This window comes from Marmota monax, unplaced genomic scaffold, assembly GCF_021218885.2.
Source record: "Marmota monax isolate L192 unplaced genomic scaffold, Marmota_monax_Labrador192_F-V1.1 WCK01_AAM20220418_F8-fsc00125, whole genome shotgun sequence".
Taxonomy (NCBI): domain Eukaryota; kingdom Metazoa; phylum Chordata; class Mammalia; order Rodentia; family Sciuridae; genus Marmota; species Marmota monax.
Window position 1 is genome coordinate 10564569 of NW_026695235.1, and position 70946 is coordinate 10635514.

The following is a 70946-nucleotide window of genomic DNA, read 5'->3' on the forward strand; positions in this document are numbered from 1 at the left end:
ACCATCAGCCTAGGAACACTGTCCCTAAGGAGTGTGTTCTCTAAGGGCGTGGCTCCCTACCCTGGTGGTGGCCTGCCCAGAGCCACGCTCTCCCAACTCCCACGCCTCACCTGCTGTGGTTTTCCTGTTCATCTGGACGCAAAACTCCTTCATGCCAGCATCATAGACACCCCTAGTCCCCTCTCCGTCTACCACTAGCTTTTTTTTTTTTTGAAGTCTGGCTAACTTTTATGCAGATAGAGGGGAATCTAATCTACAGTAAGTGAATTCCTACTGTGTGCACTCTGTGCTACTCTCACCCAGCCCGGCAGCACTGTCGTGCAGACAGACCAGGTAAGGCCACTGACTTTGCTCTCGCCTTGAGCTGGTGCGGGCAGAGTTGGGTGGTGGAGGCTGTGGGCCTGGCTTCTTCCACCAGACAGCCTCGGCACTAACTGAGGCTGCCACCTTTCAACTCCGTGAGCAAGTGACTTACACTGTGCCTCAGCTTCCTGGTCTGTAAGGCCAAGGTAGAACAAGATGCACAGAGTAATTTGAAAGAGTCTGTAAGTTACCACATATAAAGCACTCTAAAAAAATTCTTGGCATATAGTAAGGTGTTCAATTAGTATTAGCTACTCTTGTGGCCTTGAATCTTTCTTTTACTTTTCTTTAGTAGCTGTGCTCACTACCCAGCTAGGACATAACCCCCTGTATCCTGTGGGCTTATCACAGTGCCATGCTGAAGCAGTGAGGAGTACCAGCTGGTCACCCTGTATGCCTACACATCCAACTTTGAATTGGCATATTGATGACATCAGTGTAGATACATGGGCATAGAGCCACTAGATCTGAATACCTGTCACATGCAGGTGTGAACTGGCATTTCCACTGTGAAAATGGTGGCTGGGTGTGGGGTGGGCTGTGGTCACAGTGACAGCAGATGCTTCTGGGTTGCCCCTGGGAGGGAGGGTCTGGCCTTGGTACTCTCCATTCAGGGAAGTCACTGTGCTGTGCCATCCATCTTGTGTTTTATTATCAAGTACTCACTGACAGGTGCATGGCACCCCATGGCCTGCGGTACCTGAGGTCAAAGCAACATGTTGTCAAGGTCTCCTCTGGCATCCAGCTCCACCTGGGACACTGGGTGCTGGTGAGCAGGGAAGGATGGGGGGATGCCAAGCTTCTGAGTCTGGGAGCTCAGTGGACATCCGTCTCCACAAGGGGGCACTGGCTATGCTAAGCCCAGGGGACACAGGAACTGCCATTCTTACTAGTGAGCAAATGGAAAAGATGAGCTGGCATGGCACGAAGCCCATGCCAGCTCATCTGGGGACTGAGCACAGCAGGCCAGTGCCCTGGGGCATCCTTGGTGGCTGACACACTTCATGAGAAGGCAGAGCTTGATCCTGGTCAGACTAGAACAGTGACGGGTGACTGCTGGGGACACAGGCCTGTATTCTGGAATGCCCCAGGGTGGTTGCGATGGATTACTCTGGGCAGTGTAGATGGACTGGCAGAAGGCGTGTACCTGGCAGTGACCAGCAGGTGAGGTTGGAAAGCAGACATATTAGGACATCTGGCTTCTAGCAGCTCAGTGCAGCCTCCTGGACAGTGGGCACAAAGCTGACCCACGGGGTAGACAACGCTCAGACCCCTGGAACTCTCCAAGTTCCAACCCAGGCACTGAGGGCGCCAGCTGTCATGAGCAGTAAGCTGCAGTCTGGAGGCAGCTGGGCGCTCAGGATCCTCTGAGGCCCAGGCCTTCTTCCCCTGGGAATGAGTTTTCCAACGGGAAGCCGAGCCTCAGTCTTTGATCCTGAGTGACCAATTGGCACCTGAAGGGCAAGTGACCGCAGCCAACCACACATGCCTAGCAGACAAGCAGGCGGGAAGGGACAGCTGAGAGGAAGGGCGGTGGGCGCCAGGGCCTCAATCACTCCCCCAAGGGGTTCCCATACTTCCCCGAGGGGACTCTGCGCTCTCCTCAGGGCACCTGCTCTGCAAATGCTGGGGTGTTTAGGCCTACAGAGGGGAGAGACTCGGGGAGATGGTAGAATGATGGCTGTAGAGGGCTGGGGGCCTGCGGGGTGGCACAGGACATGTCTCCGACCATGCCAGGCCCCATTGCCCCACCACAGAATCGTCACCAGCCCCACGCAAGCAGACACCCTGGCACCCGTGGCTGAGAAGGCACCTGCCCCCTGCACCTACCTATTGCAAGCAGGAGTCCAAGGACAGACGGACATGTCCTGCCTTCAGCTCCAGGTGGCAGTGCGCCTTGGATTTTTCCAGGTCAACATAGGGCCTGTGGCGGCCACCACAGGTGACAACAGCCTGAGGCATGCCCTCGAGATGCCTTAATCCTCCTGCTTTGCTCCCGAAGCTGTACCCGAGCCCAGGGCTTCCCTGCCCCGACGTGCCAGGGCCCCTGGCCTGCAGAGCCCACGGTGTACCATGGCCCAAAAGGGCACTGGAAATGCTTTCTGTGGTAAGTTATTTTAGCCCAAAGCCTAGACTAATGCTCAGTGGCTTCAAAATCTTATCAGAAAGAGAAAGTCTTTTGCCAAGAACTAAGGATGAAGAAGACATGGGGCAGTGGCTGCCTCCTCTTGGGTCAGCTGTCCTGGTGGTTAGTCACACGCAGGAACTGAGAAAGGCTGCAATTCAGAGACCCTTGGAGGTGGTCATGGGACTCTTGAGATAGCACAGGACTCCACAAAACACAGCTGAGCGTATGGTGTTGCATGTACACATTTATTTCTTTCAAAGGTCATTCATGTCCTAGCCACACGATCTTTAGAGGAAACTGCCCAGAGCCAAGGGCACGGGTTCATGAGACCGGCACCTGTTTTTAAAGTGCTTCCAAGGAATACAGTCATCGCCATGGCATCGGCCACTGCGCTCAGAACCACGCCAGACCTTTCCACCCGGGAGAACTTTCTTCTCTTTTTAAAATGCAGCTTGACGTGGCATGGGGGAGAAGACAGACTGCCAGCCAAGGGATGATGGAGCATCGCTGACCCGGGTGAGCCGGGGGGTAGACGAGTGTCCAGTGCCTCCAGCACGGGGGACAGGAGTGCAGGGGACTATGAGCCAAAGATAACCTGAGCTTGTAGTGCAGGGTGAGGCGTTGCTTTGGTAATCACTTCTGGGCCAGTTGGGGGCCGTGGAGAGAGGGGCTGACGTGAGGCTCAGTGCCCAGGCCTGTTTCTGTCTCAAAGAGACACATGTTTTGACTTCCAATGTCCATCAACTTGTAGTCTGTAGGTTCAAGGCCAAGAACCTTAAGTTTATTACCCAGAAAACACCCACTTTGGGTGACAGCTATGTAAATTAATCTTTCCCTTTCTGCTCAAGAAAAATCACAACTCTCTGTAGATGTGGCCAGTAAGACCAAAGGAAAAGTCCAGACGGGCACCTAATTTGTCATTGGCTGGCAGCAACTGGCCAAGTAGCATGGCGAGGACCGAGGGCTGGTTGTGAACTTAAATTTGAAACTAGATTGATAAAGTGCTCTGTCTAATCCTCTTTGTCACAGCAGGTTTGAGCTGGAACAAAGAGACCCCTACTTTGTTATTGCTATGTTCACACACACACACACACACACACACACACAGATGCACTGCATTCCTCCACAACAGACGCAGGCTCATCCTCAAGCAGAGGAAGGACAGGGCTGCCAGCTCATTCAAACCCACTTGAGCACGTGCTCGAGACAGGCAGACCCACACTGGCATGAGTGTTCATGAGGAATCACCTTTAAAATGCCACTCTGGGAGTCTGGGTGGCACAATCGGTTAGCACGTGGTACTTATAAAATGCCACTCTGCAGAAATTCCATCAAGACAAAAAAAAAATATATCCTCAACTGGGAATAAAGGAGATTGACACGTAAGTGTGGTCAGCATTCAGTGTAGGATCTTAATCACCTTTAAGACATTCACTTTAACATAAATACCTCACACTGTTAGAAAAAAAAAAAAAAAAGAGCAGACCTAGATAAACAGCGTGGGAGGGAATTTCACAGTATTGCACAGCCTGTTCCTCAGGATGCCCCCTGCACCCCAGAAGCAGTTTCCTCTATGACTCAGAAAAGCCACTCAGAGATGGCAAGGGTGCACCCCCAGGAAGTGAGCCCCAGACCTGGGTGTTGAACAGCAACAGAACGTTCATGGGGGGACCTGGGAATGGGATGGTGAAGGCATTTCTTCTATTTTTTTTAATTGAGCCTACATGAATTTCAAAACCAAACAGACCAAACAAAATTTTTTTAAAATATTGTGTAGGTTGAGCATCCCTAACCCCAAAATCCTAAATCTGAAACTTTTAAAGCATCGAGGAGCTCAAAGCGTTTTGAATTTCCAGGCATTTCAGATTTTGGATTTCTAGATTAGGGATATTTGATTGGTAAAGTCTGTTCACACATTCAAAATCCAAAAGCACTCTGCAACAATTTTGGCGTAAGAATTTCAGGTAAGGGATGCCCAACCTATACAAACATTTCTGATGGGATTCTGGGATTCGGACACATAACACCCTCTTAGATTGGATTCTCAGATGTCACAGGTCCTGCCCATTTCAACACAAAGGACAGTAATACTTCAACTAAAACCAACCATTGAGGTGTCCCCTCCCCTCCCCCAAACCTAGTGGCAAATACTAACTTTGGGGACTAACTTGCTATTTATATACTTTGGAACTTTACAATGGTTAACCTTCAAATACAATCTTTTTAAAAAAGCATGGTTAAAAAGTCATTTTAAAGTCACTTGATAATCACCGGAACACCTAAGAATTTTTTAATGTGCATTTGAAAGTGAAATTCCCAGTGTAGTTTTTGAATCTCTCCCTCAAAAACAGGAAAGAAAAAAAGTCCTTCAGTTTTGACTCTCACCAAGGGCCTTGCTCCTGGATGGCTCTATTCCCCTGAAACACACTGTGAAGGGTTAATGGGCCTTGGGAAGGCGCACATCCACTTGCCCATCTGCTGGAGGTCAGGGTCACGCCAGCCTTCTCCATCTCACTGGAAGAACAGCAGTCTCATTAAAGGGTCAAAACGTGTCACCTCAGGGACAATCACTCTTTAACAAGCATATCCGCTGGCATTACACATTTAAGAGTTGGAGCAACGTGGAAACCTGTGAATGACCCAAGTCACAGGCGTACTGATGAGGGGAGCTGTTTGCTAGATACACAGGGGTTTTAAAAGTAGGTGCCAAGCTTATCATTTTTCCCACTGGAACCAAAACAAGGATACCCCAAAATGTGGCCAGGAGCACCATTCACAGCAGAAATCTGAAGAGCCCATAATATCAATCTCCATGTTTGGCTGTTTGTTATTCAATTCCCATTCCTAAGACGGACACCTGAGATACAAAATAATTTCTTCTAGTGCCCTGCAAGTACTTTGTTTTGGCTGTAGGCAATATTTGGCAAAAACCGTGTCCGCGTGCACCTGCGCACGTGCGCGTGTGGGGGTTACCATGTTCTGTGAGGTGTCACTTATTGCTCCCAACTTCCTGGGTCAGGCTTGCCTCGCCCTTGTCTAGTTAAGTGCACCAGACGGCGAGGAAATCTGCACGTCGACTGCTCCCTGGCATCCGGAGCTTCTGACATGGCAGAGGAAGATGGAAGAACCATGTCAGCACTTCCATTATTTCCGCTGGCAAGTAGGCTCCGGAGTGGCCATGGGGAAAGGTTCAGTATAATATGCATAGGACATACTTAGTGTTTGCATAAGTTCTCAAGTTCTATGGCTAACAGCAAAGGCAAAGTCCTCCCTATATTTGTCGAAGCATTTCATCAATTCCTATCATAATTTCTTCATCAAAAATTCTGCCCATGTTCCACCGCCCTGCCCTCCGGGCCAGGTGTACTCTTTATCTCTAAGCAGCAAATTAGGAGAGGTGACCCATCCATTCTGTTCACAGTGACAGCCCAGAGGGCACACCTCCCCATGACATGGCCCAGGCATGGGCCCCAAACACGCCCTGCTAGAGGGCTGCGTGGGTCAGATCAAATCCCCAGCGGTCCCTCCCAGGACCCCCTGAGCATGGTGTTTCTCTTGCAATGAGCTCGTCTCCTAACTGTTACCTCAATGCTTAGGTGGGGCTGCAGGTCCCACCAGGATTCTGGTGGCAAATTGGGCTTTGTCAGTTCTCTTTGGGGGAAGCCTCTGGCTGGAGACACAGATTGTTCTTCCCCTTCAAAAGACCAAATTGCCGGAAGAGCCAAGCTGGAGGAGTGGGCATGTGGCAGCGGCCGGCACTCCTGCTCCGTCCTGGTGAGGGCACCATCGGGGGTTCAGGGAAAGAGGCAGGCGGCCTACGTGCAGGGCTCCACGGGGGCCCCATTCAAGGCGCTCTTGCCCCGGTGCTTGGACAGCAGCTTCTTGTTTAGCAGCCGAGTGAGGGTCGCCCCCTTCTTCCGGGCACCCTCGTGCTGCTGCAGGAACACAAGGTCATTGTGTGACTGGCTCATGCTGGGGTCTTTCTGTGGGTGCCGTCGGCGGAAAAACAGCTTGGCACCCCTCCTTAAAACTCCTCCTGTAAGAAGGAAGCACAGGGCCATCAGGGGCTGTGGCAGACCCCAAGGACCAGTCGAAAGTGAGAGAGAAGACGCTGGGCGCCTCTGAGGAAGGGCCCACCTGGTCCACAGAGCCCCTGCTGCTGGCTGGGAGGCACGGACCTGGCCGTCGCACAGCTGCTGTCAGAGGGAAGGAAAGGGGGCTGGGCTCAGGGCAGCAGCGCTTGCCTGGCACATGGGAGGCACCAGGTTAGACTCTCAGCACTACATACAAATAAAGGTCCAACTAAAAAACCAAAAAAGATGGAGGGAAAAGAGGACCTGACAGTGGAGGCCATGTGTCTGGACCACTGGGGAGGCGTCCATAGCCAAGCCAAACGCAGCAGGTTCTTGTCACCTGGCCACAAGGGCCCTCTGCCCCTCCCCAGCACCAGGAAGGGGTAAAGAGCAGCACAGTGCTGTGTACCCCAGGAAGGATGGTCACCCGCAAAAGACCAGATTAGGGACCTTGAGAACAGTGGTACTTACTTTCTCAGGAAACTCAAATATTTGTTCTTTTGGGGATAAGATTTTTTTTTAATTTTTACTAATTTTTATGTAGTTCCTGATCCAACTGTGTATATACAACTATATACAAATAATATATACATTTATGTTTTAACATGTACGATTATAATATAAAACATATATATATATATACATAATATATATAATATAAAACATATATATATATATATATATATATATATATGTGTGTGTACACTCAGCTTATATGACTAAGCCATATGAAAACTGTTAGTTGATCTTTTTAATCTACAGAACTTCAGTTTGGGGGTGGGGGTGTAGCTCAGTGGTAGAACACTTGCCCACCATGCACAAGGCCCTGAGTTCTCTTCCACGCATGGCAAATAGGGAAAAAAGAGAGGCCTCTCAGTTTGTATGGCTTGACTACCTGCACAGGGTCTCAGGTGGGAGATACCATGGTAGCCTCCGTTGCCACATCAACAGCAATGGTTCCCTGAGGTCAGGTGCAGACAGCAGCTCAGCTGCTTTCCATAATGCGGTTGAGCCCCTAGCAGGCAGGCAGGGCCCAGCAAGTCCTGCATTTCAAGCCAGCCCGAGAAATTCATTACCACTTGCAGAGGTGTCAGTGACCAGAAGATGACCAACCTGATCCCGAGTTGAGGAGACTCAGCTTCAGTTTGGAGCTTGCAACTGTGTCATAGACACAGTCACTGTGATGTGTGCCAGTAGCCACCAGGTTACTGGAAGGAGAGGATCAGGCTGTGCACTCCTATGAATGGACACAGGCCCACATGACGGCCACTGAGGCCAGGGAGACCTTGGTGTCAACTAGCAGTGACTAAGGAGCCACTCTGGGGCTGGCTTTGGGGCTGAGCTGGAGTGCCCCAGGAGTGGGCTGAATGTAACCTGGTCAAAGCTGCCAGAAAACACCGTCCCAAGAACACTGCTCTGTGAATACGACTATTCTGAAGAACCACTGTGGCAGATTTTTACAGGTATCTGAAGTTGGGAGTCCATGGGTTTTAGGAATGCTGGAAAGAACAGGAAGGTGTTAGGGAAGAGATGTGAGTGGTGGGAACATGGGGGACAGTTCTGTCAACGGGCCCACCCTGCTGATCCACACATGCTTTCTTTTAAAAAGCAATTTACCTGTAGCCCTGCCAGGCTTAAGTCAATAGTCTCTGCTGCATTCCTCAGCAAACCACCTGTCATCTGCAGGAGAAATGCAGGCCCTAAATGCCCATAAGCAGGGCACAGGTTACCCTGGGCAGAAGGGAGGTTGCTGTGACCCTTACACAGACCCGATTCCAGAACTCGGGGAGATAAAGACTCCAGCCATAAACTCCGTAAGAACAGGTTCCAATTAGAAGTGGTCAGCATGGACCAAAGTGACTCCGAGCTGCCCTGGCAGTGGGGACTTGGAAGTCTGATGTCATCCTGCTATCAGTCAGAGAGGTGGACCTGGGCGGGACTCTCTGGAAACTTCCCAGGACCCAAAACAAAACTGGAGGGCAGGAGGGGCACGCCATCCTCTCTGAGAGATCCACTCTCTCCCTTGAGTGTCCCCTTGTCCCCTTTTCTGATCCCTTCACTAAACTTTGCTATTCTTTTTTACTGAGACTGTGACTAGCCTGAAATGCTCTCAAGCAAGAACACAAGAATCAGGTACAACCTCCCCTGCTGCCCGCTCCTGACCCTGAAGCACAGGGAGGGCAGCAGGATGTGTAAATGGCAGCAGATCTGTGCGACACACATCCCCAGAAAATGCCACCGGTCGTGAAAGACCCTCGAAGGCATCAGGACGGCCAATGACCTCCTCCAGTGGGACACAGCTCTGGGATGTGTCTGGTGAGCAGAATCCCTTGGTTATCAAATGGCATGTGCTGGGCACAGTGGGCTCCTAGGCAGGGGACCCCAGCTACAGGGGGCTCTGCATCCTGAGGTTACCTCAGCTGGGGGTCCTTCTGTCCTACAGGGGCTGTTTCTGGGTTAACCTGGAAGTCCCCGAAGCAATGCACGAATGCATGGGCCCCCACATTTGGAATAGAGGCAGGGCAGGGGAGTCTGAGCCGTGTCGGGGGGCGATGGAATTCTGGGGAAGGGAACAAACCAGTCTGTATCCTGTGTCAACCTGTGTCCTGTGGGAGGGTGTGTCCTGAGAGGGCCAGTCCTAAAGCCCACTGCCTAATTGTCCCTGCACTGAAATTTGGCCTGCGGGCTAGAGCCAGGGCCTGAGGTGTGTGCAGGGCCTTAACTGTGTCCTTCCAAATTCCACATGGAACTCTGCACCCCAAGGACCTCGGAAACGGAGCCCTTTGTTGGAGAAAGCACCTTTACAGAAGCAATCAAGTTAAAGTGAGGTCATCAGGTGGAACTGACCCAATATGCCTGGCATCCTCAAAACAGAGAAACCTGGACACAAAGATGAGCACAGACGGAAGACGCGTGAAGATGCGGGGGACACAGAGGCTGGCAGTGTTTCCACAAGCCAAGGAAGGCCTAAGAGTGTCAGCAAACCCCAGTAGCCAGGAGAGGCCGGCCCAGGCTCTCCCCTGGGCCTCAGGGGGAGTCAGCCCTGCTTCACTCTGGGACTTCTGGCCTCCAGACGGAGAGACATGGACCCCTATTGTCTAAACCACTGAGTGCGTGACACTCTGTCCTGGCCTAGAAAACTAACACAGCCAGACAGGCCGGGGAGCATCTGGCCTGAGACGGAGTCCAGACACCCAGCACAGCCTCCTGCTGGGCCCTGGAACCTTGGTGGCCAAGTAGAAGAGGGGCAGAAGAGTGGTGGCCACAGGGCAGCAGTCTCAGCCCTGGGGCGTGGCCACCAGCCAGCATCGGCCAGAGGGGGCAGCTCAGGCAAGGCCTTCGCTTCCCTTTGGCTACTCTTCTGCTGCGTCACATCCTCTGTCCCTGGGCTGTGCAGACACAGGGCTCTGGGGACAGAAGGCACAGTGGCCCACCTGCAGGGCATAGGTGCCTAGCTCCAAAGGGACAAGCGCTGGTCCCCAGGGGTTCAAGGGAAACCAGAACCTGGGGACAGATACAGGGTCTTTACGTACTGTGAAGGGGCTGTGCTCCCCTCCCGGTGGGCAGCCACCTGCTGAGGGCAGCTGCATTGCCCAAGGGTAATTGTGCATAGTAGCAGGTTCAGAATGAGGGCTGAATGCCCTCTCTCCATGCTGGGTGCCCTTCATGGCTGACAGCCGAGCCTCTGGTCCACCATGCCTTGGACGCTGAATGCAGTGGCAGGACCAACCTGCACATGAGACTGGATCACAGGGTCCTTATCTTACGTGTGCTGCTGGCTGGAGTTTCTACTGATGGGTGTTAGTGGTGGGCACTGCACACTGTGTGGAGGGGCCTCTGGTGGGGCCTGTGCAGCAGCTCTGCCTTCTGTTATGTCCCTGTCCAGCGTCACATGTGCCCTCGTGGCACGCTCTCTGCAGAGGACTGTGGGACTCACACGTGCTCCCCTAACCTGACCCCTCGGATTCTGTGGGGACAATACGGGCTTCTGGCGGAGAAGACAGTCCTCAAGGGGACGCGCCAAGACTTGCAATGCCACGATGGCTACCTACGGCCCATCGGGAGGGAGGGTGACCCTCGTTCACAGCGCGGGCATGGAGGACAGGCTGAAGCTGCTCGCTGGCTCAGGGCCCAGGGTCCTCTGCCTACGAAGCCTGCATCCCTGAGCCTGGCCTGTGCTGCTACGTCAGGGATGGATGATGAGCGCCCGCGCCAAGGAGTGGCAGCTGGAGCAAGGCCACGTTCGGATTCCTGGGAAGGAGACCGGACAGCTGCCTGGTGGACGGAAGCTCCCCCAGGCCCTCCACCCAGTCATGGGCCTGGGCAGGATTCCGGAACAACTGCACCAACAGAGAGGGACGCTGGGTGTGGGGTGATGCCAGGCATGGTGGACCAGAGGCTCGGCTGTCAGCCATGAAGGGCACCCAGCATGGAGAGAGGGCATTCGGTCCTCGTTCTGAACAATGACCAAAGTCTGTTTAAACCTGCTACTATGCACAATTACCCTTGGGGCAAAGAACGTTGGAAGAACTATGGCCACAGGCTTGCTGGGTGACAGGGACTCGGCCACTCCATTGGTGAATGTGAGGATGGCCCAGAGGGATGAGTGCCCTTGCCTGGCTGCTGGGAAGTAACGCTATCTGGAGTCTGCCTGTTGCTTCTCGACTAATGACCACGATGGCCAGTGTTCTGTGTCAATTTGGCCACAGTGCCCAGTGATTCAACCAAACACAAGTCTAGGTGTTACTCAGGAGGTATTTTATACATGAAGCTAACACTCCTGACATTGAGGAAATTATCCTGGATAATGTGGGTGGGCCTGAGCCAATCAGCTGAAGAATTTAAGTGGGAACACAGGAGGGTTATCTAGAGAAGAAATTTTGTCTCAACACTGGAGTCCCACCGCCAGCCTGCCACCTGTCCTGCATATTTCAGATTTGCAGGACCCACCATTGTGTGAGGCAGTTCCTTAAACTATAGAACCTATTGGTTTGTTTCTCTGGGAAACTGATACTACAGCTCATGGTTTGGTAGGCCCCACTTACTCTGAGCCCCACAATCTGCTACCCTTTCTGGATAGGGAAGTTCCCACCGCACCCCCAGTCCACCCTCACTCCAGGGCAGGGTAGCTGTGGCCACTGTGACTTCAGGACACCTGACTGCTACATTCCAGGCTACCTCACCTGTACCCCAGGCCGTGGGAGCAAGGCTGAGCCCTCACCCCAGCCTCCAAGGGACTGAGGGTGCAATCTGGGAAGCAGATGGTGATTTCCAGAGGGTGGAGAGCAGGAGGGAGCAGGGGAGGCTGTGGCAGGTGCAGAGGGACACATCTGGCTGTCCTCCACAAGAACCATCACGTTTGGGAGCTTGAAAGCTCCCGACACTAGCCACGATGAGGAGGTAGGGACATCCACCACCCGGATTTGACCAGACATACGACATATCCCGACAAATCCCCTAAATATGTACAGCCGTGTGCTCATCCAACATCCTCAAAGCTGCTCAAGGAGATGGAAACACTAACTGCCCTGGCTTGATCACACACACCGAGCATGCTCCAAATCACACACCATGCCATGCCTTTGTGCAATTAAAACAATTAGTAAAACAAAATGTAGATGACAACAAAAAAGGTACAACTTGGAGGTTATCTGAAAGTTGAAGCAAATAATTGAGATTTTTAAACAGGAGACAGAAAAAAAAATGTATTTCCCTGGTTCTCGGGAGAAAAGATCACAAGGAGGCTCAAGTATAAACAAATACACATACAGGAAGCAAAAATAATTATTCTAAGTTATAGCTCTAATGTTTCACATATTTCCAAAATTTATTTCTATTTGTCTCTTTGGAGTCTAACAGATATAAGTAGCTAATGGAGGAATCATCTTAAAGTCCTACAGGTAGGAAAAAGTGGCCAAAAAGCAACCTGCATAACTGTGGTCTGCGGCTGGGAACAGCTCTCAAACGCACGCTGGACAGGCAGGCGGACAGGCGGGTGGACAGGCCAGCGGCAGAAGCCAGCGCCCGGGAGGGGAAGCCTGGGCTGCCTCCCTGTCCACCCAGCTCACTGGGCGCTGTGTCCCTGCAGGCAGAGCGCAAGTCGGGGAAGCAGGAGGGGCGGGAGAGGACGCAGCGGTCCTCCCCTGGCCCAGCGCTTTTCTCGGAGCAAGGCAACATGTAATTAAAAAGATAGAAGACAAAAAGGACTTACTGTGCAGACACTTAACTCTGGTCGGCAGAGCGATCCTCTTAAGTGAGGGGGAAGGGCACGGAGGCAGAGAGCGGAGAGGTGAAAAGAAAAGCACGCAAGAGCGAAATCAGAACGCGAGGAAGAGGACCGCGGTAAGTCGCTGAGCGGACAGCGGGCAAGGTTTCCACCCCCACGCCCCCCAAGATCTCCCGAAAGACATCCCTGTGACTGGTTCCACGGGTTGGTGGTCTCCACCCATTCACACTGTCCGGAAGCTCCGTCTATACTTTCTTAGATTATAAATAATCTAAGTCCCGGGAGCCAGTTTCCTGTTTTGGAAGCACCACTGCAGTATGCAAATATTCCCAACCAGCTCCATTCCAGAAGAATTCCAAATACAGCATCCCCAGGAGTCTCCCACAGACTCCAGCTACACAGCGGATACAGGTGGTCTGTAAACCACGAAAAGTGAATTTAAAAGGAGCACAAACTCCACAGAATCATTCCCCTGTATGTTTCAGAATTTTTTTCCAGTGTAAAATGAGAACGATTTGGCAACCACAACATAGTCTAATAACATCCCAGAGATGCTAACGCAAATCTCTTGGAAAACACTGGAATGGGAAAAAATATATTGTTTTTCAATTCATCCAAATACCTCCTTTAAAATAAAAACAAACCTGGGGTCAATGCATCAGTGCCTCCAGAGTGAAATGTGCTACTTAGCTGAAGTGTCCTCGACAGGTCTCCAACCAAATGCCCAGAGCCTGGGGCAGACGAAGCATGGGTGGGAGGCAGCCCAAGCCCCCATCCGACCTGCCTGACACCTAGATTCCCAGAAGGCATCATCCACCTGGCCAGGGAAGGGGAGGCGGGAAGGCAGGGCACAGTGAGGGTGGAGACGCGGGAGACTGCGGGAAACCAGAGGCAGGGAGCAAGGGGCGGAGGAGGAGGACTGGCCTCTGGATGGACAGCAAGAGCCACATCAGCCATCTGGGAATATAGGGAGGGGCGAACTGGGTTCCAAGAGAGCAAGAGGAAGTGGACCATCAAAGTAGGGGGAGGCCCTCGAAGGCTCTCACCCTCAGCACAGTGGGACGCCCCTGAGGGGCTCAGTGAGGACTGCCCTGTGTTCAGTAGCACCTGTCACCTCTACCCACAAGATGCCAATAGAACCCCGTCCCTACTGTGATCCCCAAACTGCCTCCAGACATTGCCCATGTTCTCTAGGGCAAAAGTCCCCAGTAGGAGAACCAGGTGCCTATGGCAGTGGGAATAAAGGGTGGGACAGGGTGCAGCAGAAGAGCCCCAGGTTTCCTGACCCCTAGAATGACCAAGAATTCCAGGGTGCGCCTGCTGGAGCCCCAGCACCCACACTCTGCCCTCAGCCCCACCTATCCCGGCTTCTCCAGAGGCTCAGCCTGCACCTGAATGGAGGAGCTCAGGAGGGGGGCACATGCAGTGGGCCTGGTCCCCGCTACGGAGGACACTGAGGCTGGGTGCATTTGAGGTCTCTGAGCCCCACAAGTGCTCCCACAGGTGACTGGGATGCCATGGGCCAGGCCAAACTATACACACCTGAGAAGCAGGTGTGGCTCCACAGCGAGAGTTTAGTGCTGAGAGAAAGCAATGGCTATTCTAAGAAAGGGTGTCACATTGCTTTTTTCCTCCTGTAGCCCCTGTCGGGTTCAGGCATGAGGCTGAGGCTGGGTTTCCTTTTAGTTTGAGGGGGTCTGGGGGCAGATGAGGTGAGCGCCAATCCCACGGCCAGAGACCTGGTCTCCTCAGGCTTTGCTGTCTCTGGCCCCACCTTGGACTTGGCTCCTGGAGACTTTGAGAGCAGGGACAACCCTGCTCCCAGGTGGATCCATCCCAGACAGGGGAAGGGGAGCTCTAGGCATGAACATAAACTGCCCCCAAATGCAGAGCTGGCCCAGCCACTCACCCAAAGGTCCCCACCCTGCCCTGCAGGCTCTCAGTGGGCACGGGCATTTAGCACAGGGGAGGGAAGGGCTGAGATGGAGCTCAGAGGACAGAGGAAGGGAGGCTGATGGCAAGAACCCAAGTAGGGTGGACACCAGTGCGAGACTGAAGCCACCAAGCAGGGGCCCAGGGCTCGGGAGCAGGTACCTTTAGGCTTCTTGGCAGTGCCAGGCTCTGAGATGCTCAGGGAGCTCTCAGACAGCTCGTCACCATCGAGCTCCAGCGGGGCTGGGCCACCCCACGCTGCCGCCAGGGGCTCCTTCTCCAAGTCCCAGGAGTCCAGTTCCTTCTCCTGGGGCTTTAGGGCAGTTGGGACCTGGGCTGGCTCATCTTCCACTGGTGGGGCAGAGGCCATGGCCGCCTCTGGGGGACATGGGCCAGATGGGGCGTCCTGGCGGGTGCTGTCCATGGAGGATGCATAGTCCTGCATCAGGGCAGCCTCGTGGTCCTGAGAGAGTGAGGTCTGTGGGGAAAATGCACCATCAGGCCGAGGGTGAATGCACAGCCGGGGCAGGGCAAGATGTCAGGGGATAGTGGAAGGTTGGGGGCCTGGCACGAACGCTAATGTTCTCTCTGGGATCTTATAATGGGAGCAGCCGGGCTGGCCCCTAAGAGGGCACTTGTGCCTCGGAGCTGCTAAGAGTCAGGCCAGGGCTGGTCCCCTCCACAACCCAGGCGCAGGGCTGCCTGCAACCAGGGGCGGCCTAGCACTCACAGCCTAGGGCAGTCAGGACGCAGTGGGTCCCTCCCCGCAGACAGGCCCAGCACCCGGAGCCTGGAGGTGAGATTGTATATAAGGGGACAAAGGAAGTGGGCTTGGTGTTTCAGATTTATTCTTTCAATCTTTGTTCCTACTGTGTTTTCATGTTACCCACAAGCAGGACTTCATTGGAGGGCACTTTGTATCCTTATAAGAATAGCATTTATATGTAAAATAAACGCAGTCTCTAAACTCCTCTAGGGTGGGGGTCGAGCAGTGGCTCAGTGAGAAAATGACTGGGCAGAGAGGGCTGCAGGGTCCGTGGAGGCTGCCATGCTGTCCTCACCTGGGTGGCACTTACCCAGGTAAGCTGCTCAGTGACAGCTGGCATGTGTACTTTACTAACATAAGGACTAGCTTGCAGAAGTGCCTACTGACTCAAATGGGACACTTTGGAAATCAATAAAAATTATAACCACAGTGGATTGCAGATATTAAACTTTAAGATTTGTAAGTTTGTGATTCTAAAATAAAGCTGTAGAGAAAGCATAGGCCAGATGATCTCGGGTCTTGCCTTTGTTTTGTTCATTCATTTACCCAGGTCTGAAAAGAACCACCATTGGGCCTGGTGCTCTGGAGGGGGCCACCTGTTGGCTACTACTGGAAATGCACCCAGGAACCCAAAAGAAATGGTACCTGCCTGGGTGATGCTCAGGGCCACCTGTGAGCCAGTGTCCTGGGGACTGAGGCCAGGTCACTCACACTCTGGGTACAATGGAAACGTGGTGACTCACCTTCTGCCCTCCAGCCCACCCTCCTTTACCTCAGGAGTCCAACCCCGCTCCCTGGGCCCTGTTCAAACTTCCTCCTCCTCCTGCAAATCAGACTCTCCAACCATCCCACCAGCAGTTCCCTGGAAATGTCAAAGCAGAGTCAGGGTCTCCTGAGGCCCTGAGCTCTGGGGAGCTGCCCCCCCTGCAGCTTGGGCCACGCAGCTGCCACTAGACAGTCCGGCCCCCTCTTGCTCCCCATGGACACCCCAGGGCAGGATTTGGGAAAGAGTAGGGATTGGGATTTTTTTTTTTTACAAAAGTCTTAATTTCTCTCAGATAACAAAATAAATCAATATCTGTTGTGAAAATTAAAATGCTTTGGAAATGTGTAATGTGGAAGAAGTTCAAGTTCTCCGGAAACCGGGCGGTGACGAGGGTGGGGTCTGCACCAAGGGGAGTAATCCATCAGCCTTCCTTCCCAGTAAGGATGTGTCACCAGCCTCTCAACACTCAAGCATCGCTGGGCAGAAATAAACAGCACAAGCTGTGCAACCTCACCGCCTAGCAGCTCCCTGCTGGGAGACGGAAATCTCACACCTGCCAAGGGGACTTCCCAACACTGTCTTGTGCCTGGACTGACCCTTCAAGGGCGGAAGCCGAGGTCCCTGATGGACACACATCCCCCCACACCCCCGTGGCCCCGACCATACCTTGGAGATCCCTGAAATGATGATAGTGCTCTTCTTTCGTGGTGACTTGAGTTTCAGCTTTGAAGACTCACTGAGCTGCCGGATGGCAACCTCAGCCACCGGATCGGAGCCATTCAACACCAGCAGTTCTGCAGCAGGGAAGGTAGCGCTGAGCTCATGAGCAAAACCAAATGCTTCGGGGAACTTCGAGGGGTGACGGAAGTGACTGGCAAACATCTCTGATACAGGCCCAGGGCGTAAACTCTGGAGGCTTTGCAAGCCATCTCTCTAAAACAGCCCCTCCACGCGGCTTTGGATGACCTTCAGTAGTAGGGTTGAAAAGTGAGGAAAGCAGCAGGCAGACCAAGCACCTCTACCCTCCGGGGAGACTGAACCTTGAAAGGCAGGGCTGCTGCTTCTCCCTCCAAGAGAGCGGAGCACAGAGGACGTAACCAGAGCCGGGAAGGGCCACGTAACCAGCACGGCCACCAGCTTCACGGTGCTCTCCTCCCACAGGAGCTCTCGGAAGAGCCGTGTACACGGACCTCATCTGCTCACTCTAGACCCCAGGAGGCCAACTCTGTTTTTTCTTTTTTCCGAACCTCCATTTGACAAACGGGGAAAATGACGGATAGCTGGGTGAGAGATGACCGGGACGGTCTCTGACGCAAGGCACAAGGTTATAACCTACACTATTCTGCTGAGGAAAAGTTAAGAATGGCGGAGATGTTAAGAGGAGCTTTTCCTACGGCAGCCTCAGCCATGGCCTGAGGGCCAGAGAGGTTAGTTTCCAAAGGGACTGGGTGGGGACTGCTGGCCCAGGCCCTGTGATACCACGGTCCCCAGCCCAGAGCTTGGGGTGTCTCAGGAAGGAGTGGGCCTTTGGTTATTCATAATGAACCTCTTTTAACTGCATCCAGTTTATGCTAACGAGGCTCCCCTTACGTCAGGGGAGAGGCAGGGACCTGGGGTCCCCAGTTGGTTCAACATCAATGACCAGTCATGCACTCCACCAAGCCAGTGGAGTGGAGCCCCCACAAACCCCTAAACGACAGGCTCAGAGGACTTCTGGTCTAGCACCACTAAATGCCAGGAAGGAGCACATCCCGGGCTCCACAGACAGAAGCCCCAGCACGGGACCCTTCTTGCCCTGTCCTGGGTACCTGCTCCCTGGCTGTACATCTGCACCCCTTAGCACAGCCTGGTAAATCTAGGGACGTATCTCCCTGCGTGCTGTGAGTCGTGACTCCAAACTGGTAATGGAGGGTCACAGGCTGGGGGACCCGATAGGTAGGGTCAGAGTGTGGGTCCCTGGGGCTCTGTTGCTTGTGGCTGGCATAGATACAGGGAGGCGACAGTCTTGGGGCTGAGCCTTTAACCTGTGGGTCTGAGCTAACTCCTGAGGCCAGCGTCAGAACTGAGTCAACTGTAGGGCACGCAGCTGGTGTGTGCAGAGAAGGGGAACTGCCTGGCTTTGCCACACACTTGGTGCCACAGTGTTGTGGGTAGAGGAACAGTTTTGTCCTTAGCCTCTGGCTCACAGAGAAGGGTCAAGAGAAAGTATCTGCAGAGACCTCCTTGTCACCAAGGAAAAGCCACCAAGAAAAGGGAGGCAGGACAGCTGCCCCAGGACAGCTCTGCCCTGTGCGCTGGAGGGAGCAGTCCTTGGAGCTGGTCACCATGCAGGTGCAGCCCAGAAAGCCACAGTTGTCCCTGGTTGCACAGTGGACAGTGACCTGGGGTGGCCCCACTGCCAGGGGTAGTCTGAGGACATCTGCCCAGGTCTTTTAAACCAGACGAAGGGCCCCATAGCATGAGTACTGGAGCACACTGGGGCGGGGCCCTGAGGAAGGGCATCAGAAGTGGTGGCCAAAACAGGGGCTTGGGCTATGTCCTGGACACTGCAGGTGGCCCAGAAGGGCAGGAGCCATAGAGGCATGGGGGCCTGCAAGGGAAGGGCAGTTGCAAACTGCGGGACACAGAACTGTCCCAGGCCGGGGTGGTTGCGCGAGACCTTCTGCTCCTGGCGGGCCTTGCCCCACCTCTGATCTCAGTAGGCCAGAAAGAGAAAGGAGGGTGAGCGAGAGAAGCGCCCACCTGCCTTTTCTCTGATGGGAGGTCACAGGAGGACCAAGGAGAAAGTCTAGTCCGAAATTTAGATGGTGCTGTGATCTAGAGACACACATCTTTTCAAGACACCCGTTCCCCAAGAACCACCATCAAAACCTGAGATGTGCACAGAGGGCTGGGAGCCACTCCTAGCCAGCAGGCTTCAGCAGACAGCGGGACACGCTCCAGCCCTGGGTGCTGCTGTCCCCACAGTTCTGCTTCTCCAATAGCATCAACGTCACCAATGTACTGAAGAGCAGGACAAATTATGTTCAGAAAGGCCTCCTTTGGTTTTTGTATTTATTCTGTTAAAGTGTTCCCTCAACCCTAGCAGGGACTTGGTGTGACTCTGGTAATCTTCCTGTGATTTCCCCATTCTCAGTATCTACTTATCAATAGGGAAAAAAAAACAACTCAGAAAAGGAATCTTGACTTCTAGGCAGACGAGAGGCCTCTGAGAGCAGCTCGAGAGCCAGGGGGAGGAGCGTCGCCTGCTCACCTGTGTCTGAAGAAGAGAACGTCTTGCTGACGGGCGCGCCATGGCACGAGATGGCCTGGATGGAGATGTCCTTCTCGATGACCTTCACCTTAACGGGCGTCTTCACCGGAGACTCTGCTGGGGGAGAGCCTGTTACCCAGGGCAGGCCAAGTGCAGAATGGAGGGAAAGGGCGCCCTGGCAGTGACCTCAGCCAAACCCAGGACAAACTGGTGCTGGGAGCTCAGACTTCGGTAAAACCTCAGAAATGTTTTAACGAAGCGAGAGTTTCCCTTTGTGCTGCACATCCTCCAGTGGAGCAAGTGGTCTGTTCTGGGTGTCAAAGCATTATCATGGGTTTTGTTTACTCGGGTCGAGACACGGATAAACAAGTAATGATCCGTCACACTTGTGCAGGAGTCTCCAAGGTAGTGGCCGTGGGGACGGGTCCAGAATCCAGCCAGATCTGAATAGGAAAGGCACGCCAAGCCTTCTTCTAGAGAAGAAGAAGAAGCCTTCTCACTCCTTCCTGAGACACCCCAAGCTCTGGGCTGGGGACCGTGGTATCACAGGGCCTGGGCCAGCAGTCCCCACCCAGTCCCTTTCTAGATGGCGTGCTTTCCCTGCGTGAATGTGATGTGGTCCTCGATTAACCTGGGTGGGGTGGCCCCGGAGGGCAACTATTTATAATTCCCAGTGGATTTGAGCTTTGGAGCAGACCACAGGGTTGAACCTTGTGTCACCTACCAGGCATTTCATTGATAGAACAGAAAGGTAAGTGTCCAATGCAAAAGTAAGCTCAAGTCTTACCAGCTGCCCCCCTCCTGGCTCAAGGTCACCCTACTAGGCCCAGGGCAGCAGCCCAGAGCCCTCTGCCTTCGAAAGGCCAGCAAGGGACTGTACTCCAGTGTCTCACCAGAGCTCAGTGGGGACACCCTCCCCACATCGTAGCGAGGCTTGGTCTTCACGGCAGTGACAGTAGTGACCACAGTCCCACAGGGCATCACTGTGCGGTCCTTTTCTATCTTTGCAGCAGCAACAGGGGGAGGGGTTTGCCAGGATTTCAGTTCACCGGGTTCTATGTAAGAAAACTGCAGAGAAGGCTGGTTATTTGTTTTGTAGCACACCTATCCCACAGCACCCATTGGGTTTGGTTCCAGGACCCCCCAGAATGCCAAAATCCTCAGCCACTCAGTCTTATATGAAATGGTGCAGTACTGCGTATAACCTACTTATACTCTCAGGTGCTTTGAGTGATCCCTTGATGACCTGTAGCCCTCCTTCAGTGGAAATGCAGTGTGAGTAGTTACTAGACCTGTTGTTCAGGGAACATGACAAGAAAAAAGGCCTGTGCGTGCTCAGTAGATGTGGTTCCCCAGGGGTTTCAATCCCCAATCGGCGGAATCTGCAGATGAGGAACCCGTGGACACCGCAGGCCAACTGTTAGCATGGGGCCGATTAACTAGCAAAGGAACGCTGCTTCCTCTGAAATACCCACTAGACTCTTTTTACTTAATGTCACTTAATCTTTTCAGTTGACCTGGATTTCCCCAGAGCCAGCAGAGAACCATGACAGCTGAGCTCAAACACTGCTAACCCTGCACAAAACAACAGTGGAATTAAAAGCCGGAGAACCAAAGATTTTTAAAAGGCCCTTAGGGTTAGTCCCCAAGAGGCTGTCCCGATACGGTATCTCACATGTTGGACAACACAACCCCAGCACCGTGGGCCGGGTCCATCCAAATCTAGACACGCATGCTGTGAAACCATGTCTTTTGCATGAGCCTCGTGGGGCACTGGAGGCAGAGGGAGCCTCTGGCAGCAACAGGAAGCCCCTAGAACAGGAGGTCAGGCCCAATGTGGTTGTGGACAAGAAGGTCACCATACCTCTGCAGTGACCGAGCCCAGCGCCAAGCTGCTGAGGGTGGGCCCTCCGATCAGCGCGAAACTCTGCAGCCCAGAAGGCTGCTTCTTGAACAGGTCCAGAGGGATAGTGGTCCTGGCCAGCAGACCTGGGGAAGGACAAGGATGAGCACTGCCGACGTCTGTCAGGCCATGAGCTGATCCCGTTAGCTGGGAAGGGCCCCATTTCAAAATCCTGTCAGGTGTCAGGGTCACCAAAGACAGGCGGCAGGGGTGTTCCAGCCAGGAGGCGGCTCTGGGATAGGTCAGAGGCAACCCCCGCAACAGGTGTGGAGATGACTGGCCAGAAGCCCACGGACAACTCTGGCACAGGGACAGAGGACGAGAGATCAGATCAGTGTGAATCGAGAAGCTGCCGACTGCACAGAGGACATAAAGAGAACATCCTTATTCTTAGGAAATAGATCCCAAAGAATGTTGGGGTAAAGGGCCATGATGCCCCAGGACCAGGAGGCTGAGGCAGGAGGGTCACACGCTCAAGGCCAGCCTGGGCAGCTTATCTCAAAATAAGACATAAAAAGGGCTGCAGCGTAGCTCGGTGGGAGAGCACCCTTTGGGTCAATCCCCAGAACCACACACACACACACACACAGAGAAGGCAATGAGGCGGAGATGGTAAATAAATTTCATATTCTATATACCTTACCCAATAAAAAAATTAAAAAGTAAGTTTGTTGAGGCTAGGAGGGTTCAGAACTGCTTCTCTAAGCCAAGAATTGTTGAATAAAAGATTCTGAATTATAAGAAAGAAAGAAAGAAAGAAAGAAAGAAAGAAAGAAAGAAAGAAAGAAAGAAAGAAAGAAAGAAAACAGATGAACGTTTTCCAAAACTGTGACTTGCCAATAACTGAAACTGAGTTGGAACCCAATGTGCCCTTGGAAAGTCCAGTGGCTCAGGGGAGAGGGCCAGGCCCTGGGTGACCTCCCCAGACAGCGGGGCCCGGTTCACCTGCTCACCCACCTTCTGAGGACCACCCGTCCTCTGCAATCTGCAGGTGTAACTCCTTGGACTTCGCGTTCAGCTCACTGAGACAGGGAAAATAGCATGAGGTGGCCTTCTCAAGGTATGGTAATTTTTTTTCAATAACAGAAAAGAACACAAAGTTGTCAATAGTTAAGAAACTGCGGAGACGTGTAATCAGAACAGGAAAGGTCACCGGCAGCCTCATCCTTTGTACTCGGCTACTCTTAATGCTTGGCCACCTGCCTTCCAGAGTGCCCAGGACAGCTCACTTTGGTGGTGGTGATGCCATGGTCAATGCAAACCAAGGAGCCAGGCTTAACTTTAATTTTTAATTAACTTAATACATAAGCCACCTGTGGCTGGACTTTACCTTGTTGAAAGCTGAACAATTATCTGAAGACACCAAATACCTCCTTCCTCCTCTGGAACATTTTCTTTCCCTTACACAGACATCTTTCCATGTCAATCACTACAGAGAAACAGCATTTTCACAAGTGTCTATTGTGATGCTATTTGGCCTTGTGAAAAATTTACTTGGCCAGCTCCTTAATAACTATTAAGAATGGAGGGGCTGAGGCTGGGGCTCAGTGGTAGACCGTTTGCCTCACATGTGTGAGGCACTGGGTTCGATCCTCAGCACCACATGAAAATAAATAAATAAATAAAGATATTGTGTCCATCTATAACTAAAAAAAAAAAATCTTAAAAAAAGAATGAATTGGCTGTTTCTAATATTTTATAATTATAAATCAGCTTCGATAAATATCCTTACACATATATCTTTGTACACAGTTCAATTATTCCCTTAAGGAAACTATAACTGTCAAGAAGTAAATACATTTAAGACATATTTTTAAAATATACCTTTTGATGATGTCCATAATATTTACTCCACTGGACATTACTATTCTCTCATTCTTTACCAAACTCCAAGGTGAAAAACAATCTTTTATTTAAGTCTGCACGACTGCACGTATTTCTGAGACTCAACATTTTTTTTTTTTTAGAAGTGTATGTCCATCTCTATTTGCATTCTATCTCCAGTTAGGAAATTCTGCCATTTTCTAAGTGGGTATTCCTATTTCATTAACAATTCACAACAGCACTTTGTAAAGATACAGCGGATGCTTTCCTACACCACTTTCTGTAACTACTTGTTGTATGAGCAGATTGATTTCTTGTTTTTAGTCAGGCTTTTAACTGAGTTATTATTTCTACCAATTTTAGGGTTTTTTTTTTGTGGGGGGCACTGGGGATTGAACCCAGGGATGCCCAACCTCTGAGCTACATCCAAGTCCCTTTAATTAATTTTTTGTTTTTGAGACAGGGTTTTGCCACGTTTTCCAGGCTGGCCTTGAACTTGCAGTCCTCCTGCTGCAGCCTCCAGAGTCACTGGATGACAGGGTGGGCCACTTTCTATTGGATCTTCTGATATTTTTTATTTCTTTCCTATATCCATTATCATTTCCAAGTGTTGGCTGATTTCCTTGGTTAGTCCAGCAACGAAATAAGATCAGCTCCAAGAAGCGGCCAGCCGTCCGCCTCCCTTCCCAGTCTCCGCCCGTCACTTCTTGTTCCCACTTAACTGCAGTGACCAGTTCTTCTAGAACAAAACAGTGGGATCTTCTCCTGTTGTTAGTGGTGCTGCTCTTGAGATTTTCCATTCATAGTATTTTTTAAAGTCTTATTAAGGAAGTATCCATAAATTTTATTCTAATTAAATGTTTTAAAATTAGGAATGGGGCTGGGGTCGTAGCTCAGTGATAGAGTGCTTGTTCACCCATGCGGGGCCCTGGGTTCGATCTTCACCACCACATAAAAATAAATAAATAAAATTTTAAAATGTCCAAATACAACTAAAAAATAAATACTTAAAAAAAGATAAAGATAATAAGTTTATTTTCTCCTTCAATTTAAGATGCAATAAAATTCATTAATAGATTTCCTTACAGTCCTGGTATGAACTCAAGTGGCTTTATTTTAATTGTGCTTCTAGATTCTACTTGATAATATTTATTTCTTACGTCTTTATTTGTAAGTGATCTACACCTCTACCTTCTGCTCTATCGCACTTTGGCATCAATGGGAAGTCTCCTTCAGCTCAGGATGGTTGTGTGTCTAAGGGACGTGGGGGAGTTCCACAACAGTTCCCTCTTGTCACAACAGGGGACAAGGAGAAAATTAATCCTGAGAGCTGCCTTTCAAAAGAAACCTGAGTTTGATTTAGAGCTACCTTTATGTGCTTAGAATGGCTTTATTTTCTAACTTAATTTAGCTTTTCAGCATAAACGGTGCTGGACAAGGACTTTGGGCTCTGGAGGTCTGGGCGGACCTGGCTATGGACACTGCCCTGGTGACGGAGGTCGTACTCACAAGGTGAACTCCTCCTCCCAGGTGAGGTGAGTAGTGCTCTTGGCTTGGGTGCTGGTGAACCTCTGGACAGGGTCATTCAGCTGGGCAATGCACACGGGGCTAACGCTGCCTAAAAGAAGGAAAGAGAGATCATACCGAGGCCAGGGACCAAGACAGTCAGTGTAGGTCATACATGATTGGGCAGAGATGGGGGCCAATCCAGGAGGAAATGAAATGCTGACCCTCCTGAGCCCTTCCTCCTGCTGCAGCCTGTCTTCAGGGAGACCCGCCTGCAGGGAACTGTGCCTCCCTGCAGGGGGCTGTTACTGAAACCTCCTGGGCCCTTGGGTCACTCCGCCGTCACCTTTCGGCCCACCTTAAGCGGGGTGCGGGGAGGAGAGAGGCGGGATTGGGGGAACTGCATCAGGACACTGTTTGCATGTACAAGAAGGCCTGAGTTAAAGGGAGAGGCCTCAGCTCACCCACTGTGAGAGTCCACTCTTGCTTTCATTTGCCATTTACACTCTCAAAGCAATGGATTTCACTGGGGTTAAAATTTTTTGTCCTGTATTTGATGTCAGTAGCCCTAGACTGACCCCAAGTAGCCCACGGCCTTTGTCAATCCTGGCTGCAGGCGGGACTGCCCACATGGTCCTACTTCAGATGAGACTGACAGCTTCCCCAAGAAGTCAATTTTAAGCCTAAACTTAAACTCGGGATGACTCCTAAGTTTGGAGATGCCTTACAGAGAACTCATAACTCTTAACTGACACACAATGTGCGCACACATTTATGGGGTGAGTGTGACATTTCAAAACAAGTATGCAATGTGCAACGACCAGTTCAGATTAACCGGCAGACCATCGCCTCCAACACCGGTCACTACTTGGAGTCGCCAGCATTCAGAATCTGCCCTGCTAGCTGAGTGCATGCTTTGTTGTCAACTGCAGTCCCCCACAGGGCTGGAGGACACCAGGAGTCGTGGTGCCTGGCCAACTGTGCCCTGTTTCCACCTCCCTTCATCAGAACTGTGCCCTTCAGATGCTCATGTTGAAAGAAGGCAGGGGGCAACACCGCAGACACAACCGGGTGCCACCAGCGTCCCAGGCCACCTGGAGCCCACCAGGCTCAGGTGCAGAGGCTGTCACTTCCATGCACAGCTACAGCCCCACAAGACCCTGCCGCACCACACCCACCTGAAGCACCAGGATCGTTGAGCAGCGAGACTCGGATGTTCTTCACCAGCAGTTTTAGTTCATGAGCCCTTGGAGGTTTGGGGGGACAGGATTCCTGAGCAGTAGATGAAGCGCGCTGTAGATTCTGTGGAAAATCAAAGCAAAGAGCATCAACCATGGGGAGAACGTGGACCAGGAGGTGGCTGCTCGGCTCTGTAACAACGCTCCCTGCTCCTGGGGGGGCAGGGCACAGTGAGCCACAGCACTGCTCCTGCTTAGGGGCCTCCTCCGTCCCAGAGAGAGCCAGTGCCTCTCCAGCCAGAGAGGATCCTGGGTCTCACTGTGGTGGAGACTGCAGCACTGTCGGGCCACGGTCCAGCCCAGGACAGTGCCTTAAATGGTCCTCTCCAGGTGGCAGGAGCCCAGTGCCATCTCACTGATGGGACATTGGCCAGGCGTGAATGGCCTCAGCCATCTGTGTGGGAGGTATCTGAGATGGACCGGCGTGGACAAGCAAGGGGACAGGATCACCCTCGTCTCATCCTCAAAGGCATCAGGGGCGTCCAGCAGCACGCATCGCCAGGTCTGGAGGGCCCCTTGCTAGCCAGCACTTCCCACGCCAGCCGCCAGCCAGCACTCGCTGCTGCCTCCAAGCAGGCGCGAGGGGACCGGGGAGGACCTTTTGCTCAGTGAGAGCCGTGCTGGCAGGGATCCAGACGTGGATTTGGCGCAAAACACCCCTAGGGGGATGCGCGCCAACATCCACAGCGCCACCACCATCCTTCAGGACGCCATCTAGAAGATGCTGTTCTGGACCAGGTCCTCCCGACCGTGAGCTGAGGGTACGTGAGGCCACCAAGTGACGGCAAAAGTCCTTAAAGTCCAGGTGCCTGACAGAACAGGCCACATGTGGGGACAGGATGGAGACAAGGTGTTTTCTCAACTGTACATGTGTGGCGGTCAATTTTGTGTCAACTCCACTGGGTCCTATTTGGTCACACAACATTCTAGGTGTATTTCTGGCTTCAAATTTAATATTTACACTAACAGACCGAGTGGAACACCGGCCCTCCATAATGAGGATGGGCACCACCCAGTCAGCTGGAGGCCCGGTTTGATCTCATATCAGAGAGACTCCTCTTTCTGACCACCTTGAGCTAGGACATGAGTGTTCTTCTGCTCAGGGACTCCAGTGGGAACATCAAAACCTTGGTGGTTTCTGTCCTCGAGCCTGCCAGCTTTGGACTGGAGCTGGTCTTGGTGCTCAACCCTTGGTCTAGAACTATACCCCAGGCACATCAGCCCCTGTGACCATGCGAGCCAATACCTATCCTCTTTATCTACCATGGGTCCTGTCTCTCTGGAGGACAATGACCAGTGCTTATCCTATTTGAGAAAACTACACATTTATTTTAAAATATTTTTGAATTTATGATAGTGTTGAACTTTTTATTTCCTGACTCCATGGATTCTAACAACATGCTACTATTTTGTGAACGTCCTCCATTTTGATGGTAACCTGGGTCACCAGTCAGTCCTCTCTGATCTGCAGGAATCCACTGTGATGGAACTACTGACGGTGGGTGGCTGGCCTCTGCTCACCCTCTGGGAGGCACAGCCCACCCTCTCTTTGGGAAGGCCTGACAGATGAGCCTGGCCTCCACCATCCTGCACCGCCCAGAGGCTCTGCTGGTGGGCTGCGTCACCAGCCTGGCCCTGGTCCAGGCCCCGCAGTCTCAGTCCACCCAGCGCGCTCTGCGCTGCTGGCTTCTGGGGTATAGTTCTCATCACCAGTCTGGCTTCCCAGGTCCCTCAGGGTCAGGGTCTGGATTTGTAGTGCCCCCAACGAGCTCCTGTGTTAGGCAACCCAGCGATGCTTAGAGGTGAAAAGACGGATCGTGAGAGCTGTGGCCTCATCAGTGGATGACTCCATTTGATGACTAAGAGTTTGAATGGACTAGTGGGTGCTAGCTGTAGGCAGGTGGGGTGTGGCTGGAGGAATCAGGTCACTGGGGGTGTGGCTTTAGACTATACCTGTTCCTGGGCCCTCCCTCTCTCTCTCTCTCTCTGCTTCCTGGCTGCCAAGAGCTGGGCAGCTTCCCTCTCCACACCCTTCACCATGATGCTCTTCTGCCTCCCCTCAGGCCCAGGGCAATGAAGCTGGCTGACCTTGGCCTGAACCCCTGAAATCATGAGCCCGAATAAACTTTTCCTCCTCTAACTTGCTCTCGCCAGGTATTTTGGTCACAGCCACCAAAGCTGGGTGAAACACTTATTCTTGGAAGGACGGAGGCCGGGGAGTAGGCTTCGACGAGGCAGTAAGAAGTCAAGCTGGAGCTCATGCAAAGCAGAGGCCTGGCCTCAACTGGGCCTCATGGAGCATGCAACCTGTGCCCGGCCCAGGGCTCCATCCCAAGGCCACAGGGATATCCATCGGGCAGTGCTCACGCCAGCTCGACTCCACAGAGGGAGGCAGAGACACAGAAACGCACGTTCCCCAAGAGCGGCAGCCAGATGCTCAACAGCGCTCAGAAACACCGCACCCTGCAACGAATGGACTTACCTGAGCTTCCTTTATATCCGTGGGCTTGGTGCTCAGAACCACCGACGGAGAGGTGGAACTCACCAGGTGCTTCAAAATATCCTTGAGGGTCTCAGATATTGCATTTGTCTCTCCCACCTGGCCCTAGGGAGAGGAATGGTCATGGAGTCATTTCACAACCGGGCGTCTGGCAGGAAGCTCACAGCAGACTAGAGGTGGGGGCTGTGCTGGCCCTTGTCCCTGGGACTCCAGGACAGACAGACAAGCATCCCCACTCTCACCTGGAGACAGGGTCATTTTACTGGTTTCAGAGGTAATTCACACCTCTCACAGCAGATTCCTAAACATGCAGACAGACATGCAGCGTAGGAATGTCAACGTTCTCGCGCACCCTTCCTTCCCATGTTGCCCCTCAACTTACGCACACACGTTTTTTTTCCTTTCTTATATAAGATTTGATTTCTTTTGAAAATTACAAAGTATTGAAGGACATGAAAAGAACCAAGAAGAACGAAGAACCAAGCAGAGGACTTCCATTAGCAGACGGCAGGACATAGGAGGTTACAATAATTAGTACCCAGCAGAATACGTTCATATGTTCTAGAATGTTCTTGGCATCACTCTTCATGGGCACCTCAAGCTGGAGGCCATCTAAGTGGAGCGGACCGACTCCCTCTGAAGTCCCAATGCTGAGACCCTCCCCCCAGGTGATAGAATAGGACGTGGGCCATTGGGAGGTGGAGGGCAGGAGGTGGCACTTTCCTGATAGGATCGGTGTCTCATGGGAGGGCCCCAGAGAGCGCCCGCCCTCCTTCGCCCCCTGAGGATCAGCATAAGGCAGCTCTCTGCAACGTGGAGCGGGCCCTCACTGGGGCAGCTGAGGACTTCCATTCTAAAGATGAAGTTCTGCTGTTTGTAAATCTCCAGGCCTGTGGTAGCGGTCACAGCAGCCTGGACTAAGCCACAGAGTGCCCGTTGGTGGCTACATAGACTCAGGGACTGTAGCAGTCTCAGGATGGAACAGCATAGCAATGAGTAAAATGTGCCCACATGGGAGGCGTGGGTGAACCTCAGGGGGAAAGGGGCCGAGCCCAGAAAGCCCTGGCTGACCCTGAGGGGCTGGGCAGCACATGGTGGCCCTGGGGAACTTCCTTGGGGCGAATTCCATTTGAGGTGGGTGCTGGGTGCTCGGAGGCTTGTGCACTGTTCCGTAAGCATGTCACAATCAACTTTTTAGCAAGCAGGACCTATTTTTTAAAACCCCAACTAACCTAAAGGTGCTTTGGTTTAGTTTTTCCAAAAAAGACTTATTTAAATATCGGCTTTTGTTTTAACCCTGACTCCAGGGCCAGATGGGTGTTTGCTGAAGCCGCAGCACACCCCGGGGCCGCCTGGGTCACTCCTTCCGAGGTCTCGGGGAGAGCAGCTGCCCGGAGCAAGTGTCCGCCATGATTCTGTGCCTTGTCCTAGTGCTGGCTCTGCTGCTGGTGGCTGGAGCCCTCGGTCACCTCAATTCCCAACCCTCACTGCTGGGTCCCAGCCCAGCCAGCCTGCTCCAGACCAGCCTCACCAGGGCCACAGGCTGGTGGACGTGTCCCAGGAGCCCTGTGGGGCAGAAAGAGATTTCAGAAAGCAGTCTGGAGCTGGTCTGTGTGGTCCCAAGGACAACCAGCTGGCCTGTCCCCTCCTCTGCCAGGACTTCTTACAGTGAGCTTGGTAAAAATCTACCATTTACTGAAAATTGACTCTCTGCCAGGATCTCCGAAATAATAAGAATGGAAATTGCTGACACTATGGCTCCCACCATGTGCCAGGCTCACTCACAGACCTGCATGTCTTAACTGGCTTACTCCCCACAACCGCCCCGAGCATCACTGTCTCCATTTCACAGGGGAGGAAACTGGAGCACAGGGAAGTCAATAAACATGGTGGGGTCACACAGCCCCAAATTAGCAGAGCCAGGAGTCAAATCCAGGGAGGTCAGGGCTGTGGTGATCTGGGCTTTGAATGTACCCATCAACCCCTCATGAATAGAGCTTGACAACTTATTTCTTATTTTAAATTGAGATGAAATTCGTGTGGCATAAAATAAACCATTTTAAAGTGGACATTTCATTGCTGTTCAGTACCTTCGCAATGTCATGTGCCCACCACCCCCATCGTGTTCCAACACCGTCACCATCCCCCAGAGCAAACCCGTGCCCCCACCCCCTCAGCGCCCCTCCCCCAGCCCCAGGGCTCCACATGATGGACCCTACAATATGTGGCCCCATGACTGGCTGCTGCTGTCACTTGGCATGGCTTTCAAGGCCGCCCAGTGGCAGCACACCAGAGCTCCATTCCTTCCAGGCTGATGACATCCTGCGGATGGGTGTGCCCCACCTGGGGTTTCTGACCTGCCCATTTCTCCTCACCCAGCAGAGTGGGCAGCCCCAGGTGGGAGGCGGGCCCCGGGCCCCAAATGCCAGTTGTTACCACACCCCAGGTTCCAGAGCAGCTGCCTCCTTCAGCCCCCACCCAGCTCCTTCCTTGCCCAGCTGCCCCCAGGGCCATCCTTCTCTAGCTGGCCTGTGGGCGGGTCACTGAGCACGGCAGGCCAGCTCTGGGAGACACACACTCCACCTGGCAGAGGGGGTGCTGGAGGTGGGGAACAGACAGCCACTGCCCAGGCATCATGCTACCAGTGGCAAGAAAGGGGCACAGGATGATATTTGGAAAAGGAAATACAAGAAGGTGACAAACACCAATGACCCAAATCACCACGTGCAGCAGGTGGCCAGGGGCGGAGGGAGGAGCAGCATGGGACCTTGGAGTCCAGCCTTCCCGATGGCTTTGACTTTTGAATCACGCTGATATTTTACGGATTCAAAAAACATGTAAATCAACACAGATGGAGAGAAAACCCACAAACAGACACCAACATAGACGAACTAATCAACATCAAACTGATAACATAACCATCCAAGAAAAAAGCAATTCAAATGATTTTTGGACAGAGGAAGGTCTCCTCAGCAGGACGCCTTCTGATGCCAGGGTCAGGGGGCACTCCTGAACGCGGGTGCAGAGGGTGTCAGGGAGGGAGGAAGCAGCCGTGTGGCCTGGACAAGCCACACCCGTGTGCGAGAAAGGGGATGGGAGTGAGGGGGAGGAGGAAGGGGAACTGAGGGACAGCCTGGGTGAGGGACAGGCCAGTGACAGGTGCCGTCTGACCACGCACTCAAGTCTACTAGCAAACAGCAGAACACCGCCTGCCACTCCATCGAGACAGGAGGCTCAAGTATCTACTGGAAACTAAGCCTGCCTCAGGCGCTGAACTAGAGGAACCGACAAGGTGGTGTCTTGAGCCACCAGAAAGGAGATCCCTGACAACCCCAGCTTTGGCTCTGTGTCACCTCTCCAGCAAGAGAAGGGAGATGGGGCTCCTTGCGGCCTACCCACTCCCCATTTCTAAGTTCACTTCTTCAACCCCTGAGACTGGGAAGCTGGAAGGAATTTACCCTGAGGTTTTAGAGGCTTCCTTGCGGAAATAGGGGAAGAAAGAGGCCCCACCCTGGGGAGGCAGGCTTCAGCCACCCCCTGCACAGGAGCACCTCAGCCAGGGAGTGTCGGGGACCCACGGCTGCATGGCCACACGGGCTGGTGCCTTCCACGGCACTGAAGGCCCGAGACAGTCCCTGCCCACTAGGCCCACACCTGGGGTGGGGCTGGGCATCAGGAATTTTAAAAGCAGCCAGGAGATTCCAGTGGCACCAGAGCCCCCTGAGCTGCCTCTCGGAGTGCCCCGTCTTGGTGTCCAGGCAGCCTGGGAGGGCAGTGGGGACGGGGAAGCAGGTGCCCAACAGCTGGGTGTCTGTGGATCTGAGCCTCAGCTTTCCACCCACTGTCTCATCACGCCTGCCTTCTCAACCATGGAGGATCACAGACACGGAGGGACTGACCTCCCCTGGTGCCCGGGGCTGGATCTTGATGGTCACTTCTGGCACGTGGATGTAGGACCACCGAATCTGGATGTCTTCTCTCTTTTCTTTCATGTGGAGCTCCAGCTATTAGAAAGAAAGAAAGAAAGAATAAACAAGTGTGTCAGATGGCTGCTCTTTCCACCAGACCCCGGCAACCTGTGTACGTGCACAATGAGGGATGTGCAGTTTCCTGGCGCTGGCATCCAGAGCTGCACTGGACCTCTTGTCACCATCATTAGAAACACGTCCCTCTGTGCTGCATTACACACTGTTTGTAATTACATGTAAAATAGGTCTTATTATTACAAATCTGTTATCACAAAATAATGGTAGTGCTGATTTTTTTTTTTAACTTATAACAAAAATGGATTGTTTTAAAGTTGACTTTTTTCAAAACCGAAGCTAGCACCTCCCCCAGCTCTGCCCAGCTGTCTTTCTGAGCTGTGTAGACACCTGTGGTCCAGCACCTGACTCCCCACAGGTGCCACCGGCCTTGTCCCACCAGTCGGCAACAGTCCTGACCAGCCTGGAGGCCTGACGGGGCAGTCTCTGGATTCATCATGCGTGTGTGTGCGTGTATGCATTGTGTGCGTGTGCATGTGTGCATGTGCGTGTTTTATGTCCCATACATATGGTGCAACATGGAAGCTTACAGTCTAAGATGACACAAGTAGCAACAAGAACATGGACGTTACAGCCCTGTAACTCAGGCCACACTGAGCGTGACGTGTGCTCAACCCCACCCCAGATGTGGACCTAATGGGCAGGGACTGTCTTGGGCCTTTAGTGCAGGGGATGAGTCTATGAGAACTGTCTTCTTGTGACTTGCAGAATCTGCCCAGCCTCACCTGCAGATGAACGGGGGAGAGCTGTACGTCATATAGCTGGTGTCCCGAGCCCGTCACCGAGGGCGCTGCGCTGACCAGGAACTGAAGGGTCTTGCTCATTACGTGACAGGTCACCACCTGCAGGAGGGACAGGTGACAGGAAGAACTGTACAGGAGAGCAAGTGGCACCACAGGCATCTTTATGTCAGAATGCAGCAATCCAGACTTCCTTCCTTAGTGAGGGCAGAACTTCCATAAACTTGGATAAATATCCAGATCTACCGCTTCCTTAATATGTAGTAATTTTAAAACTAGAAAAGATATATCAAATTCTTGCTTCCTGATGGGTCACTCTAATTGTTTCTTTACACACATAACGAGTTTTCTTTTTTGCTTTGTTGTATTTTCCCACCATGACAGATGTTAAACTCCCTAGACATGTCCATGTTCATAAAGAGCAAAAGCCATTAGCCATCTTCTCTCACTAAAAATGAGCCTTAAAAAGATGTTACGTATGTAAATTTTAAGTAAAAAATTTAAAATTCATCTGGAACACAAGAAATTGTTTATATCTAAATAATCTTAACATGGTTCTTCAAAGACGCGGAAATAATTGAAAGAACGTATGAAATACCAAATGACTTAAGTGACACAGCCTTAGTAAAATAGTTACAAAATGAACTTATTTTATAGAATAAGAATTTAAAGGACAGAGACAAGCAACCACAAAAGGGAGTAAACCAAACTCAACTCCTCCTGTGTCTGGAAGCACGTTAGAGGGTGTTGACGTCACAGCCCAGACCGACATGGCTAGTCTCCAGCCCCTTACGGAGCAGAGCGGTAGAGGAGGCCTCAGTGATCCCTGGCAGCACGCCACGCAGGCACAGTGCTGGCCGGTGATGAGGCCCGGTGCCCGCTGCATGGGCTGAGGGCAGCGGGGCCCAATGGGCACTGGATAATCAACAGGGTGGACGAAGAGGCTCCAGCAGTGGCCAGTGTTTGGCCAAAGCCCAGTCATCAGGAGGCTCAGGGTAAGCAAAATGGATCTCACCTTCCCAGGGGAATGGCTGACCCCACCATGGGGGCGTGCGTTTGCTTGGGGAGGGAGAGAAAATTCTTTAATTCTCTGGTGGATTTATCAGAATCTAAAATACCAAGTAGAGAGATTATCAAAATAATGATTTTGCCAGGGCCTGCTACTCAGGCCGGGGCCATCCCCTCCTCCCTCTTGTCCCCTGGCTTCCCACCCCCGGCCATCCTGCATCTGCTGTGTCCACCTCAGTGCCCTTCGCACACACCATGTGGAGCCTGGCACGGCTGCTCCCAGCATCCAGGACGAGAGGCAGAGGTCCCACGGATCCAGCAGAAGATCCTTGCCTCCCACCAGCCCCGGCAGAAAGGCCAGACTCTTTGTGTCCCTCTGTGTTTGTGACATCCTCCAGAGACCGACCACAGGGATCAGTTACGTCTTCACAAAGGCCTGGGACAACTAACGGGTGGATAGAAATGTCACTTGTTTATTAAATATGTGTCAGCCCTAAACAATCCTTTCTGGAGATGCATATTTTGATGGCAGGTGAGCTACCCGCTCATCACGTGGAGGAAACCGGCTCTGCTTGGTCTCCACGGACCTGGCTCGTTCTGTATGAACACAAGACAGCAGGACACACAAGGGCACGTGGTGCTTCCGCTGCCTTCTCGGGAGCCCTCCTGCACTCAACGAGTCAGACTGTTACTCTGGAAACGCTTCCTCAGTGCCTTGACGCACGCACGCATGCAGTCCAGCCAGCAGGAAGCCCCCCCCCCCCATTTCTGGAAACACAGAGCTCTAAACAAGTGTCTAAGGACTAGGCCCATCAGTAGCCGGGCTCGGTGGCACACGCCTGTGAGCCCAACAACTTGGGAGGCGGGGGCAGGAGGATCACAAGTGCCAGGCCAGCCTGGGCAACTCAGCTAGGCCCTAAGCAGCTTCGTGAGACCCTGTCTCAAAAATTCAAAAAGTTTTAATAAGGACTGGGGATTCAGCTCAGTGACAAAGTGCCCCTGGGTTCAACCCCCCGACCAAAAACAAAACAAAAAAAGGACTTTAAAACTTCTAGAAGGCATAACTGGAAAGCTCGGGACTGACCACCCCAGGCACCGATGGGGACCTCGCTGGGCTGGACTCTCTTCACAGCCCCCAGAGCGTCCTCCCTCTGCCCTGTGGCTATGGCTTCCCTCCCCCTAAATAAAGCTAGCCGGCCGGACCAAATTTCTGGGCTTCCCCTTGGCATTCAGCTAGAAAGCTCATTAAGAAGCCACTGAACCTGCTGTGACATTTTGATACACCCACACAGAATGCTCCCATGCTGCCCCAGGGGCTGCTGGGAGGGACAGCCATTGGGGCAAAATCCTCTCCTGGACCAGCCTCCACCTCTGCGGCCTGAGAATAATAATGCCCCATTTGTCAAATGGACAAGAACAAAATGGAAAGGAGGTTTTAAAAATAAGTAATCTTCTTTTAGAGAATTAAGGTGTTATCCACAATGAGGATTAAATTCTCCCAACCCGTACAAACAGGGTGCGCCTTCTCTGTTGGAGAGGGGCCCGGGAACTGTGGAAGGCAGGATTGCCACGTGCAAGTTCAGTGGATCCTCCAACGGTTGGCCTTCCTGGGGGCCAGAGTGTCCAGGGCTGACATCTGCTTCGATGCCTATGCACAGAGACATCTTGATCCCACAGCTCCCTCCCCCAACACAGCAACGATCCTGAGAATTGCTTCGTAATCTTCCGGTCAGCTCCTGAGGGAGTCCCAATTATGTGCCACTATTTAAAAACTGCTTTCAAGTCCTCACTTGGGTTTTACGTATCTCCCTTGGAAAGAGTCTGAGATTAGTATTGGATTTTTAAAAAGTTAAATAGAAGTCATGTCTGGTATCTGCAGTGGCGACAGAGGGCTGTTCCAGGGACAGCAGTGAATCCCACCTGCCCATGGCAGAGCTCCACAAAGCCGCGATGTGCCTTCCAGGGAACACACTCCTCCGAAACAGTCACCCGTAGACCTGCTTAACTCTTGAGATTATTTTTCCAAAGCAAACAAAGAAGTTCTCAGTTATTTACACAGCTTCGAAATCAACAGGAGGCTGACCTGTGTACCCTAAGTGAACGCCTCTCCACTCAGGTAGGAAGCGCAGGCTGCACCTGGTGAGGGCAGCAAGGTGGAGAGGCTCCAGGGTCCTGAGTGGCGGCAGGGGAGGCCTGGGTCAGCGGAGGACTGCTGCACCCCAGGGACAGAGAGGGGGCAGCTGGTGGGAGCACCATCAGACAGGAAGGGCCACTGGCTCCCGGCAGTGACCTGGGCCGGCAGGGGCTTTCATGCACCTTTCTGATCTTTCTCCAGCAGCAAGACCTTGAACTCGGAGAGCCACATACCTGTGCCAAGGGCTCTTATCTGGAAACTGGCCTCCTTTGTTTAGACTGGAGCCAGAAAGCTCCAGGCTGAGATGCTCCCAGGTTTTGCAATTGTTTGCCAACGGGAAGCTCCCCACATCTCCAGATCCCACTGTTCTCTTTCACTTTCCTTTTCAATTCAGCTTCACAGTGGCCTCAGCTCCTTCCCTTGGAACACTCTAGGGAACTGGAGATAATTTAATTACTTTTGTCTCCAAAGGAACTACCAATGCACACACACAGTGCATCTTAAAGGTTTATGTTATTGAATAGTTTTCATCTTTGTTTGTTTGTTTGGTACCAGGGATTGAACCCAGGGGCACTTTACCCTGAACCACATTCTTAGCCCCTTTTGTTTTAATTTGAGACAGTGTCTTGCTGAGTTGCTCAGGGCCTTACTAAATTGCTGAGGTTGGCTCTCAACTTGCCATCCTCCTGCCTCAGCCTCCAGAACCCCAGGGATTACAGGTATGTGTCACCATGCCCGGCTGAATATTTTTCACTTGAATCATACTACACAAGGAAAGAATCCCCGAATAAAATGATTCACCAATCATTCACAGCTGCTAAGCAGCTCTGCAATCTAGTCTCACCTCTGTAAATACTCTCAAAGACAGTATGAGCTAGAGTAAAAAAATAATATTCTACTCTGGAACAGAGGCTCCTCAATTTAAAAAATAAAGTCCATTAGAACTAAATATTATTAGAACCCTACTAAGTTAACCCTGTGGCCCACTAGGTCGCAGTGTACAGCTGAAGATGTATTTTGTAAGGAACTTTCCCAGAAGGTGGAGATGAAAAGTGTGGGGACCAAGATGACAGGCGACCCAGCACTGCTCTCCTCCCCTCCTGTGTTGGACACTTTCAATGAGCACGGAGGCTGTTCAGCCCCCCTGTGCTACAGGGAGGTACCGAGACACCCACCATGGCTCAACGCGGGCCATCCATGGCTTACAAATCTGCTCTCCCCCATCAACTGTATATGAAAGGAGATTTCCTTCAAAGGAAGGGCAGGAGAGAACTCACGGTGGGGGGCTGGCAATTAGTTCTTCCTCTTTGGGGCCAGTTTGCTTTGTCACATCAACCCCCAACGCACACTGACTCTTAGTGTCCACAAGGGTCCTCTTACCCCGTCTCCTCCAAAGTCAAGCCCTCCCAGAGGGCTGACTTGGCTTGGAGTTTCATACACAGCCACTCAGAGAGCAGGTGGCCTGGGGGCAGGCGATTCTCCCACTCGGGGTGGCATCTATGCTGCAGCTCCAGGGCAGGCTTCCCAAGAGGAACCTAGTCACCTGCCTTTAGAAAGACCCAAGTTCAAAATAATTCCACCACCTCTTGGCATCTGGGCCTGAGTGCCAGGTTACTGGAGCACCTGGACTTTCCACGTCACACAAAGCAAAACAGAGACAGGGCCGTCTGAGCTTCCTGTCTGCACACAGGGAGACAAGCAGGAGCAATTCCACAAGAAATGGACGAGCAGGAGACCGGGCGGGTTCACACACGATGCTCAGGAGCACAGGGCCCACACAATACGCCACACTCACCCAGCACCGCCTGGGTTTCCCCAGCCTACAAGGCGGGCAGGATTCTGGGGGAAATTCCGTGCACTTGAACCCGTCTGTTCATTGCTGGGGTTTCACATAAGCAAAGCTGGCGCGGTCCTTTCTGTCATGGTGGACGAGGTGTGGGAGCCAGCGCAAGGGAACCCACAGTAGTGGGAATGCTGCCTGCAGCTCAGGGAGGCCACCGGAGGCCCAACTCCCCCCTCTGCTACTCGGCAGCTCGTACCTGGGGCACACGACTGCCCTCTGCCTCGGCTTCCCCCGTGTGTGAGGGCAGGTTTCCTCTTCTGGTAAAGGAGCACCGTGAGCCTGGAGTAGAATGCTCCCAGGCCTTGCCCAGGCTCCGCTCACCCCAAAGCCAGCACAAGGAGAGATGTGGCAGGATGGTGGGGCACTGCATCACACGGGCTTCTGAGCTGCACAGTCCTGCCAGGAGGATTCACACAGGTGGACACAGACCCTGCGGCCCAGAGCCAGAAGTGGGCACCCCCTCAAGCCAGATTCGTCAGTGTCCCCTGGCTTTCCACCTGGCCCTTTCTGCAGGCTGGATGGGTTATAACTTTGGCTTAGAACTTGAACCTAAATTGACCCTTGTGCCCTTAGGAGCCTCTGTTTACTTAGAAATGGCACCAAAACAGAGACAATTAAAGCTTCTCATGGAAAAAGACAACAGCACCTGCAACCTCCTGAGAGGGTCACGGCACAACCCCGACTTGTACTGGCAAGTTTCCCAAACACAGGGCATTCCGACACCCTCGCTGTGCTTCTAAGGAAGAGTGACTGTGGTGAGCAGCCACACCACCACCACCTCCCCCCCCCCGCCCCCCCGGGCCATGTTCCCTGTCCCCGTCACAGTGGGCTTCCTCACAGAACCCAGCAGGAAGCTTCGAACCCACATGGCAAGGGCTGAGGCACACCCTGCGGAGGAAGAGGTGGATCTAGGCCATTAGAGATAAGGAAATGAAGGCTTCCATCTTCTGGGTGGAACATTCTAGAGCAGGTCTTTCCCAGGATGTGAGGAAAGAGACTGTAGGGAGGAACTTCTTCTTGAGCAAGAGTGTAATTAAAATCTGGGAGAAATGCACTCAGCAAGTGTTAAGACAGGCAGCGGCAGCGAGAGGCGAGCATCCTGGGAAGAAGCACAGAGCCTGCCCGTGGTGGACTTGCCCCACCAGGAAGGTCTCCTGCTAGCAGGCCTCCTGCGGGCTGCCCAGGAAGGTCTCCTGCTAGCAGGCCTCCTGCGGCCTATCTTGGCTCATGCCTGCACACAGGAGGACAGGCCTCATCCTGTGAGCAAGGCGCCACAACCTTGTAGGACCTGCTGCAGTGAAACAGGGTTTGATCTTTGTCCCTGGGCCCTGGCACAGAGCTCCTAAAGTGCTTGAAGCCTTTTGAATCTCAGGAGTAATAAGAGTGTCTATTGTATGCTAATAAGCAAGTGGTAGCTGAGACCCCTGGGCCTCTTCAGGGTGAGAACTGGTCAACAGAGAAAAAAGGCCTGGTCCCCACATCCTGGAGGGGAGAGGGCTGGAGATTTAGGTTGATGGCCAAGTGACCATAATTGATCATGCCAGTGCTACGAAGCCTCTGTAAAGTCACCTAAATGATCTAACAGTGCGGCCAAGGTGTGAACACGGAGGTGCTGGAGGGAGCCAGGGGACGGGATGCTCCTCTGCTGCACTTAGCATAGCTGACAGCAGAAAGCGAGCTGTGAGTTCTGGGCCACTGTAACAAGGTAGCAAGCTGAGGAGCGGGTGTAGAAACCCCAGGTTTGCTGTGGGTCAGTCAGAAGTACAGCTGGCCACCCAGAACTTGAGACCAGGGCCTGAGCCTACCACCTGTGAGTCAGGATACACGTCATTGCAGGACTTCCAGGTGGTGCTAGAGGTTTGGAGAATCGGTTGGTGTGAGAAAAAAAAAAAATCACATTTGATGTCAAAAGTACAGGTGAGGCAGGGCTGAACTGTGCCTCGTGACTGGTCCTCTGGGAAGGCCTGGCCTGCTCCACGGTGGGCAGACCCAACTCTGTGGGGATGAGCCAGATATCTGCAAAGGGGATTACTCTGACACACTGTGGTCTTCAGGGACTTCAGGAGAACTCTGTCCAGGGCCAGGCCTGGTCTCTGAGGCCAGTAGGAACTTCTGAGAGTCACAGTCAGGCCCGGGCCACACTGGACCAGCAGCTCAGGCGGCCAGTCCTCATTCTTATCCAACCAATCAAAGATATCATCACAGACTCCTGGATCAATGCTAGCCCCAGTGCTCCACTAAGGCTGGGTGAGAGGCAGCTCTGGCTATGGTGGGAGGCAGAGGAGAGGGCAGGAGTAACAAGTGCCCTTGGAATGAAGTCTGTGCTCTTTCAGACCTTCTGTTTGTGGTCCTTGAGTTCTGAACACTGTTTTCCTTCTCAAGAATCATGCACGGCAGGGGAAACGTGTGACATGATGACATTGCTGCGATGTAAACTTGGAGCCCATGGGTGCAGTTCAGATGCTACAACAGTAGGACCCCCCCCGCTGCCCACCGCAGGCTCGCCTGCTAGACCACCAGTCTCGGAACAATATCAGAAAGAGGGCTCAGCATCTTACCATCTTCCTGAGTCATGCCCACCTGGGTCACATTGCAAGAGAAGTCCTAAGCTGTTCAGTTTCCAAAAATGGGAGTATCATGTTTGGCTAGCTTGTCCAGGAAGGGAGAAGATCCCTGGAGGAACCGAAGCCCCCAAAGGGATCCTGCTTCCAACCCATCCTCCCAGGAGCCGGGCAGATCCATAGGCCACTGGCAGGTGAACGCAGGCTGCAGGCTGCCGGGCCTTTCTGTGGGGCTCTGAGGCCAGCTGACTGGCCCCTCCCACACCCAATGTGGGCAGGGGACGGGAGGGTCGGCGAGCTGGCTGGCTGGCCACTGCACCTTGGAGGGCCGCCTGGCCACAGCCATGAAGAGACAAACAAGGGTCATTTCCTCATTTGGCTGAGAAAACTTAAGTCAAGAACTTTGGAGAAAATTGTTTTAAAATAATGTTTCCATTTTTCACGGATGTGCCTTTTCCATGTGTCTCTGGCAGGTGATGGGTTTCCAGGAACCCTGTGGACAGCGCCATGTTCTGGGTGGGGGCAGAACGAGGGTGAGCAAGCACAGGGGAGGGGCGGGAGAGCCCGAGTCCCCACGCTTTGATGCTGCTTTTGACCTTTCCGTGAGCATGTGCGATTTCCTTAATTATAGTAAAACACAGTTCAACCATCCACTCTCTAAGGCAGCAATCCTGGCAAGGTATCAAGACCTTGAAAAATGCTTACAGTGTTCCCCAGGTGCTTCTAGGAATGGGGAGGAAACGAACACATGAGTAACATCCTGCGGGTAGGTGAAGACACCGGGGTTGGCCGAGCACTCCCATGCTCCGCACTGTTCCAAGTGCTCGATTCGGATTAATTCCCTTCTTCCCCACGTCTATGGGAAGGCTGTCTATAGACGGGGGCTGTGGAGAGGACAGCAGGAGAACACAGCTCAGCACCAGACCAGGTCCTCGGGGCCCTGCTCCCACCCCTTACAGCAGAGCCCCTGCTTAACAGGACGGGTTGGAGGAGCATGTACCTGCCTTCGCTAAGAAGACTGGGAAGAACTTTAAAACACGGGAAAACAGAACTAATGCAGCAAATTGTAGGAAAAATGAATAAATATAAAACAAAAAGATGAGAAATGTACACCAACACATGCCACGGGCACCTGCACCCTACACATGCCTGTCCATGCCTGTGGAAGCCTGGCCACCTCCACCATGGAGTGGAGGACACTGGACAGGCTCCGTAAACCACAGCTCAGTTAAGGAAAGGTCAACAACTTTCGAAAAAGCTCATATGAAAGCGTTAAACCTTGAAAAAAAAGTGTATGCACTTCTATGTTAGATTTTTTTTAATGCGGTAAATGACATATAACAAAAATGTGCCCTCTTTTTCGAAGTACCCAGTTCAACAGTGTTAAATACAGTCACCTGGTTGCCCAACCATCCTCACCATCCACCCCCAGAACTTTCCATCTTCCCCAACCGAAACTGTCCCCATTATCAGACAGGAACCTGCTGGCCCTGCCCAGCCTGCACAGGGCCCTCCCTTCTCTGTCTCTACACCCTTGACCTTGGGACTCTGAGCTGAACCACGGCATTGGTCCCTGGAGGTCTGGTGGGCTTCGCCAGCGTGTTGTCTTAGAAGCATATCCGTGCTGTGGCATGTGCCAGAAGGCCCTTCCTTTCCAAGGTTGAACATTTCTTTGTCCACACACATGACATTTTATCCACATTCATCCAACTTGGGCTGCCTCTGCTTTTAGCTATTGTGAATAACACTCTTCTGTACACAGGTGTACCAATACTGCATGTGTTTAGCTTTAAATTTGCATGTACATGTCTGCGGCCGTATTAAAAGGAACACATGTATCACTCTCTAAGGCTGTTTTTCTGGCAATATGAAGACCTTTAAAACCAGTGTATGGAGACGTTCACACCTCTGCCCTCCTCCATCCCCCAGGCCAGCCCTGCATGCTGTTCCTCTCTTACAAAATAGAAACCGCCTTGCTACAGCTATTCAGTGGGCATCTGCCACAGCAGAGAGGATGCTTCTCGGGCAGGGCCCCAGCAGGGTGAGGGCCTCGGCTCCTTGATCTCAGCTTCCCCAGCTATAAAATGGACCCGGGGCCATCTGCTGCCAGGTCCCTGCTAGCCCTGTGGGCTATGCCAGCCTAGGCATCCTGCATTACTGCCATGGGCTTTCTCCTCCATCTTCCAGAAATTTCCAACACTCATTGAGAGGATTCATAGCTGCATGACTCCAGTATTGGCAAGGTCTGCAGGAAAGAGAACTCTCTACATGGTTGGAGTGGAGGGAGCTGGGACAGCACCTTGCCATCAATTCAGGAGTGTTTGGTCAAGCTTCAGCACACTCACCCTGGCCCAGCAGGGCCACGCACAGTCCTGGGGCCCCTTGAGTCGGGGAGTAAACAGGAGCACTCACTATAGCATCCCTTACTTGTGCGCATGGCAGGGAAGACAGCCTACCGTGGGTAAGCAAGCTGAAGTCACCAGAACCCTAAGCTGTAGTCGAAGCCAAACCAGAGCTACATAAATCAGCTGGATGAGCCGCAGAACTACCGAGTTACCTAAAGAACAAGCTTGGGGCATAGAAAGTGATAGACATGAAGGGAACAATCCTCCACTGTGATGAGGACACGGCAGGTGGGGTTCGAGGCCAGCAATGCTCTCCTCCACCTGGGGTTACCCAGGGGTCCCTTCTTTCCTACCTGCTAAGTGGCTCATGTGTGTGTAACCAGACAGCAAAATGCAGACACATCCAAAGACATTCCTCAACCTCTAGAGAGCACACAGAGGCAAGGCACAGGCCAAGGCCGAGGAGAAGAGCAGCCGGCTTCAGAGGAACAGGCATGGCTGGGCAGCAAGGCCAGGGACAGAGGGGGACTGTGCGCTAGTTAATCACTTAAAAACACAACTCGCTCATATACAAATACGAAGCTAGGAAAGTTATGACCAATTGATTCTACTGTCTTTGCTATTCGCCCCCCTCCCTTCCCTCTGTTTCCCTTTGTCTAGTCCACCTGTTTCTATTCTCCCCTCCCCGTACTGTATACCCACCAGGGTAGCTCCACATCACGCACAGCAAGACGGCAACCTAATAAGTCACACTTTATGTATGTATATTCTGCCAAAATACACTCTACTGTCATGTTAACTAATAATAATAAGAGGAAGAATAAGCCACATTCTCTGTGCACACAGACGAGAAATGCAGGTGAGGGTCACGGTGAGAAGCACAGAGCGATTCCCTGCCCTCCCAGAGTGAGACCAGACCCTCCTGTCTAGGTGCAGTGACACCAGAATCTGCTATAGTAGCAATGGGGACACCACCTTTCTCCCTCTGGGGGGAATAATTCTGAGCCCAGGGGTAAGAAATATATATATATAATGATATAATTAATAATCGTAGTGATGATAGGACAGACACAGGCTATGTCCTATAGTGAAGAGAAAGTTTCTAGGACTTGTTCCAGAGGCGTTCTTAGAATCTGTGTTATCTGATCAGTCTAATCACTATATTAAGATTGTATATTGGCTTTATTGAGATAAAACACAACCTACCTGTCTAAGCCGCAGGGTGCATGGCTTCCAATGTGCCCGCAGCGGAGCAGCTACCACTGCCACCACTCCGAGGGCATCATCACCCCAACAAGAAGCCTGCACCTTCCGGTGGTCACTCCCCACTGGAGGACCCACCCAGCCCCCAGCAACTCCCTTTCTGTCTCAGTGGATTTATCTATTCTGGACATTTCGCACGAACAGAATCATACAACGTGTGGCCTTTCATGTTTGGCTAATTTTTTCCAATAAATACATTTTGTTGTTTGCTTTTTATTGGTGTTTATGATCACACTTAATGGTGGGATTCACTGCCACATATCGTGTGGCTTCTTGTACTCCTATTTCCAAGGTTCATCCACAGCCTATCAGTAAGTCCTTCCCTTTTAAGGCTAACACATATTCCCTTAAACAGACAGACCACATGTGCTTACCCGTTCATTCACGGATGGCCCAGACCGCAGCCTCCGCCCAGCCTCCGCCCAGCACAGGAGTTCTGCATTTTCAATGATTCTCAAACAAAATGTGCACCCTCCCGGCCCCCACTTTCACTTTCCCTCCTCCTGTAGGGAAAGGCCGGCAGTGACTGCACCCGGCTCACCTTCTCCTGGGCCGACTGGACCATGCTGGAGACTTCTCTGACGGCCAGCTCCTGGAGCTGTGGCCGCGCGTCCTGCTGGAAGGAGAGCTGCAGAGGGCCCTGCAAGACAGAAGCAGCGTGAGGAGGAGCACGTGCAGGAGGGCCTGGCCTCTTAGAAATTACATTTGCTGTGAAGTTCTACAAATTTAGGGAAATACACCCAGACATAACAGCAATGGTTCAGTGGCTCATACCCCACGCACGGGTCTGCCGCGGCGCAGCACTCAGCCCTCTGCAGGCAGGATCCCGGGGAGGGAAGGACGGCACAGAACACACGGAACACACCAGAGGCTGGTGCAGTGGAGACAGCACAGGTCTGTGGATGCGAAGGCTCGCGGTGAAAGGGAAGGACCACAGGCCCCACAGGGCTCCTTGAGCGCCTCACAGGCCTGACAGGCCGCTGGCCCGGCCACAGGCTGAGGGAGCCACGGGTCCCACTGCACAGGTGCCACCCCACGCTCCTTTCCCACTGCTGGGCATCCGGGTGGGAGGCATCCCAGGGCCAACCTCCCTGTGGAATCAGGGAGGGCACACAAGACCCCTGCACTAGAAGGAGCCAGCCCAGTGGCTGTCCTCAGTCCCTGCTTCACAGCCCTCCAGAGCTGCCAGGCTTCTGCCCCTCTGGCCTCACAATTCCACTCTGCCTTTGGCTCCATGCGTTTTCCCGTATCCTCACAGTAAACTCGTCCAGAGCTTACTTCAGTGAGCTCGCGTCCACTTTGGTTTTTGCAATACAAAATGCCCCAAATGAGAGATGTACGATTAAATTAATATGATCACAAAGCAACAAGATTGATGCTTTACCTACGAGTAGTTCACGACTCGGATAGCCAACCAAGTCTTGTCCCTTTAAAAACGGGCTCTTGAGAGGCCATGCATGCCAGCAGTAGGACAGGGACCGAGTCTTCTTTAACTCTTTGTGACATGCTGCAGAAAGCACGTCGCACTTAACTAAGTCCAGACTGGGAGGTTAAAGAGCCCAGTCCACAGCTTCCTCCTGCATCCACTTCAGAGACTCCATCATGCTGAATCAGCTCCAGCTGCGAGGCTCAGCCAAGGGCGAGTCCAAGCCACCCTGGCAAGTGCAGTGCAGATAAGCTAGCAATGAAGTGAGCCTGTTGTTATTTCTTAAGAATTCCCAGTGATCAAGAACAAACCTACAGGCACAGATCATTCCAATTTACATTCAATTTAATTTCTAACCTCACCCTGTTCCACATCTACCTCACCCCCCAAAATCACCAGGGGATAATTAAATCTACTTCTCAAGAGGGATGAAATCATGCTTTTAGGCTGCTCTGCTGGCTGGGGCTTGTTTGGGTGGCAGCTGCTGGCCAGGGGCACCATGAACTTGATCGTGACACTGCTCTGTGAGCTCCCTGCCCGGCTGAGCGAGCAGCACCTGGCACAGAGGCCCATGCCGGCCAGGGCAGTTAGCAGGAGACATCCAGCTGCTGGACTCAGCAAGCAATACAGTGCACCTTCTGCAGCATAAAGACACAGCCCCACCCACTGCCCAGTGCGGACTCAGGATCCGGCACACAGGGCAGGTAGTGCCCTTCCTACCTGTGGTACCTTCAGGGGTTAAAACCTTGAGAAGATTTTTCTGGGAAACTTGATATCAAGTGACACTCTCACAAAGGAAATAAATTATTAACCTACACTCAGGACAGGGAGATTGCCTTTGCCTTTTCTTTTCTAGTCGGCCTACCCACGGCAGGGCACGAGCAGAGCCAGCCTGCACCCCTCTGCTGTTCCGCCCAGGTGGACATGCATCCTCTGCACACTCCTCCACTCTGCCTGCACTGAAGGAGGGCTTCACATCCCCATGGGAAAAGACGCACCCAAGAGCAGCCAGGAAAACACTGAGGGAGATGAGCAGGGCACTCCCCTCACCCCACAGATGTTAGAACATACCGCAGTAACCCTGAATTAAAACCGCACTTCTGGGACAGAGAGCAAACAGATGGACCAGGAGACTGGAAGAGAACCCCAGCGTAGGCCAAGCACATGCGGAAACTTAGTACAGGCACAGCCTTCCTCATGCTAAAGTCCCCAAATCTGAAACCCTCCAAAATTTGAAACATTTAATGCTGACAGGACACCACAGGTATAAAATTCCATTCCATGAAACTTTGTTGCAAGAAATTATTCAAAATGCTGTATAAGTTACCTTTAGTCCTCTATGTATATAAGGTGTACATGAAACAAATGAACTTTGAAGACTCAGGTCCCATCCCCAAGATACCGCATGTTTATGCAAATATTTCAAAATCTGAAAATATCCAAAATCCAAAATACTTCTGGTACCAAGCATGTCAAATAAGGCATATTTACCAGTAAATGGAAAAAGTGGCATCCCACACCATGGGGTAAAGGTGGATTTTTAAAAAATCTGGATGAGGTGTAGCAATTCAGAGACTGCCTCATGTGTGCACCGGGGTAAGAAGGAAAACACGTCAGAGGCTGTAAGCACAGGTGCGTTATTCCTGGGGAAGGAATTAAAGATGAAAAAAGGAGAAGGAAAGAGAAACTGAGGTCAATGGATCAGTATACATTCAGGCTTGGAAGAAACACAGGTAGAAAGACACAAGAATGTGATGTATGCGCATGTGTGTGGCACACCCGTGCTGTGCCCCGCTCTGCCCACTGGAAGGGTCTGGAAGCAGTGGGAGCCACACAGTGGCCAGCACACCCAGCGCCAGAACTTAGATTCTAAACACTATCCAACAAATGGGACCCTGAGGCGCTGAAGAAGTGCGTGGGTCCAGGACCCGAGGAGAGGACCACACAAGGGGAGCCTTCAGAAAAGAAAAAAACCCTGTGGCACCACAAAGCAAGGAAATGGGGAAGGAGAAAGAAAGTGAGCTTAACGGAAGAACACAGTGGCTCGAGAAACTCCCGACAGCCCAGACGAGAGCGATCTAAGTGGCACCGTCCACAGCACAGTATTGGGTCACAACCTGCAGAACAGATAAACACCACAAGTGATGTGCAGAGCCAGCTCAGAACAGAGGGAAAGGCAGGGCTCCCCTGTGGTACTGGGCCAGTCGCAAGGGCAGGAGGAAAGAGGGAAACAGAAAATCTCCGCTAAGAGAACTCCAGCTAAGCATCTGTGGCAGAGAAGGTGCACGGAGCGAGGCTGAACCCAGAGGGGAGACGTGGGAGGAGCAGTGGGATTCGTATAGTCTCAAAGTATCTCCCCAAGAAGTGTGTCAACACAGGGAGACAGAGGCGTCATCAGCTGCTGGAGGAGAACCCTGCCAGAAGCCACCTAACCAGGGAGACCAAGTCTGATATTCCCAGTGACAGGTCACACCAGCATCAGGGCCCCCTGATACAGTGACTAACGGGGGACACTGTTCTGAGTCTGGGTGACCATGGTGCACATGGGAAAACACCAGACAAACGGAGGCACGTTCAGCAAAGTAATGATCCATGTCCTTCAGTGTCACCAAGGTCGAGAAAAAACAAGGAAAGACGGAAGCACCCTTACAGACTGCAGGAGATTCAGGAGCCGCAACTGAATGTCACTTGGGCCTGAGGGACCTTGGAACAGTAAGAGGAAAGAAAATCTGTGAAATTCAAATACAGTTTTCGGTTCCAGTTATTAGACATGCTGGGGATGTTCACTTGGGTGCTGTTAGGTAAGTTCATTGAGGGAGGCTAACTGTGGTACTACTACAATGCTAAAACTTCTCTGTTACAAACTACGGCAACTTTGTACCAAAGTTAATTCTTGGCTGGGAACATTGTGTTGCTATTATGGAAGGCTGGGGAAGGAATAGATGGACTCCCTCTGAATAATTTTTTTTTTCAACTTTTCTGCAAATCTAAAAGCATTTCAAAATAAAGACTAAAAAAGGGAGACTTTACAAAGCAGCAGTCCACCTTCATCAGCTCATTACATACCAGGCATTTTTCTAAGTGCCTCCCAGAGCCCACCTCATCTCTACAGAGTGGACTGTTTTCTGAATAAATCATTCCCTTGTAAGGATGATGCACAGAGAGGTCAGGGCTTGCCCAGGATCAATCAGCTGCTGCATGCAGAGCTGCAGCTCAGAGCCTGGTGGCCCACCCCAGCACTGCCACACAGGTCCTCCAGGTAGCCAGTGGTGGGCTCTGCCCATGGCAGTGCAAGTCAGCTTTGGCTGGACTGGGTTGGCGCTGGCACTACGCCTGCTCTCCTGGCCTCCTGCCTTGTTGAGAAAATGGGTGAGGACATATAGAGCCACAGAACTGGCGCCTGTTCCTGGCCCCCATGATCTGCAAAGTCACCGCAGCTTCCTTTAATGTTGATTCTTCAGGAGTGGAAAACAAAGTCCATTAAACAGCATATTCTGACGGGTCTGGCCAGCTCCCAAGCCAGAGGCCCAGGTCCAGACATGCATGGTGTGCATGGCCACTGTGTCTCCCCTCCGCCATGCTTGCTGTTCAGCCCACTGCTGACGAGGGTCTGCTCAGAGCCAGAGTTGAGCAAGGCACCAGGCCCAGCTCTGCCAGGACAGACCCGTCTCTACCCCAGCTCACCATGCAGGGAGCTGAAGAGGTACAACCCGGGGGCAGTCACAGGTTGCCCACATGGGGACGGGATGGCATCTTTGCAGAATCAGATTCCAGCACCTCTGAGCTGAGATCTGAAAGACTGAGAAAAGGCAAGTGAGGAAAAGGAGATGAGCCTTCCGAGGAATTACGGAATGCCTGCTGGAAGGTCTGCACAGGGAAGAAGCCTGGACATCTGAGCCACAGAGAGGAGGGCATGGCAGGAGTCCCTGGGGAGGGCACAGTCGGCTATTGGCTGAGGGAAGGGCAGGCCCAGGGCCCTCACCCTGAGTGGCCAGCACCCTCTTCCCAAAGGACTTCCGCACTGTGGCCGCCATTGTTGGTCAAGGAGTTTGGGTTTTTGTAAGCACAACTGGAAGGTCATTGTGTGATGGGAAGGCTCTGCGGGCTGTGGCCACTTTGTTTACTAAGCTTCAGAAGCTCACATAGACATGAGCACTATTCATAGCATGTTCTGAGTTCACACAGCATCTGTTTCTCACAGAGACCGCAAACCACCCATCTTCTTGTTCGTCTTCATTTAGAGCATTTCTCTGAAGAAATCCTGGGCTGAAGGACTAAAGAAACTACGAGCTTCAGGGACTGTCCTGATACAGGGCACTGCCAGTTAAGGACAGGCAGTACAACTAGGCAGGCCCATGGCACCAGCAATAGAACACGACTCTTGCTCTGGGACTGTGCTGCCACTGACACATGGACCCAGGAGCATCCACCTACAGGAGGAAGCTCTAGCAGACACCATGGGGCCACCTGTGCCAAGCAGGCTGTCTTCCAGAGCCAAGGAGGCTGGACACAGCGATGCCAGGGTTCACGGGGGCCGGGCATGGAGTGCACTGTTGTAGCTGCTTATTATCATGAATCATCTGTAAGTGTGTTGAGGCAGGTGAGCACCAGGGGAAACCTGCAGGGTTGCCTTTGGATGATACAATACTAGTCCTCAGTCCTGGGCGTCCTGAGCGGTGACAGTGCTGCCTCTGAGATGGGTTCTTCCTGAAGAAGTGTGCTCAGGTCAGGGAGCGTTGTTTTGCTATGCTAGACGGAGAGACAGGAGAAGCAACATTGCAACCACCACCTGGAGGGTGAAGGGGGACAGACTGATGTCCGGCTTAGGGACAGGTATGTATACAGCAGCTTCTACTGATGAATCTCAGCCCATAGGAAGCCCCTTGAGGATCTTGTGAAAAATACACTGTACTTCCCACACTCCTGCCCTAAGAGTGTGAGCTGAGTGGGGAGAGCAGGTATTTCTAAGTTCTCTGGGTGATTCTCCTGTGTCCACACACAGCAATGACGAGCTGGCAAACCAGGGGTCATTTCCTCTCCTGTGTGTCCAACTCTCTACCAAATATAATGACAACTACTTCTGGAATAAGGGTCAAAATCCAGGGTCCCCTCTGATACAGGGAACCTGCCCTACTTCGGCCACTGGTCATAAGAGCGCAAAGCAGACTCCACAAGCCATTGCTCAACCCTTGGATCCCAGGAGCTCTGGCCCCATGTTTCAGGATGAGACATTAAACAACCATACCCTTTAGCCCTTCTTACTGGACCTCATTCAAAGAAAACATTAGGGTCTCAAGTTGAATTTGGTTCCCACGGGGGAACATGACTGCAGTGGAGAATGCAGTGGAGAGGCCAGCCCAGGCTCCAGGCGGCCCTCGGCGGCTCCCTCCAGCCAACAAGGTCGGCATAGATTCCAGAGGGGGAAGAGGCTCAACCAGAAAAGCTTGGTTCCTTTCCATCTTGAGATACAAAGCTGGGTGGAACCTGGAATGGGAGGGTTACTGTTGTCCTTGGATAGAAAATTCTACTGTTCATGGAACACGCTGGATATCACCAAGTTATTACCAGCATCTCCCCATCCTGCAAGTGACAGACCAAGAGTTGGTCTCTCCCCTGGCTGGGATAGAGTGATAGCAGGTCTGGGAGGGGGAGCTAAGCTGTGGCCCTCTGGCCAGCAGGCTGGGAGTGCCAGCCCTAATCGGGGATTAGTGGGAGTCCAGGTGGGGGAGGGAACTCCTGCAGGCACGGCCATTGGGGTCAGGGCACCCACCAGCACTGACACCAGCACCTGCTCGCCCACACTGTCATTACTGTCACAACAGTGATGGCCCAGGACATTGGGAGGGTGGCACATCAGTGGCAGGGAGACAGTTGCTAGGATCCTATCTGCCTATAAACCCTATATTTGAATTCAAATCAAGCAACACTCCCAGGCACTGGCTCAGGCAGTGACACTACAGATTGGTCCATGCAAAATGCTACAGGAGGCTCTGGGCTGCTTTGAGCTCAAACCCAGTAAGTACCTGATTGCTGGTGTGTAAGGCTGCAGTGTGTGGCCAACAGCAGAGAGAACAGAGAAATGCCAACAGCCCCACCTCCTTCCTCCCTGAACACAACGCCCCAGCTCCCACATGAAGACTCCAGTGATTCAGGTGAAAGGTTTTCATCCAACCCCCTCAAATCTTTCCCTGGGGAGTCTCAGACTTGTTTGACCAACCCAAGACCAAGGCCAGTCAGGAACTTCCTCCTGTCTCTGTTGGCACGATAGCACAGGGCAACCTGGAAGCTTTGCACCTAAGGGAGCCTATTTCTGGAAGCCAATCAAGAAACGACAGGGAATAAAGCAGACTTCCCCAACTTGCAGAAGGCAGGGCCACTGGCTCTGGGCCTGAAACTCCACCAGGAGTCCCAGGGTCTGGATCCTACAGATCACTCACCCAACAACCCCTGAGCTCCAGAGAACAGACACATGGTGTGCACAGGCCCGGGCCACCAACCTGAAGAGGACTCAGCACCAGAACAGGCCCGTGACCAGGTCAGTCAAAGTTCTGTGACCCATGTTTACTTCCAGGCGTGAGGACACAGGTCTCGTGGGCTGAAGCAGGTAGATGTCCAGTTCTGGACAGCTGGGGCACCAATTCTAGTCACCAAGACAGACCTCTGTCACCTGACCTGTAAACCTTTTATTTATCATCCAAAAGGTATGGTTATATTATTCAAGCATTCAGAACAAAGTCTCTTGAGTTGTTGGGCTCAGGCTAATTTATACTCTGACCCTTTTTGCTTTGTAATTCCATGGCCACATTTGCCAAGGCATGACACAGACACCAGGCTCAGGGTCGTTGTGGAGCATCTTGAAGGTTGATGGGTCCAGAAACCAGCATTCCCTTTTTCCAAGGCCAGCGGCCACTGTCTGCACGATGAGGTTGCACAAGCACAGGCCCACACCCCTGAAGGCAAGAAGCAGCCAGGTCTGCCAGAAGTGCTTCCCCCACCCCAGGGGCCTTGCCCGCTGTGGAAGGCCTCCAAATAGCAGACGCCATGCCCCAGAGTGTCAGCAAACTAAGATGTCTTAAAAGTAAAATAAGTCACCAAATAATTAACAAGAAAGAAACAACAACAGGAGTGTGAGGTGGCAGTTAAGTAGCAAGCCCACAGCCTGAGCTCGGAATAAGCTAGGTTCATGTCCTGCCTATGCCACCACAGGGTGCATGACCTGATCCTCTACCGGCCTCAGTTTCCACACCTGTAAAATGGTGAGGGCACCTGTGCCCTAGGCGTGTGCTGACTTGGATGATGTGTGTACCTGAAGCCCCCAGTACAACACCTGGCCCAAACTGGACACTAGTTTCATATACCCAGAAATGAAAGCCTTTTAAAAAACAAAGAAATTCCAGGTGGAGTTCAGTGCGATTAGACAGGGAAGCACATTTAGATCACAGATACTCGTTTATCAGGTGCAAGATCAGTGCATGTCCCATGGGACGCTGGAATCCACCAGGGAATCCAGACAGGGAGGTTCAGCTGGAAGGGGACTGGCCCTCTGGTGCGTTCCTCCAGCAGCCTCTATCCCCGCACAGCCCAGGCCCAGCGCTCCTGGGGTTCGGGGTATTTAATGGACCCTCCACCGAGGGTCCTCGATTCTCCTGGCCCTTCTCCTAACTTTCCCCGAGGTCTGCCAGGCTGGGGGTGGGGAAGGCTCACTTAGGGTCAGCCAGAGGCTGTGGCAACGCCTCCAGGAAGGAGGGCTCTCCCCCCGCCGCCTGCACCAGTCAACCGCTGTCCCCCGACCCCAACTGGCTCTCCTGGACACTCACCCCTCTCTTTTTGGCCTCCTGGTTCAGGGCGATCACCCAGGCTGTCTGCCACTGGCTCCTCCAGCTGTTCAGCGTCAGGATCCAAGAAAGAAGCGCGTCCGACTCAGGGCGCTGCTCTGCTTCGGGCTCCGCCCGCCGCCGCGGCGGGGGTCGCGCCCTGGCCAGCGCCCACTGCGTCAGGTACAGGCCCACCGTGACCAGGGCCGCGACGAAGAGCGACACCAACACGAACCACTGGACCTCACCGAGCCACCAGCCCAGCCGGGCCATGGTGATGGCGCATACCCGGCCCGCCTCGCCCAACTTCCCCGAGCAGCCCCCGGGCCGGGACGCAGAGCCCGCGGGCGGCGAGCTCAGGACATCCGCTGGCGGCCGGCCGGGGGCTGGAGGGGGCGCGGCGGGCCGGAGCCGGGCTAGGCGGGGAGCCCGGAGGCCCGAAGCCGGGCGGGGAGAGCAGGAAGGGAATGCCGGGCTGGCGCCCGGCGGCCACGGCCCGGGATTGCGCCCCCAGCCCGCACACCTGGGAAAAGGGAACGCGGAGCAGACCCGGCGGCCGGTGCGCCCGACTCGCGTCTGGGAAGTTCCCGGGCCGCGGCCGGGCGGGCTTCCTCCCAGCGCACCGCCCCGGGCGTCCCGCCCGCGGCCCGGCAGTGGCGGGAGGAGGCCCGGCCGGAGGCGGGCCGGGGGCGGGACCGGCGCGGGCAGGGGCCGTCCCTACGCCCCCTTAAAGGCCTCGCGGGCCCGCGCCCCTGCGGCCCCACCCGGCATGGGCCCCGCCACGCGCGCGCGTCCCCGCCCCTCCAGCGACTTCCCCCGCCGCGGCGGCGAGGTGACCCCGCGGTGCGCGCCTCCCTCCACCCAGACAGGCCCAGCTGGCTACAGGGCAGCGTGGTGCGCGGGACTTTGTGATTAATCAGCGCGACCCAGAGGCTACCGTGGGGCGTCCTGGATTGTCCCGTATGCGTGCATGTGTGCGCGCGTGCGTGAGCACGTGTGTGAACGATGCACTGTAGAAGAGTGATTTCAAGGATTGTTTCCCACCGGCAAGACAGTGTCTAGTTACAAGTCCTTGAAAGTCCCTAGAAGCCCATGACCCACACCCTGAAGTAGAGGGTGTAGGGTCTGGACTAGTGGAGTAGGCTGCTCAGATCCCAGGAGGGTGACCCCAGGCCCTGGACTCTTGTTGTGGATGCTGTTTATTGTGTGATGAGTGTGTGAGTTGTGTACCTGGGTGAGTGTGTTTGATGTGCGATGGGAGTGGTATGGTGTGTGCGGTTGTGGTGTGATGCATGCCTGGTCACCCTTCTTCACGTTCACCTTGCAGAGACAACACCCATCTTTTGGAAATGACATAGAAACACAGGAGCTGGAGATTCTCCACCGCCTGATACAGGCCTAAACCATGAGATAGTGACTTCGGTTATATTTTCTGTAGCTGTATTGATGGGATTTGACCTTGAAGCCTTCTCTTGCCTAGCAGGGGTCTGGTGGGGGCCAGTGACAGGTCACATCGGTTGGGATTCAGCAGGAAAGAAGGAAGTGCTGGACAGAGGGCCCTTAGGAAAGAGAACAGAAAGCAGGCAGGTGAACTCCGACTGGGATTGCCCAGGTGAGCCCTTCCACATCAGGTATGTGATCAGAAAGTGGAGATAAGAATGGTCCCAGCAACTTCCTGCAAGTTACTATCAAACGTGGGCTCTCTCCTCAGCCCTCAGGTTCTTATGGGTGGGAAATACTTCTCTTTTCTCTTAATTACATCTGCTGTCTTAAGTGGAAACAAAGGAAATTTCTCCTTATTTGGAAAAAATGTAATTATTTGCTGATCTGCAGCCAGATTTATACAGTTGAACAATTCAAGTCCCGCAGAACTCCTGCCAGAATAACTCACGTAGCCAGAAGTCTAGTCCTGCCCATCTGTTCCCACGTGAGTCCATGTGCATGCATGTGCCTGGCTGCGGCTCTGTGGGCGGAGACTAGGTGCCCATCCTGTGCGACTGGTGGGACCGGTCTCCTTCCTCCATCCAGATGCCTTAGAGACTGCTCACCCCACTGGCATATTTAGAGGCTTGCAACAAACTGCAAACTAACCACCATCCCTAGTCTGGAATTTGTCACGCTTCCATATGCTTCTACAAAGAGGGTATCAACATGCAGACGTGCATTGCTTCCAGAAGTGAACCACAGGAAAACAAGGAATGATGTAGCTTACAGAGGACAATGCAGGTGGCCCAGATGTGTAACAAGCACTGACACCTCTCCAGGCTCTAGGACAAAGACCAGGCTCTGTTTGTTTGCATCCTAGTCTATCGACTCTAGTGGCACCCCATCCCACTTGTCCACTGCACCTGTCCTCTCCTACACCCATCTCACTGCAACCCAAAAAGTAAGACTGCAGCTCTGTCCAGAAAAGGCTCCTTACCAACCCTCAAATGACCGGGATTCTCTGTCATGTTCTGCATCGTGATGTATTACTTTTAGTCACTCTTAAACAGAAACTGTGGCAGCAGTGCATTCTGCTTGAGCTTGAGTTTCTGTGTTCACCTTGAGCTTTTGTAAGCAGGCGGTGCGGGAGCATGGGAGAAGAGCAGGAGCCCGTGGTGCTGCCTGGTGCCCCCAAGCCCAGCCCTCACCTGTGATAGCTTGGTAGTGGCCACTGAAGGAACAGCTCCCAGCTGTTCAGCCTGCAGGAGCCCCAGGAGCAGTTACCCAGAGTACTCGGGAGGGCAGCGTTCTGATCTTGGACCCAGAGACTCCATGTGCTGGGTCTCCAGGTGACCCGGGAGAAACAGCAGAAACCAGACTCTGAATCCCCCTCAGCTTCCCGTCCCTGGTTCCCAGGGCGGGAGCAAAGGCTTCATTGTTCTGTTTTTTACTTTTCCGGCAGGAGCTGCTTCGGCTGTCTGCGTGCTGGATGCTTTGCCGAGTCTCCCGTCTCGGGACAGTTTCCTTATCTGTGCATCAAGGTTGTCTCAATCATTGTCTCCCCAGCAAGCCCAGGACCTGTGATCATGTGGTATATTCAGAATTAGTAAATATGTCTAGCGTGATGTGTTTCACCTCTCCGGACCCAAATCACAGTTATTCATATGAGAAATTATTCATTATTTTCAAGTCAGACATTCTTGTAGGGTTTTAAAAGTACTTCCAAAAAACAGGATTTTGGTTAAATTTCCAATATCTTAAATTGCTAGAGGGAGAAAGGAAAGGTGGGGTCCAGAGGTCACAGGTGTCTCCAGTATGGTGGGACAGTTTCCTCCTGCCCCTGCAGGGCTCACAGTATTGTACTGCTTCAGGTATCAAGTTGAGTTCCAGTACTCTGACAGTCCCAAGAGGCTGGTGATGGCCTCTTCACAGGCTCACGAGGGGCCAGCTGTGAGCACAGGGCTACCCTGCTTGGCACCTGACCTGCTGAGAATTCCCTCCTAGCAAACAGCTTTTCACACCCGGCTAAGTGCCCTAGGCTGTGACATGGGGAGGTGGCCAGGGAGTGTGCCATCTGACCACTCTTCTGCAGGATCCCTACAGGGTGTCAGAGCCAGTTAGAGCCACCCTGGGCCAAACCAGGCCTCACCTCCACCATGGCACCCCTGGGTTTCTTCTACCGGTCATTAGCACGACTCAGAGGGTCCTCGTTCACAGCACCTCCCCTGGGAGGAGAGCAGTGGTCCCAGCAGTACAGGAATGGGGCGGCACACCAAGAGGCTGTGCCCACAGTGAGGGTGGAGACCGCATTCCACACCACAGCCCTTTGCAGTGGTCTTTGCAACAGAAATTGTAGCACCACCTGCCAGGGATGTCATTCTCCACCCACACTATCCCCACAGATGCACCAGTATATAAAAGTCCAAGTGTGTACACTAATTGATCATCGACTACTGCCAGACAGGATGAGGCACTAGACTTAGAGGACTCAAATTTCATGCCAACACTGGAAGGTTGACATCATCCCATTTTAAAACTGAGGAAGCTAATTTCAAGCAAGAAGGTGGCTGAGCCAGGTTGGACCTGTGTGAGCACCTACCCAAAGCCACGTTCTTCCCATTTCCTTTTGTAAAGGTAGAATCAAACAAGTGAAGAGGTCCCATTTCTCACAACGATTGGCAGAGTTTTGCCTAAAGGAGACAAATCTCCTTTTCTGTTCTGGAGTCAAGGCAACATGGACACTCTCAATCAGAGGGGAAGGAGGATCAGAAGATCATTCAGGAATCGACTCCAGGGGCAAATGTAGAGCTCCCGGGTGTTCAAGGCTTCTGGGGAAGGCACAGATGAATGCGCTCCCATGCCTGCCGTGGAGAGCGCTGAGGAGTCAGATGACCATCCTGTAGTGGTCAGCAGCCAGGAAACAGTAACCAAGATGTGCCTCAGAGATCCAAGCCCAGCAAGGACCTTGGGGAGCCCAAGTCACTCAGGTGTCCAGGGAGTGTCCTGGCAGCATCCAAGTAGGACCTGAGGTTTGCTACCCAGGGACTCAGCCGGCTGGCCTGCGACTACCCCGGCGGGGAGCGTGAAGCCAGAGCTGGTGCAGCTGTCTCTGCCGGAGGCTCAGGTAAGTTTCTTGTGGCACTGACCGAGAGCGATTGCTCGGACAGTTGGCCGGGAGCATCCTTGTGAGGGGAAATATTTAACCAGATTTAAAAATGTTTTTCCAAGGTACATCACCTCTCCTCTGCATTTTTCCTGGCCCCTCCCTTTACCGACACTGGAATCCCTCCGTTGAGGACTCAGCCTGGGGGAACTGAGGTGTCTATTTGGAAATGGAGCAAGTAGGGATTTATCAGGTGACAGTGGGACCTGGCGGAGGGCATACAGGAAGAGAGAGACAATCTCTGCATGGCTCTCTGTGGTGGGATGGTCTGCACAGAGGTCCAGTCAGGGACTACTGGGGCTGGGCCTCCCTTGCTGGGGACAAAGCCTATCTATTCCATGGCTCCCCAAGTAGTCCAGTAAGACAGAGTGAACAATTCGTCTGGGCCAGATAATTCGAATGCTTCTGTTTGCCTAGCACTTGCACTAATCCCAATACCCAGAAAGAGGCTGGAATTCCCACCCCGCTGAGAGACGGTGGCGTGGAAGCTTGGAGACGCTGAGCAAATCATCGAGGAATGTGGCTTGGGGCAGAGCTGGGCCTGGAATCCCCTGCATGGTCCTTCATGCCACGCCTGCAGCAGTCTGCGTGACGCTTGTGCAACTGGAGGAGAGGGTTCTTACGTGCGCTCACACAGATCTATGGCACTGTCTTGCTTTCCCCAATGCTGAGGAGTGGGCAGGGGTGACTGTGTCCGTGAGCGCCTGAGGCTGGCCACCGCATTCTCCTGGAGCATCATCTCCCCACAGAGTTGCCCTCAGGAGTCTGGCCCTGGGGAGGGACAGCATCGAGCCACCTGTGATCCCAGCTCCCCTCTCCTGTCCAATCTCTTGAGCAACAAAGCCAAAGCCGAGGTTCTCGGGAAGAAAGTGGCTCCAGCTTCTCCCTCCTTGCTCTTCCTCTAGGTCACGGAGGTCCCAGGTGGTAGGAGGAATGTGACTCATGTCGGGGGTGGGTGGGGAAAAGGGCCCCCGCTGGGCATCGCACAGTGGTCCCCTGCCCTCTGCTCTGCCGTCGTTGTTTGAACTTGATATCTCAGTGTCCAGCAGGATGCTGGACAAAATAACCTGGAACCATCCTCCCCACCCATCTGGGGAGCTGCATGGAACCTGGCCAGCAGCCTTCCCAATGTATCGCTGAGCTCCATGGAAAAGGGGTATCTCCAGGCTTCCCTGAAGGAACAGGAAAAGTCAGGGTGGATTATGGATGCTGGGTCCGGCCTGCTCTGGGCAGGGCAGGGCGGGCTTGGCAGTCCCCTGGGGCTGAGAAGCAGGACGTTCAAGGCAGATGAGCACTGAGGAGGTGAAAATGATACTCCACCGGGAAGAGACCCCTCGAGGGGGCCTGGAAAGGGGTGCTCTGGGAGTGAAGGGGCCAGGACAGCTCTCCAGGACACCTACAGCACGCGCGCCAGCTCAGCCGTCAGTCACACGGTCCTGAGGAAGTGGCGACTTGGTCTGTTCCAGCTGCTGTGACAAACTGCTGTGGACCGGGAGGCTGAGGGACAAGAGTTAGGTCACAGTCTGTGAATGAAGTCTGAGGTCAGGTGCTAGCATGAGTGGGTTCTGATGGGCCCCTCCTCCAGGCTGCAGAGAGTCCCCTCCTCACGTGTCCTTCCATGACAAGAAGAGGGCCAGAGAGGTCTCCGGTCTTCCTGTTTGGTCTCCGCTGCGGGGATGGGATCAAGGCCTTGGGCATGGTGGGTGGCTCCCCCACGGAACTGCCTCCAGTCCTCTGGGGTCCCCTTTTATGAGGGCTCTGCTCTTGTGACCTAATTACCTCCCACAGATCCCCACATTTTGTTGGGGTTAGAGTTTCAACATGAATTTTGGGAGGACACAAATGTGCCCTCTACTGCAGAGGGCATTAGAATGAACACTCAGGACACTGGGCGGCTGCCTGCACCCTGGAGACTCCTGGCTTCACAGAACCCAGCTTCAAGAGACAGCCTGCAGGGAGAGGAAGGCACGCAGTGAAGAGCAGGACGAGCCAGCAGCACCTCAGCCCCTGGCCCTGGAGCAGCCAATGAGTAGAAGTGACCAGAGACCTCAGGGAATTCATGCTGAAAAGGAGTCAGACACTGGCACATTTGACACTAGCTCTCACGGCCATGCTATGGGGTGGCTAAGGCAGATGTTATCGTCGCTCTTTTGCAGGTGAGGAACTGAATCCAGAGTTCTGGGACTTAGGGCTCCATGCTTCTCGTGGACACAGCTCAACCTTGAGCCAGATGTATCCAGAGCTCCGGCTGCCCACACAGTCCCCTTATTGGCTGTGACTGCACCTTTGCACAGAAAAGTGGCTGCAGAGCACTAAACCTTGGTCTTGAGGACATTTTCCAGCCCCAGGTTCCACCAGCGCACACTTGGGAATCGGCATGCTGTGCTTGCTCACGTCCATCAAAGCTGCTCTCAGCAGAGTGTCCAGTGGGAGGCGCCAAGGAAACTGTGTTACTATCTTAAAGATAAAAGCAGTTGGGGAAGCTGCTCTATTTCACTCTAGGGCAAATGCGAGAGATCCTGGGCAGTGGGACAGGAAGATGTCACCAACAGGAGCAGGCAGAGGCCCCGGCTGGGAACACTGCTTCCTGATGCCGAGGGCCCCCGCCTGGACCGTAGCACTGAGGGAAGCCGCAAGCCTGGGGGCCCCACTCTGGGCCAGGAGGAAACGTCCACCTGGAACCCAGGCTCAATGGAGCTCTCCCTGGAAGCTTTGCTGAGGCTTCCAGGTCCTTGTGGGCATGCAAGGTGACTGTGAGCGGCCGGGGATCTGGCCACATCTCACACAGGGACATGGAGAGGCATCCCCTGCTGTGAGGCAGAGTGCACGTGTGGGTTGGGAGTCCGGGGGGTCCTTGTCCTCCCTCTGGGTCCCAGGCGATCCCGGAACTGTGCTGTCACCCAGCCTTCTCTTCCCCCCAGGGCTGTGGCGGGCTCACCCTCAGGCTTCCCCAGCAGCAGTGTTCCCTCCAGAGGTCTCCTTCCTGTGCGCCTGGCCGGCTGGACCTCTGAAGTAGGTCCTCAGTCGGGTTCCCTCCGTGGTCACCTGCCGGTCCCCGGCAATGTATGGAACACACATTCCCCAGACCAAGGGCACTGCCCACCGCCACACCCTGGAGCCAGGCTGCACGTCCACCCCTGTCGGAAACCGTAGATGGTCAGAAACAAACTTGCCAGTGTTATTGCTGCCCTTTGGGGGGTTTAGGTGGGTTTCTTCCTGCGTGAGAACCTGCCACAGTGAAAGGTTGGTGGAAAATGTTCCACAGAAGGTAAGTCCTCAGGCACCACTCAATGCACTGCTGCGTCAGGACTGCTGTGAGAGCCTCACATGCAGAGGTGGGACCTGCAAGGGCAGTAGGTGAGGCCCTCGGGGACAGGAGATGAGACCCTCAGATGCAGGAGTAAGATCCTCACATGCAGAGGTGAGTCCTTCAGCAGCAGGAGGCTAGACCCTCAGGGGCAGGAGACGAGACCCTCAGGTACACAGAGCACCTACAACATGAACTGTCACAGAGAGACGCTGGCATTCACAGACACGTGGAGCAGTCTTTCCTTTTAGATTTGAAAACACTCTTGTATTAAGTTTGATTATTAGAAACAATAAAAAAATACACTCACCTGTACCTCACTTGAGCTCCACCCAGGAAGAATTCCTCATAGTTACTACCTTCAGCTCTTACCCATTAAGTCTCAAGTGTTCAAGTATTTCAACAAAATTGACAAGGTGCATTAAAATAATGGAAATCACAGTCTAGATCTCACACATCCTTTATTATCACCAAGAATGAAAATACAGATGGTCTTATAAATAGGCTACTGGACAGTATGGTGATTTTTACATATAGATAAGCAGTTCTGTACATAGGGCACTGGGCAAATGTAATATCCTTTTATATATTACACAGTTACAAAGAAGTGACTTTTATCCTCTGGGGCAGCTATTGCCACCACTGCTGACTCTCACTATGATGCATTCTTCAAAATGACAAGCTAGCACTAGAAAATACTTCTGTGATTGCATTTCTTCTAATACATACCAGTTGTGAACATAATACCCTGTTCAGTTGAACATTTAATAGAAATAACTTGTGTAGAAAAGTTTATGACATTTTCACAATTAATTTACGAATACTTTCAGACATCTAAGCATTCATCCATTACTTTTTTCAAAAGAATAGACCTCTAAAAACATAACAACTTTTTCAAAGAGACAGCAGGTGGTGTATCTGTTGGTTGGCTGGTGTTCCTACTGGTGTCCACATACAGGGCCAGGGGACAAGCTGGGTTAATAAGGTCATGTGTTTCACACTGTTAAGCCACCCAGGGATTGGTATCAGTAGCCATTGCTGCCGCTCACAGATCTGGAGGCTGGAAACCCAAGAGCATGGGGCTGGCATGCTGTGGTGGAGGGCAGAGGGCAAGAGAAGGCCTGACCCCTTTATAACTGACCCCCTCTCAGGATGACCAGCCCACTCCCCTGCAGCAGCAGCAATCCACTCCAAAGCCCCACAGGCTCACTACTCCTTAAAGGTCCTGCCTCTGGACACTACTGAGTTAAGATGAAGTTTCTGCCCCTTGGACTTAGGAGATATACTCAAACACCAGCCAGGCCAATGTGAAGATGACACGTTTGAAGACTATTTCTGGCCTTTTGGGAAACACAGGAGATGGTTACTTTACCGAGGCCTCTTAGTTAGAAGTGCGTCTTAAACTCCTCCATCGTCAGCCCAAGTTTGTGTCCCCAGCTTAACCCAAGACGTCACTGTGCCAGGCAGCCACAAGGCCACTTCCCTGATGCTCCTGACTCAGCAGCTGTCCCCTGTCAGGGACATTCCTAAGTGTCTTGCATCAGTCCCTGGGTTTTTAATCATTCTAGTTGGTACCTGGTTTAGTACTTTAATACTAAACTAAATATTAAAGTTTAGTACTTTAACACTTTTTACCTTATCAGAAGGGAACTACTCAAGTAGGTGTAGAAAAAGAAGCAAACCTTCTGCTAAAGTATCCGGGTTATTATAAAAATAAGCCTGGGCCAGAGGCAGTGTCTGCAGATGGAGAAGGTGCAGGCCCTCTGCTCCTAGGCACCCTGTCCCAGGGCAGAGGCTGGCCCCTGGGTGCTGACAGCCACCTGCCATCCCGGGAGAGAAAGGGGACGAGGGCTGGTCAGGGCTGAGGGTGGAGCTACCACAATGCTCCTCAGAATCAGGTGTGTGTGTGTGTGTGTGTGTGTGTGTGTGTGAGCTGTGTTTAAATTTGTTTTTCACTTTACACACTCATGTCTCCATCTTTTTAAATCCCTTCCTGCTCATGGTCAGCGTCTGGTGGCCACCACAGCTCTGCGTCCTGTTCTTGCCTTACCCAGGTCAGTGCGTCCCAGGCACCTGGCCCTGCACCTCTGCAAGGTGCTTCTTGCTCACCTTCGCAGGTGTGTCCTGGCCCAGGCCCTGGGCCACACGTACTCTGGGATCTGGGCCGACCCACCCCACTTCCTACCCACGTATGAAGGATTTTGTGATCTTGCTTTTCCTGCCCCCAAGTTTAATCTTTTCGGGTTGTTTTGCCTCTGTGATCCTCGATATTCTCTCAGCTTTTATTTGCAAATTTGGTCAACTTCAGTGTGACTTCAAAGTCTGCAGCAAGAAATGGACGTCAGCACTGGAGGAGCGTGGAGTAACGGAGAGAGAGCGGGCTGAGGGTGACGCGGGTCCTGGGCCTCACTGCTGAGCCAGCCCCTCTGAAGGGCATGAATGCAGGCTCTGCTTTGTGCCGTTGCTCCTCCTGGTCTAAGGATATCACGATTTGGAGACTCCATGACACTTCCTTCCTGACTCCTCCATTTAGTACATAGCTACAAAGAAAAGGAGGCTCTTTGTTCTCATCCGTTTACCTGTCCATCCATCTGTTCACTCAGCATTCCCTAAGTCACAGCCAGCGATGTGCCGCGGTCCTTGTTCTGGGTCACACCTGGGGAAAGTGGCAGTCCTGCCTAATGTCAATGCCTGAGGCCGCACCTGGTGTATTTCTGACCTACACTGTGGCCTCAGCCTTGTTCTGGCCCCAGCTGTACACAGGTGGACACTGGCGTCACTCTGCCTCAGTTGCTGCAGGCATCTCTTGTTTCCTGCCCTGGTTTCTCCACCTCCATGCAGGGCGGGCCCCACTCTTGAGGACCACACGGAGGTCTTAAAATGACAGATGTTATCTTCTGGGGCAGACCTAGACCAGTGAGTTACAGGAGACGCAAGGCAAGTGCTCGCCTCTCAGAGGCGCTTTCCAAGGACCTCAGAGGGCCACCACAGCAGGGCCAGTGTGCAGATCGCCTTGCTCAGCTGTCCATGCTTCCCTGCTGGGACTCTCTGGTCTCCTCTGGGCCCTGGTGCCTCTTCCCGAGATGACCTTCTAGGCAGCAAGCTCTTGCTGTTCAGGTCAGCTGCCTTCCCTGAACAACGAGGTCTCCACCCCACTGCAGTGAGATGGAGGAGGTGCACGCAATTCTTCTTCTTTCTTCTTCCTTCTCCCTTCTCCTCCTCTTTCAGATTCCAGACGCATCAATTTTTATTTTGCCCCTCGTTTCCTGAAGGCTAAGGGTGCCCTAGAAACCAGTCGGAATCCGAGGGGGAGAGAAGGAAGCATGTGATGGGGCCCAAATGGAGCACCCCCCAAGCCAGGACTAGCACTTCTCAGACCCTTCCTCGGCAATCGAGAGGGCCAGTCTCCAGAGACTGAGGTTGGGGAGAAGAAATGAAAGGAAAAGGATACAAACTGAATGCTACTCCATGTCACCTACTGTCCCAACTTCTGCCTTACTTAATTGATCCCCTAGCCTTGAGGCTGCAATCTTCGCTCGCATGACATCATGGAGCAGAGATTCACTGTATCTCAGTGGTTTGTGTGCCCTTAGTAGTTATCACAAAGACACACAGACAGTAGGTGCTCAGTAAAGACTGTTGAAAGAGCATGAACTCTGAGGCTTGCAAAGTTCAGGGTCAGGTCCACAGTGACATGGGAGGAGAATGGATCTGAGTCAGAATTGTTTGGCTTCAGTACCTGCACAGATTGCACAGTGCAAAGCAACGTCTGTATGTCTCTTGTTAAAACTGATACTGAGAACTGAGGTCAATGCAGTGTCTATACTTGCCCCTGTGGTTCTGACGCCTTTGGAACTGGTTTGCAGGAAGAATTTAGAAAAGTTTGGAGAAGTAGCCTAGAAAAAGCTTACGATACTGTAAGTGGAGCTCAATAGGCAATTCTAGTGGTAACTCAGAAGACCAGAATGTTGATAGGAAAGACTGTGCTGATTAGGTTCTTGATGGGAACAAGACTCCATTGGGAATTGGACTAAAAGCCATTCATGTTACATTCTGGCAAAGAATATGTTTATATTTTGTCCATGCCCTGAGACTGCGTGTGACTGAGTGTAAAGGTGATGGACTGATTGATTGAGTGGAGGACATTCCAAGGCAGTACAGCAGTAGGGCTTTGGTCTGATTATTGAAAATAGCTTTTGTCTGGGTTTATGGTGAGAATTGAGACAAAATGCAAAGCAGAATGATGCGAAAAACCTGCAATTTGACCAGAAAATGAGCCTCTTAAAGTTCAGGTTAAGTTGGTTTCTGAAAAGATTAACACCATTAAAAAGAAGCCAAGTAACCGGACAAGGTGGTGCCTACCTGTAATTCCAGCTGCTAGGGAGGCTGAGGCAGGAGGATCATGAGTTCAAAGCCAGCCTCAGCAATTTATCAAGACCCTAAGCAACTTAGTGAGACCCTGACTCAAAATTTAAAAGGGCTAGGGATGTGGCTCAGTGGTAAAGCCCCTCTGGATTCAATCCCCAGTACAAAAGAAGGAGGAGGAGGAGGAGGAGGAGGAGGAGGAGGAGGAGGAGGAGGAGAAGGAGGAGAAGGAGGAGGAGAAGGAGGAGGGGAAGGAGGAGGAGAAGGAGGAGGGGAGGAGGAGAAGCCGCCACCAAGTGCTCTGTAATGGGACCATAGGAAAGACATCTTGAGGACATCTCAAGAAATGGCCAGACTCCCCAGACTCCAGGGTAAAAAACATTTAAACTCACTTGAAAGGTTTTGTTTTGAGAAGAGACCCCTGGAGCACCCTGCTAGCACAAGGACACTTAGAGTTACTTCCTGTGGATTTGTTCCCCCTGGTTGAGCCGTCAGGCACTCAGAGGGCACTGCAGCCATGTTCCAAGTGGGCCTGGCTACTGCTCCACTGGTGGCCGTCTTGGGGTTGGCCACATGGTTCTGAAGGCATGCAGAACGAAGGACCATGGCGTCTTTCCCCGAGATTCAGAGGGAAGACGGGAGGCCAGGGAGTGCATGGCAGCCCCTGAGGGGAGACACATGAAGATATGGGCGTGCAGCCAAAGCTGCGAGGAGCCCCCAGGAAGTCAGAATGCCAGGAACTATGCCAAAGACAGGGGGAGGCAGCGGGCAGAGCTAGGCCAGGAGGCTGCAAGGCAATAAGGTCACAGAATGCTAATCGTGACCCAGACGCCGAACCTGGAGCAGCAGGAGCTGATGCTTGCCTTTGGGGTTCTAGTCCTGCTGGAACCAGTTCTTCCCTCTAATCTGCTCCTTCCTTTGGGAACAGAAGTGTGGATCCTGTGCCATCGCATCTTGGGTGTCATGTAACTTTGTGTTTTGGGGGGTGGGGTGGGGTTTCACTGGGGATCGAGCCTAGGAGTGTTATACCACTGAGATTCATCCTCAGCCCATTTTTAAAAATTATTTCTTATTTTGAGCCAGGGTCTCACTAAGTTGCCCAGGCTGGCCTCGATTATCATCCTCCTGCCTCACACGCCTGGTTAGCTGGGCTTACAGGGGTGTGCCACCATGCCTGGCTTGTTTTATTTTGTTTTCACAGGAGCTCACAGCTGAGTTTGTCTTGGTCTCAGAGGCAAATTCAGTCTCAGACTTTGGAGCAGCCCAGGAGCTACTGACTCTGGGGTGGACTCATGCCATTTGCACTGTGAGATGAACACAAGCCTTTGGGGGCCAGAGGTGGACTGTTGGGCTGGATTGTAAATGTCCTCCCACATGTGCTGGAGGGTTGGTGTCCGGAGGTGAGGCCTTTGAGAGGAGACAGGATCATAAGGGCTCTGATCTCATAAATGGAAAATGAGGACTAATAATTAATCTGTAATACAGCAATTCTGGGAGGCGTTTCTTTAACAAGATGATTTCCTCCAACCCCTCAGGAACAAATTTTAACTAAAGTTACGTCCCCCTCCCCTCCTCCAACCTTTCCCCTAGCACCCCACCCCCATCTTTAACAAGGTATTCCAAATTCCAAAGACAGCCCTCAGCAGGGCCTCCCCTCTCCTCAGTGGGTAGCAGGTCTACCTGAAAAGACAATGCAGACGCCGGCCACAGGAGGTCACAGTTCCCTTTGATGGGATGCGGAGGCTGCAGAGACTCAGGCCTGGGAGGGGTGCTGTTGAAAGAGGGCGAGCCTCAGATCTCCTGTGTTTTTTGTCCCCCTGTCCCCTCTCATGGAAGCTGTGGCATCCAGGAGCTTTGAATAACACTGTTTTCCTTTATCACCTCTGGCTCCTGCGCTTCAAGCAGACAAAACCTTCATTTCCTATCCATGTCTTTGGCAAAAGCCAACCAGGAGAAAGAGACCCCCTCTGAGCAGACTCTGGCCAGGGGAGCAGTGGTGCTCTCAGGGAAGAAGAGCCCCTTCTTGGGTGGCACTGCTTGTGGCTACTGGAAACTGCCGCTGGAATCTCAGGGAAATCCCAGGGTTGCAGAGGAGACTCGCCCGCGGTCCCCGTCCCCTCCCCTCATGTTCTTGTGGTCTTGCATTCCAGGAAAGACACAAGACAGTAGAAGAATAGCAAAATTTAGTGAAGGGTCAGGGGCAGACGGATGTGCATGGTGGAAACACGAGGTTAAGAGAAGAGTTCTATACAGTGGCCACTGTGCTGACGCCACGTGCTTCTCCAAGAAGCAATTTACCTGCAGTCATGCTTGGCTCTAAGTGGACTGGATATATGACATTCCTCAGAAAACCCCCTGTTATCTGCAGGAGAAATGTGGCCCAAAATAATAATAAGAGAGACCCAAGGGAGATAAAGATAAATCCTCCCAACCACAAAATCTGTTAAGAGTGTAAAGTTAAGAATTCAGTTAGAACAGGTCAGCATGGGACAAAGTGACCTGGAATTGTCATGGCAGTGGGACTTGAAAGTCTGATGTCATCCTGTCAGTCAAAAGTGGACCTTGGGAGGACTCTCTGGAGCCTTCTGGGATCCCTAATAAGCTGGAGTGTAGGGGTCATGCTGTCCTCTCCTCTCTGAGAGGATCTGCTCTTTCCCTGGAGAGTGCCCCCGTTCCCTTCTCCTACCCCTTCATAATCTCATGCCTGTTATTCCGAGTGACATGTCTGAAATCCTTCTGTGATCTTGTGACTTGATCACAAGAATTGGGGTTTGAGGGCGAGGGGTGGGGTTTCTTCCTGATGGCTCAGTTTCCCGGGAGACACTGGCCTGTGACAGTCCCCTCCTGGGGTCTAGCTCTTCTCACTTACATGAACCCTATTCTTTTCACTCTTCCCTTTCATTCTCATCTGTGGATTCTGACCTTCAGATCTGTGAGGAAGGAACCTAGGAGGAAACTGGCCTGATCCCTGGCCACCCCATTTGCCAGCAGAAGCAGGGAATTGAGCTTCATCTACAAACTCGGGGGTTTTAAAGGATCAGAAAAGGGGACAAGGGGCACTCTCAAGGGAGAGAGTGGATCTCTCAGAGAGGATGGCGTGCCCCTCCTGCCCTCCAGTTTTGTTTTGGGTCCTGGGAAGTTTCCAGAGAGTCCCGCCCAGGTCCACCTCTCTGACTGATAGCAGGATGACATCAGACTTCCAAGTCCCCACTGCCAGGGCAGCTCGGAGTCACTTTGGTCCATGCTGACCACTTCTAATTGGAACCTGTTCTTACGGAGTTTATGGCTGGAGTCTTTATCTCCCCGAGTTCTGGAATCGGGTCTGTGTAAGGGTCACAGCAACCTCCCTTCCGCCCAGGGTAACCTGTGCCCTGCTTATGGGCATTTAGGGCCTGCATTTCTCCTGCAGATGACAGGTGGTTTGCTGAGGAATGCAGCAGAGACTATTGACTTAAGCCTGGCAGGGCTGCAGGTAAATTGCTTTTTAAAAGAAAGCATGTGTGGATCAGCAGGGTGGGCCCGTTGACAGAACTGTCCCCCATGTTCGCACCACTCACATCTGTCTGTTCCCCGACACCAGCAGCTGCACAGGGACATTTCTGCATCCCAGGTATTTCTCCTTTCTTCCTGCTGCCACTTCATCTGCCCACGGACACTAAGAGGGCGCACGGGAGCCAAGGGGTTCCCGCTTGGGTACTCATGCTGTGTTGGTGCACACTGGCCATCATAACTCTGCTGGTGGAGATTAAAATAGAGCCTTTTGGACTTTAGTGGGTCATTTTGTGGTTCTAGGCGCTGTGAAGTGAGCACTCTCCTCCACCATTTTAGTCTTGAAAAAGCCATTTGAACTTTCTTGGTTTTGATATCAGGTGTCTCCCAAAAGCTCCTGTGTTAATGCGGGAGTGTTGGGAGGTGAAATGATGGGACCTTGGGAGCTGTGGCCTCATCAGGCCGTCCTAGTTTGAATGGACTGACTGGGTGGTAACTGTGGGCAGGTGGAGCATAGCTGGAGGAGGGGGCGTCACTGGGGGTCGCCCAGGTAGGGTGCTTCTTCCTTGTGGCCCCTTCCTCTCTCTGCTTCACAGCCGTCATGAACAGAGCAGAGTTCCTCCCCAGGCCTTTCCGCCATGATGTTCTGCCTCACTTCACGCCCAGAGCAACGGACCCAGCCAACCAGGACTCAACCTCTGAAACTGAGTCCAGAATCAACTTCCTCCTCTAAGGGGTTCTTGCAGGTACTTTGGTCATAGCCACTAAAAGCAGATTAATACACAGTCTGTGTGGGGTAAGACTCAGAGTCTATCTGGAGACTACTCATTTGTTTGTTCTGGATTTTTCTTCCTTTTTTTTTATTACTGCTTTATTTCTAGGTTAAGTGGCTGCATTTTGATACCACCTAAGGGTCCTCTGTGCCACACACTAACTGGACAACTTATGGCTATGACCAAAAAAGGATTAATATATTAGTATAACATGACATGGGCTATGTAAGTATTAAATTCTGGTGAGAGACGGCCCCTAAAGGTTCTTTAAATCATACTAGTCGGTCACAGATCAGGTATGTGGGACGAAATCCTTCACATCTAAGCTTTCATGCTATTGCATAATAGACACCTAAGAAAGAGGGAACTAAATTGATGGTTCAGAGAGGAAGGAAAGAGTTCATTCCCCTCTGGGACAGTAACACTCAGGAGGAAAGGGAAAATAAAGAGATGAGTCTTTGAATGTCCCAAACCCACCCCCGGCTAGTGCAGAGGCCACAGCACCACTGATGCAGGTCAAGGGGCCTTAGAGCTGCGACTCCCTCACCACAGGGAAGTGAGGCGGGAGCCCCGACCTCTCTCAGGGGCAGCAGGGCACTCAGCATGGCCAGGGAGCTTCCCGTTCAGAGCAGGACTGTTGAGAGCCACAGCCGAAGGGGCCCCAGCAAACTTCCAGCTGCCGGCTGATGATTGGCTCACAGCGGCCCCAGCAACATCTAGCTGATTGGCTCCTCTGCGGTGATGCTCACTGGGCTGTTTCCCTGCCCTT

At 52.6% G+C, this 70946-nt stretch overlaps 1 protein-coding gene across 1 annotated transcript; it reads right to left on the reverse strand.

Annotated features, from left to right (window-relative positions):
• Positions 1-2715: 2715 nt before the first annotated feature.
• Positions 2716-56117, reverse strand: C2cd2 (C2 calcium dependent domain containing 2). The gene is made up of 15 exons (XM_058577228.1): positions 56082-56117; positions 53659-54372; positions 44957-45055; positions 33247-33363; positions 32378-32482; positions 28461-28583; positions 25919-26042; positions 24744-24852; positions 22368-22432; positions 21372-21496; positions 20401-20575; positions 19508-19621; positions 16921-17048; positions 14885-15200; positions 2716-6527 (listed from the first exon to the last, which is right to left on the reverse strand). The coding sequence occupies exons 1-15, from the start codon at positions 56115-56117 to the stop codon at positions 6307-6309; spliced, it is 2571 nt and encodes an 856-aa protein (XP_058433211.1). The 3' UTR covers positions 2716-6306.
• Between the last annotated feature and the right edge of the window lie 14829 nt (positions 56118-70946).

Bases quoted from the DNA above. Each gene is read 5' to 3' on its own strand.
- C2cd2 (XM_058577228.1), bottom strand. From the start codon at position 56,117: ATGCAGAACATGACAGAGAATCCCGGTCATTTGAGG. The intron at 54,373-56,081 runs GTTGGTAAGGAG...AAGGGGGCGTAG, and splicing joins AGAATCCCGGTCATTTGAGG to GGACGGCCCCTGCCCGCGCC. The intron at 17,049-19,507 runs GTGAGCAGGCGA...TCCCTGCTGCAG, and splicing joins GTTCTCTTCTTCAGACACAG to AACTGCTGGTGTTGAATGGC.